Source organism: Schistocerca serialis, chromosome 2 (assembly GCF_023864345.2).
Source record: "Schistocerca serialis cubense isolate TAMUIC-IGC-003099 chromosome 2, iqSchSeri2.2, whole genome shotgun sequence".
NCBI lineage: Eukaryota > Metazoa > Arthropoda > Insecta > Orthoptera > Acrididae > Schistocerca > Schistocerca serialis.
In genome coordinates this window covers 347,112,822-347,184,910 of record NC_064639.1, presented here as the reverse complement: position 1 = coordinate 347,184,910, position 72,089 = coordinate 347,112,822, and the positions used below count along the sequence as shown (strand labels likewise).

Sequence of the window (72,089 nt, the reverse complement as noted above, 5' to 3'; positions counted from 1 at the left end):
AACCGTGCCCCACAAATCATCAAGTGACATTGTTTTGAAAGCGATTCCATGCTTGAATCTGACGTCAGTTCTAAAACGGAATTATAGGTTTCGTTTCATGTATTTGCTGGCTTCTGCAAATTCAGTAAAAAAGGATTCTGAACCGAGGAATTCATTGCCAGTATTCTGCTCTTCAGGAAAATACGTCTCAAAAGATGCGCGTGCGTCAGGTAGACATTGGAACACTTTTTTAAATATTTTATTCTGTTGTCTCACCAACAAACATATTCAGTGTCAAAAAGCTTTCTAGTTTTCTTTTGCCAATATAAACAATCCAAAACTCTGACTTTTTTTAAACTTTTACTTTGTTTTTAACCGCTTTTTTCTTTTTGTTACTTGGGTCTTTTTCTTGTGAAGATAGATTTAATACATTAACATTCCCAAATATACCTTGTATCTACAAAATAATCTAATCAGAACAACCAAATTAGTTCGCGCAAATGGTCTTTTAATTTAAAAAAAATGTAAATCGTAAAAACTTGTAATTCAGCTCTTAGAATAATCTTGTCACGGAAGATAACCACCTACCCTCATTGTGCTCCCATAATCTTCATACAATGTTGAAAACAATTGGCATTTAAGAGGGTGCCATTTAACGTCATTATTTTTATTACTGGGTCAAGAACCAATTTTAGATCTGCTGGCGTCTTCTTCATCGCAAGTGCTTTCCTGTGAGGGATATAAAGGCTGGAATTAGTTTGACGCTTTGCGTTTTACTGTAGATATCTTTCTACTGTTTCACCAATCACTGCCTTTACCCCATCTGAAAAGTACAGTCGTTCCAAAAAACTGTTAATCATGTTTAAAAAATTCTTTTCTGCCAGTAGTAGTTGGCAGCACAGATATGCAAGTCTTTTTGCAGTGAATCTTTATATGGATATCACAAAATTATCAGGAAGATAGCCAGTCCAGCAACATCAATCGACTCATCCACTTGCAATTACCCGTGTAGGTTCTATATCATTAGGCTGCATATCCTTGGGAGATATAACGGCTATTGTTTCCACTTACTTTCAGTAGTTCACAGTAGGCAGCAGGGCCATAATGTTTCAATGCCAGATCAGTCAGTAATGCAATTGTTGCAAATGCTGCTACATATTCCGTAAAAATTGATTTAATTAATAAAATTAGAAAAAATAAAATAAGGTGGTGAAGTGTCAGACTGCCTACCCAAAGATCTCGGATGCAGGCCACTGTCAGACATGTTATTTTTTCGCTTCGAAATGCTGCATAATTATACATGAGGTGTGCAATCTGATTAAAAAGAAAGAAAGAAAGAAAGAAACAATACCGATCGCATGTCCTCTGACCTCCCTTCTCTCTCTGTCTGTCTGTCTCTCTCTCTCTTTCTTATATAATGGCATTTCCCCGTCTCATCTAAACCACCCCACACAAATGTGTGATGCTTCATCTTCAAAGGTAACTATGTCAAAGGTACGTTGGAGTTCACCTTTTCCTTACGCGTATGACTGATCGAGGGATGTAGTAAAAAAACAGAAACGACTACTTGCCACTTACTACTTAAAAATCTCAAGGGCCGTGAGTCGATTCGGATGATGTAATAAAAAGAGAGCTAAAGGTAGGAAATACAACGCCATATAAAGGTTAATAAATGCAATGTTAGCAACAATTTATCAAAGTATGGAACATTTGTTGAGGGTACTTCGACTAGCAGGCTGTAAACAATTCGCCAGTGCCTTCTTGTCCCACTCCTTCGCTCGTTGCTGTTAGATGCATTAACGGTCGCTTTTCAGATGGTGGCCTTTAAATAATTAACCACGATTTTTGAGCAATTCTCTTATGAAGATACGCCAGTTCACAAAATCTTCGGGTGGGACTATATTTGTGCGTCATATCACGTGAGATAAGCTTTCGATGTGGATGAAAATGTCTGATGAAACAGTCTCTACTGGAAGTACATACCAAAACTGAAAATTGATGGCTTCAGTTTTTGAACAACATCCAGCAGATTTTGAGACTTTTTTTTGCGTGTTTCGTGAGAAGTGATAATGTCTTTTAGGTACCGTGCGACTGTTCAAGAATAGTACATTGCTAGAAAGGTTATTTAGTTTCTCGCACCACATGAAAACTAAGCAGTTACTATTACCAGAATGAGATTTTTCACTCTGCAGCGGAGTGTGCGCTGATATGAAACTTCCTGGCAGATTAAAACTGTGTGCCCGACCGAGACTCGAACTCGGAACCTTTGCCTTTCGCGGGCAAGTTCGAGTCTCGGTCGGGCACACAGTTTTAATCTGCCAGTTACTATTAGTTTGCCACTAATATTTGTCATTTAGTGAAGTCTCCTCAAAACGGTAAGCAGCACAGCGTATTTGATTAGTGTCAAAATGATTTAATTTTATTTAGAGGAATTTTATTGCTGATTTTGGAGAGCCATAGGGCACGTAAGTGGTTTTGAAATAAAATTAATCTGAATACAGAATACAATTTCAATTGCTCGACTGAGTGCAGCCGGCCGCTGTGTCGAGCGGTTCTAGGCGCTTCAGTCAGGAAACGCGCTGCTGCTACGGTCGCAGGTTCAAATCCTGGCTCGGGCATGGATGTGTGTGATGTCCTTAGGTTAGTTAGTTTTCAGTAGTTCTATGTCTAGGAGACTGATGAACTCAGATGATAAGTCCCATAGTGCTTAGAGCCATTTGGACTGAGTGCATAATTACTAGCATTACACAGCGTATAAATGGCTGGATAATTAATTTAAAATGGCGTCTGAAAAGATACACACTGCTGATCGTTCTAAAATAACACTTTAACGTACAAGACAAGACGCCAAGAAGTACACTGTTGAGCCAGAACATTATGACCACCTACCTAACAGCCGGTATGTCCGCCTTTGGCACAGATAACAGCGACGACTCGTCGTGGAATGGAAGCAATGAAGCCTTAGTAGGTCGCTGGAAAGAGCTCGCACCATATCTGCACCTCCAAGTCATCTAATTTCCGTAAATTCCGGGCAGGAGGTGATGAGCTCTGACGCCACTTCCAATCACATCCCTGATGTGGTCGATCAGGTTCGGACCTGGCGAGCTGGAACGCCAGCACTTCAACTGGAACTCTGCACTATGTTCCTCGAACCACTCCTAAACGCTCCTGGCCTCGTGACATGTAGAATTATCTTGCCGAAAAAGTCACTTTCGTCGGGAAACGTAATCGTCATGAAGGGGTGTACGTAACCTGCAATCCGTGTACCATACTCCTCGGCCGTCATGGAAGCCAAGGTGAAAGTTCCCCAGAGCATCAGAGCATAATGGAGGGGCCGCCAGCTACTCTCCGTCCCGCCCTACAGATATCAAGGCGCTGTTCCCTGGAAGACGACGGTTTCGCGTCCTCCCATCGGCATGATGCAGAAGCTATCGAGATTCACCAGACCATGCAACGCTCTGATACTGCGCCAACGTCCACTGCCAATGGTCAGTGCCCTTGATGTCGTGATGTTATCTTTGACGCATGTTTGGGTCATGCGCTGCAGAGGGCCAACCTTAGGCGTGTTTGGTGCACTGTGTGCTCAGACGCTCTTGTACTCTGCCCAACATTAAAGTCTGACCTTAGTTCCGCCACAGCTCGCCACCTGTCATTTTTTACTAGTCGGCTCTTTCTAGGATATCCGGCATCTGTAACGAGGGGCGGCCGCCCAACCCCACGATGTCTGGACGTGGTTTCACCATGGTTTTGCGTGCGCAGCTCGTGGTCTCGCGGTCGCGTTCTCGCTTCCCGAGCACGGGGTCCGGGTTCGATCCCCGGTGGGGTCAGGGATTTTCATCTGCCTCGAGATGACTGGGTATTTGTGTTTCCTCATCATTTCATCATCATTCATGAAATTGGCGGGAATGGGCTGAGCAGAGGTTGGGAATTTGTACGGGCGCTGGTAACCACGCAGTTCAGCGCCCCACAAACCAAAAACCACAAACCAAGGTTTCGCCATGTGTTGAAGACACTCACCGAGCACTCCAGGTCATCACAATCTGCCATCGGTCAAACTCAAACAGATGACTGACCTTCTTCATTCTACACACGGACAGCATGCGCACTGATACTACATGCACCGTGTGTGTGTCTGACTAGCAGCCATTCCTCGCCAGTTGATGTTGCTATCACATGGACGAGTTTATATCGATAGTAGGTCTTTGGTCATAATGTGCTGACTAATCAGTTTATGTTACATTGCATAAAGACATTACAAGAGCGGTCGTAACGAAATTAGACACTTCAACGTCACACCCGTTGTCTACAGTCCACAGGCGATACGCGCTGTGAATCGGCCGGTTCATAACTTTGTTGCCATACTGTTAGCAGTGCAGTAGTGTAGCGCCAGCTGAATGTTCAGCGCATCCGTGCGATATCATGTGCTCATGTGTGGTTTCAGTCTTCCGTGGAACGCACTGTTGCTTGCTCCAAAAAGCGCCCGCTTACGGTCCATCCGATGACATATGCAGTTGGATAGAAAGTTTTCTAACAGACAGGGAGCAGTATGTCGTCATGAATTGGGTGACTTCAACAGAAACAAGTGTAGCTTCAGGTGTGCCACAGGGCAGCGTAATAGGTCCGCTGCTTTTTACGGTTTACATAAACGATCTGGTTGATGTAAATGACAGCGGCATTAGAGTGTCTGCCGATGATGCTGTAGTTTACAGGAAAGTAGTATCACACGAAAGTTGTGAACAAATCAATGAGGATTTGCAGAAAATAAATGCGTGACTGGCAGCTATCTCTCAATATTAGTAAGTGCAACCTACTGCATATAACAAGGCCAAAATCCGCACTGATACACGAGTACAAAATAAATGCCCAGTCTTTGGAAGCGGTAACATCCGTGAAGTATCTGGGTGTGACTATTCGAAATGACCTCAAATGGAACGATCAGATTACACAAGTAACGGGCAAGGCGAACTCTAGATTGAAGTTTATTGGTAAAATCCTGAAGCGATACAGTCCTTCAACAAAGGAAATTGCTTACGTTAGTTCGTCCAGTATTAGAGTATTGTTCGTCTGTATGGACCCTTAACAATTGCGTCTGATTCAAGAGATTGAGAAGGTCCAAAGAAGAGTGGCAAGATTCGTGACTAGTACATTTAGCCATCGCGAGAGCGTTACAAATTTCATTGAAAGTTTGAAATGGAAAACACTTGCAGCCAGACGACGCGCTAAACGGAAGGGGCTGCTCACTAAATCCGAAATCCGATCTTTGCCGAGGATGTAGAGCATATATTATTACCAACAACTTTCAAATCGCTCAGTGATCACCATTCAAAGATAAGGGAAACAGAGTTCGTACTGAGGCATTTCAGACAGTGTTTTGTCCCTCGCGCGATCCGCGTGTGGAACAGAGGGGGGGGGATGACTTTGGCGCGAATAGTGCTCTCCGCCACCCACCGCTTGGTGGCTAGCGGAGTATGTATGTAGATGTAGATGCATTGACGTGTGTTGAGAAGTGAGCTAAATGCAGATTCAAGGGCCTACGAGTCGCATAACTCCCGTCGATGTGCGCTTAGGGCAAAAAACAATCTAAAATTGTCAGATCGAATTACCGACATTTTTTTCTTTGAGCTGGGTAGCATTGAGGAGTCTAGGAATAATACAACATTTGTGCCAAGTTCATAAAATGACGATGAAACCTTTGGCATTTCCGACTCGACTGATTTCCATATTAGCAGTGCAGTAACATCGGCAGAATGTCTAGATGGGAGCAGGCGTTTCGATCGTCCAAGAGAGTGGGATAAACGATAACGGAAATCTACGGAATTCGAAAATTTTGACCAAAAGTTAATACTTATAACTACGGTAGATGAGAAAATCCGACGGCTAGAAAAATACAGGTTGATCTAGGTGATTACATTAATTATTCTCGCTCAGAGACTTCCATCCTTCGTCGTCTTGATTCACTTTGCTTTTGATTCAGAGACTGAATGGTGGACGAAAAGTTGTAATAGACTGCAGAGACATTAAAGCAGTAACAATGAAGTTAGAATGAACTACTTGCATCCTGAGGTCAATGGTCTTGTAGTACGATAAAACTTGGATTTCACAAAACCATATGCACAAATGCAATGAAGCACCAAAGAAACTGACAGAAGTATACGTATTGAAATACAGAAATATGTAAACGGGCAGAGTACGGCACTGCGGTAGGCAAAGCTTATACAGGATGTTACAAAAAGGTACGGCCAAACTTTCAGGAAACATTGCTCACACACAAATAAAGAAAAGATGTTATGTGGACATGTGTCCGGAAACGCTTAATTTCCATGTTAGAGCTCATTTCAGTTTCGTCAGTATGTACTGTACTTCCTCGATTCACCTCCAGTTGGCCCAATTGAAGAAAGGTAATGTTGACTTCGGTGCTTGTGTTGACTTGCGACTCATTGCTCTACAGTACTAGCATCAAGCACATCAGTACGTAGCATCAACAGGTTAGTGTTCATCACGAACGTGGTTTTGTAGTCAGTGCAATGTTTACAAATGAGGAGTCGGCAGATGCCCATTTGATGTATGGATTAGCACGGGGCAATAGTCGTGGCGCGGTACGTTTGTATCAAGACAGATTTCCAGAACGAAGGTGTCCCGACAGAAGACGTTCGAAGCAATTGATCGGCGTCTTGTGGAGCACGGAACCTTCCAGCCTATTACTGGGGAAGACCTAGAACGACGAGGACACCTGCAATGGACGAGGCAATTCTTCGTGCAGTTGACTATAACCCTAATGTCAGCGTCAGAGAAGTTGCTGCTGTACAAGGTGACGTTGACCACGTCACAGTATGGAGAGTGCTACAGGATAACCAGTACAGCGTGTGCAGGCACTATTAGCAGCTGATTGGCCTCCACGGGTACACTTCTGCGAATGGTTCATCCAACAATGTGTCAATCCTCATTTCAGTGCAAATGTTCTCTTTACGGATGAGGCTTCATTCCAACGTGATCAAATTGTAAATTTTCACGATCAACATGTGTGGGCTGACGAGAATCCGCACGCAATTGTGCAATCACGTCATCAACACAGATTTTCTGTGAACGTTTGGGCAGGCATTGTTGGTGATGTCTTGATTGGGCCCCATATTCTTCCACCTACGCTCAAAGGAGCACGTTATCATGATTTCATACGGGATACTCTACCTGTGCTGCTAGAACATGTGCATTTACAAGTACGACATAACAAGTGGTTCATGCACGATGGAGCACCTGCACATTTCAGTCGAAGTGTGCACACGCTTCTCAACAACAGATTCGCTGACCGATGGATTGATAGAGGTGGACCAATTCCATGGCCTCCACGCTCTCCTGACCTCAACCATCTTGACTTTCATTTATGGGGGCATTTGAAAGCTCTTGTCTACGCAACCCCTGTACCAAATGTAGAGACTCTTCGTGCTCGTACTGTGGACGGCTGTGATACAATACGCCATTCACCAGGGCTGCATCAGCGCATCAGGGATTCCAAGCGGCGGAGGGTGGATGCATGTATCCTCGCTAACGGAGGACATTTTGAAGATTTCCTGTAACGAAGTGTTTGAAGTCACGCTGGTACGTTCTGTTGCTGTGTGTTTCCATTCCATGATTAATGTGATTTGAAGAGAAGTAATAAAATGAGCTCTAACATGGAAAGTAAGCGTTTCCGGTCACATGTCCACGTAACATATTTTCTTTCTTTGTGTGTGAGAAATGTTTCCTGAAAGTTTGGCCGTACCTTTTTGTAACACCCTGTATAAGACAACAAGTGTCTGACGCAGTTGTTAGGTCGGTTACTGCTGCTACAATGTCAGTTATCCATATTTAAGCGAGTTGGAACGTGGTTTTATAGTCGCCGAACGAGAGTTGGGACACAGCACATCCGAGATAGCGATGAAGTGGGGATTTTCCCGTACGACCATTTCACAAGTGTACCGTGAATATCTGGAATCCGGCAAAACATCAAATCTCCGACATTGGTGCAGCCAGAATAAGATCCTGCAAGAACGACGACTGAAGAGAATCGTTCAACGTGACAGAAGTGCAACGCTTCCGTAAATTACTGCAGATTTCAATGCTGGGCAGTCAACAAGTGTAAGCGTGCGAACCATTCAACCAAACATAATCGAAATGGGCTTTCTGAGCCGAAGGCCCACTCGTGTACCCTTGATGACTGCACGACACGAAGCTTTACGCCTCGCCTCGGCCCGTCAACGCCGACACTGTACTGTTGATGACTGGAAACATGATGCCTGTAGGACGAGTCTAATTTCAAATTGTATCGAGCGGATGGATGTGTTCGGGTATGGAGACAGCCTCACGAATACATGGAGCCTGCATGTCAGCAGGGGACTGTTCAAGCTGGTGGAGGCTCTGTAATGGTATGGGGCGTGTGAATTTGGAGTGATATGGAACGCCTGATACGTGTAGGTACGACTCTGTCAGGTGACACGTACGTAAGCATCCTGTCTGATCACCTACTGCCATTGGGCAATTCCAGCAGGACAACGCGACAATCAACACGTCAAGAATTGCTAAAGAGTGGCTCCATGGACACTCTTCTCACTTTAAACACTTTCGCTGGTCGCCAAACTGCCAAGACACGAACATTATTGAGCATATCTGGTATGCCTTGTAACGTGGTGTTAAGAAGAGGGCTCCACCCCCTCGTACTCCTACGGATTTATGGACAGCCCTGCAGGATTCATGGTGTCTGTTTCCTCCACCCCTACTTCAGACATTAGTCGAGTCCATGCTACGTCGTGTCGCGGCAGTTCTACCTGCTCGCGGGGGCCCTACGCGATATTAGGCAAGTGTACCAATTTCTTTGGCTCTTCGGTGTGTAGTTCCTTAGGCGTCAACGGATTTACTGTTCTGGAAATGTTTAAGTTACTTTTGTAGAGCGTATATCGGCGATTTGGATGATGTATGTAGAGTCTAAGCGTCAGTTAGAACTGCAAATACAATTTTTCGGGAAGTAGGGAATATTTTCGGCCATATTAAGGCGAGCCGTCAGAACAAATGTCCTGGCAGCGAAACAAGAACGCGCGTTGCAGCGCACGGAGTCCCTCGCAAATAAAATGCGTTGATATCTACCACGATACAATAATGATGTCTCAAACGTTACCAAAATCAGTTTCATAGTTTTGTTAACAACTATGTCGGTGGAAGTTTCTGCAAGGTCCAACAGAACGCGAATTCGTCAGCGACGACCTTTTTCATAACACATACGGAATAGATTCACATCTCTTACGGTATTTAATTTTTTATCTCGGAGTACTTTTACGTTTGCGCTATAAATTATGTGTCACATGCATCTATAAACTTTCAGAGAGTTCAAATAATTTTTTTCTCTCCAAATAGGTCAGTACCTCTGTTTTATCATGAGGCTGAAGAAGAAAATTAATTTTATTCTAAACTTCTTGTAATGTCAGTTTCTATTTTTTTCCATAGAAACTGGCCGGAATTTTCTTTTGGAAAGTGCTCCATCATATTCTGTGGTAAAGACAGAGATCCCTAATATTTTTTTTGGAATTTTTAAGAACATTTTAAATTACATCTAACTGGCAATGGTATAAGAGGATGAGATGAGTTGCCTATTTTCGCAACGGCAGCAGTTACAAAAAGTAAAAACATCTAGATCTTTTTCTGTCGTTCTAAGCTGCTGTGGTTGCTGACAAATGAGTCGCAGCAAATTCGGTAACTAATGTACTGCGTTGCCCTTTCTCTGTACATTGCATTATAAAACCATTCTGCTAAGGAAGAGTGCTCAGTTAAAGAATAACGTGTTTAATGTGCATTTGCTTGCTGAATATGTAATATCAGTTCGGGAAATAGACTGTCAGACCCCGCGAATGGCAGTTTTTGATTCGACACTTGGGACATTGTTGGCAACTGAGTTACTTTTTAATATCTACATTCAATATCGCTGTTTCTTTGCTTCTGTTCTTTGATGATGTTTTCTGTGTTCCTCAGTGAATCAAGGAATGTTGTATACGGTACTGCCTTTAATTATGAAATTCAAATTTTGACGAGTTTCATATGCTTCAACCGAAATATCCTGGAAGTTCGTCCATATTTGCTATTTCTTAGATAGAGATACAGCAGTCACTATTATCCGAATAAAATTTATGCACTCTCAATCGGATAACAACTACATGACCAGAGTGGCATGGTTTCCACAGTAGAGGATACCATGGTACCTTATCATGGTACATTTGGGCTCGTACGTCTCATCCATCACGGTGCTGAACTGCCTTTGGGTGAAGCCGTAGATGTATAGAAATTGATAGCAAGCAATGATAACAGTAACAACACTTGACTGGAAGGAAAGTAATAAGATAACAGGCTTTACCCTCCACAGGAAAATTATAATCTGCCGTGAAGTTGCACAACCGCCCTTTTCAAAACATTGTATCTCATCAACTGGCGTTGGCATAAACCAATAAAGTACAAAATAAACAAGATATGTGTGCGCAGTTCGGGTCCGTGCATGAGATTTTTCGTAAAAACATCGAGATAAAATCAGAAGAAATATTTGGTATTAATATGTAATTTAATTGTCGATCTCTTTAAAAAATGATTACTCAGACTAGTATAATTATTACAGAAGAGATAAATTAGAAGTCCGAACTGTATGCCCAATGGACCAGCTACGTTATCGCTTTGCGACTTTTTTTCAATTTCCTTTTTGACGTTGCCGTAGCTCTTGCATTCGTTCGGAAATTGACCATTTAGGTTTTCTGGATTCCTTTCAACGGGAGTTTTCCTCTGATATGCGTTTCCTACAACTCTGAGCCTTTTTAAGAGCATGTGAGACGACATGTTTCACTTATTTTGTAATTTTGAATTGAATACCGAATTTCACTTACATTCCAGCGAATGTTTTTGGTGTCTGACTTCTTGTCCTAGTAGCGCTCCTCAAGCTCTTGCAAATGACACCAGAATCAATGTCCTAGTTAAACGCTCCTCCACGCTACAAAGCTTATAGCTCTAGGCGGCCCTAAGGCGATGAATAGTAGTGACAATATTTGCCAGATACATAATTATATTCACCGTCTAGGAGTGACGTAGAGATTTTGCACAGTAATATTGAGGACATCATGAACTTTGAAAATAGATTGCACTGCCAGAAAAGATTGTGTCTTCTATGGGTAGAATTGCCAATATTCCCGACAGTCTCATGTGCTACACAGACCAAGGAGGTTAGGTTAGGTCTGTTGAGTGGATAATGGGTTTAGAACGATATATCGTTATTAACGCTGTGCATCGAAGTGTATAAATACAGCTATTGCCGGCACTGTGGGACATTAGAGCGCATGAATACAAATAGAGGAGAATTGAGAATGCTGAATCGAATGATTTGTTGTGTATCTTGAAGTTTTCCCGGCGTATTGATTGGTCCATCATATTTCGGGCTTGCAGCCGGATCACGTTGACATCTTGGCACGATATTTCGGCTAACAAACATGCAGCCATTTTCAGGTGAGTACGAGACTGAAGATTACTGGTGCGCGTCGTTCTATATATACCGAAAATTGGCGCGGCTGCGCCTGCGCAGTGGAGAAGGCTAATACCGCGCCCCCTACCTAATTTGGCGCGCTCTGCAGCAGAAGCGGGCCGCGCATGCGTAGTGGTGTACCTACATTTGCGCTATCTGTCGTAAAGCGCCTTCGCGCAGCTGAGGCGCGGGAGTCGAAAGTATAAAATCAATTTTCGTCAGCCGTCGCACTAGACGCAGACCCATGTCTCTGTGAAGCGATTAAAGAAATTACAGGATCCCATGCTTTATCCATCTGAAAGCCGCCGTCTCGATTAATAAGATCTTTTGCCAATCGTATCTCCACGGACTCCTTGATAATGGATTCCCAAAAAGATCTAGTTGTCGCTAAAATTTTTGTTCCACAATAATCCATGGAGTGTCCCGTCGAAATAGTGTTCTGCTATGGCTGGTTTATTGGGCTGTAGTAGACGTGTGTGGCGCTCATGCTCCACGCTTCTTTCCTGTACTGTGCGAGTAGTTTGGCCGATGTAGGATTTGCCACATTGACGAGGGATCTTATAAATACCCGCCTTCCTCAGACCCAGATCGTCCTTCACAGAGCCAAGCAAAGCCGATATTTTCGTAGGTGATCGGAAGATCACTTTAACATAATGCTTCTTTAAAATCATTCCTATTTTAGAGGAGAGGTTACCCACATACGGAAGAAACGACCTGGACCTGACCACCTCTTTGTCTTCTTCTTCTTGTTTCTCTTTACATTTCTTTTTTGTTACAGCTGTGCGGATTTGGCGTGTAGAATATCCTTTCTCCCTGAAGACGGATTGCAAATGTTCTAATTCTTTAGGAAGGCTGTCCTTATCAGATACCACATGTGCCCGGTGCACCAGAGTACGCAGCAAACCCATGGTTTGTGCAGGGTGGTGGCAGCTTGTCACCTGCAAATACAGATCTGTGTGTGTGGGCTTCCGGTAGACGGAGTGCCCCAAAGATCCATCGGTTCTACGATTGACAAGGACATCCAGAAACGGCAGACATCTATCTTTTTCGACCTCCATGGTAAACTGAATATTCTTGTGAATGGAATTCAGATGTTTTAAGAATCCTGCCAGTTTTTCTTCTCCATGGGGCCAAACTACAAATGTGTCATCCACGTAACGCCAGAAGACTTTCGGTTTAAATTCAGCCGACTCGAGTGCTTTCTCCTCAAAGTCCTCCATAAAAAGATTTGCTACCAGAGGGGACAAAGGACTGCCCATGGCAACACCGTCAACTTGTTCAAAATATTCATTATTGAATAAGAAATAAGTAGAGGACAGGCAATGATGAAATAATGCTGTTATGTCGGCTTTGAACCTTCTGCTAATGAGTACCAGTGAATCCATCAGTGGAACCTTAGTAAATAAAGAGACGACATCAAAACTCACTAATAAGTCAGAATTGTGGAGTTGGAGCGACTGCAGTCTACTAATAAAATCGGCGGAATTACGAATGTGATGTGGACACTTGCCCACATAAGGTCTCAGTAACGAAGACAGATGTTGTGCTAAGTCATAGGTTGGCGCACCGATATTAATAACAATAGGGCGTAATGGTAGTCCCTCTTTATGAATTTTCGGAAGACCATAAAGCCTCGGTGGAACAGAGCTATGCGGTTTCAGTCTTTTAATGACTTCAGGTGGAAGCGTAGAAGAGTTTAACAAAACTGTCGTTTTTCTTTCTACTCTGCAATAGCACAACACTGTATTTCGACGGGACACTCCATGGATTATTGTGGAACAAAAATTTTAGCGACAACTAGATCTTTTTGGGAATCCATTATCAAGGAGTCCGTGGAGATACGATTGGCAAAAGATCTTATTAATCGAGACGGCGGCTTTCAGATGGATAAAGCATGGGATCCTGTAATTTCTTTAATCGCTTCACAGAGACATGGGTCTGCATCTAGTGCGACGGCTGACGAAAATTGATTTTATACTTTCGACTCCCGCGCCTCAGCTGCGCGAAGGTGCTTTACGACAGATAGCGCAAATGTAGGTACACCACTACGCATGCGCGGCCCGCTTCTGCTGCAGAGCGCGCCAAATTAGATAGGGGGCGCGGTATTAGCCTTCTCCACTGCGCAGGCGCAGCCGCGCCAATTTTCGGTATATATAGAACGACGCGCACCAGTAATCTTCCTGCCGGCGTGCCCCAAGGTTCTGTCCTTTCCCCTCTCCTCTATCTCCTGTACACTGCTGATATGCCCAAACCTCCCCCTCCTGTTCATCTTCTCCAGTTCGCTGATGACACCGCCTTCCTAGCCCTTTATCCTACCCTCCAACGGTCCCGACGTACCCTCCAAACCCACCTTGACCAATTCACCGCTTGGTGCAACCAGTGGTTCCTCCGTGTTAATCCCTCCAAGACCCAGGCGATCATCATAGGCCGCACCACCCGCTCCTTCCGCCTCCATGATTTCTACCTCACCATTTACGGCCGTCCTATCCACCTCACTCCTACCCTCACATACCTTGGCCTCACACTCGACCGCCACCTCACCTGGACTCCCCATCTCCTTACCATCCAAAACAAAGCTCACAACCGCCTCCGCCTCCTGAAACTCCTGTCCGGCCGGACGTGGGGTCTGCATCCTTCCACCATCCTTCACACCTACAAATCCATGATCCGCCCCATCCTTTGTTATGCCAGCATCGCTTGGATTTCCGCCCCTCCCCGGTTCTATAAAGCCCTCCAAATCCTCGAACGCCATGCACTCTGCCTCGCCTTCCGCATCCGCCTTCCGTCCCCCACGCGCATCCTCTATGACCTCATCCCCTTCCCCCACCTTCTCCTTTTCCTTGAACATATCCGCACACTATATATTGTCCGCCGCCTTGATCCCCCTCACCCCCTGGTGTCTCCCTTCCTCTCCACTCCCAACCAGTTGCCGCGCCTTTACCGTTGTGTCCCTCCCTCTCTCCATCTCCACACCCTCCATCTCCTTTCCCAACACAATTTCCAGCGTCTACCACTCCCGGATGATGAGCTTCGCCCTGACATCTACCCTTCCTACCAACTCTAACCCCCTCTTCCTGCCTCCTCCTCAGGGCTCCCTCTCCTCCCCCTCCCTCCTTCTCAGCGGATTTCCCCTCCTACTCCCCATCCATCTCTTGTGCCTTCTTTCGGTGTCTCTACGCTCCCTCCTTTCTGTCTTCCCTTTTCCTCTCCCGCCCCATGTGTCTCCTGCCTCTTCGTGAACCCACAGTTGCCCCTCCTCTCTTCCTCCCGCCGCTTCCCCAGCTGCCCCATGCTCTCCCCTCCTTTTCCATCCTCTCTGCCCTTTCCCTCGGCAGGTCCCGCCTGGTAGTTTTACTCTTCGCCGTGTGTGCTCCACGTGGGTTTTAAGTGTGTTGTCTTCGGAGTGTTTTTAATACTGTGGCCAACTTTTAACCTGTGCATGTGCATCCAGTGTCTTCTCTGTGTTTTAAGAATCGCCAACTGTGTTTTTTTTTGTGTTGGTTTTTTTTTTTTAACCTTCTGGTGACTATTTTAACTGTCCCCAATGAACTTCTACATGTCAGTGATTTTTACCTCCATTTTCTCCCCTTACTCTGTTTTATGTTCCCCTTTTTTTACCTCCTTATCTATGTATTATTTTATTCTTGTTTTAGTTGTCATGTCACTCGGCTGAAGAGCGGCGGATTGTGCTGCTGACAGCCCTCCCCTGCTCATATGGGGCAGGGGCATGAAATCACAATAAAGGAAAACAAAAAAAAAAACCAGTAATCTTCAGTCTCGTACTCACCTGAAGCTGGCTGCATGTTTGTTAGCCGAAATATCGTGCCAGGATGTCAACGTGATCCGGCTGCAAGCCCGAAATATGATGGACGAATGATTTGTTGCTCAGAAAATCTTTATTTTTAATAATTAACGAAAAGTCGTTAATGAAAACATCTATTAATATTTCTCTGTGTATGCATTATTTACCAGTGCACGTATTTTGTAAATATCGAGTCCTGGAAAGAACATCAAGTAGCAAGGTATCGCAGCATAACAGATAGCAGTGACGTGATGGAACTGCGTATATCGTATTATGTTGTTTTTTGATGATAGTGGAATATAGCCGTCAGCAGAGTTTTGTCAATGTATGGAGGCAAACATTTCCAGTAGTGTATCAAATCTTGAACCATCAACATCCAAAAAGTTACGATAATCATCCCTCAGTTCTTTCATCAAATTTCGTGAGTGATCCTTCACACTCTATGAGACAATTTGTTTTTTGCTTGCAGTAATTATAACAGCAGCAGCATTTCCACCGTCCAACATTCCGAACCAAAGAATTACCGCACATTATTACTGACAATATTATTGAGCATTCTTCGGCTAACGTCAATAATATTGCACAGGGATAGTGTGCCGTATTATTGACCGTCCAGTGGGGCTCTTTACACGAAACTAATTCGTAAACTAAATCGCGGATGCGCCTACGCCGGTACGATGACGCCACAGTGAAAACGAACACTGCGCGACAAACACGTACAGATATGATGTATCCGTTATGGGCTCTAATGGCTCTAAGCACTATGGGACTTAACATGTGAGGTCATCAGTCCCCTAGACTTAGAACTACTTGAACCTAACTAACCTAAGGACATCACACACATCCATGTCTGAGGCAGGATTCGAACCTGTGACGGTAGCAGCAGCGCGGTTCCGGACTGATGCTCCTAGAACCGTTCGGCCACAACGGCCGGCCCGTTATGGGCTCATCCAGTGTTTACTCATAAATAGTTAAGTAGCTATTGGCGATTAGAATCTGATGGTATTTTGCCACACGAGAAAGTTCGACCAACAAATGAACAGACGTTCTGACGAAGAAAGCCTCCTGAGAGACCCCATTGATTTTTTCGCTTTATTACGTTCTTCATTGCAGGGCGTTGCGCAACCCACAACTCGGCAGCTGCGCACGTGCTCCTGACCTTGGCCGCGAGTAACGAGACAAGCGTAGGACTTACAGTCAGAGAGTGCGCGGCGTTGCAGGCGACAGCACGGTGCGTAGCATCTGCACACAGGTACAGTTCCCCGCCACATTGTGAGCTCTTTTATCTGTAATATCACGTAACATAATAGGTGATAAAGTTAGTGGAGGTACTATTATTATTTATATGCTTGTTTATATCGAACGAAACTGTTACTTAGTGGCTCTGAGCACTATGGGACTTAGGTTCTGAGGTCATCAGTCCCCTAGAACTTAGAAATACTTAAACCGAACTAACCTAAGGACATCACGCACACACCCAAGCCCGAGGCAGGATTCGAACCTGCGACCGTAGCGGTTGCACGGTTCCTGGCCGGCTGTTATTTAGTGTGCTGGTGTGTTGGGTATTTTTAAAAACAGACGCGTTTCAACTCTTATTTAAATAGCGTTTTGTCGCAATCGTACTCAAATATTAAACATTGTTTTTCGTTTTGCCAAACACTGACTGTAGACATAAGACATTAACATTTATACTTTGCCGTGAAAATCAAATAGTTTTCACATCTGTTTTTCCTTCCAAATGTCTCAAACGCTTCGCAATGTTGTCACGTTGGAAGTTGAGGTACAGCATCTAATTATTACCGCAGATTCCCACGTTTCCCGTATGCTTTTCTTGAAACTGATAGTTTTTGTTTCCAAGAACTTAGCCCATGTATAATAACTGCAGGGCCGGTCCGAGAACATTTTTTCCGTACAAGTGACTTATTATTTGGCACCTCACCTCTCCTCTTGTATGTCGTACACTTTCATCCATGACAGTTTCCGCTAGTAATCTTGAAACGCAGTGTATACAAAGCTTGCACATGGACACGCCCCTCTCAGCTTGGCGCCCCAAGCGATAGCTTACGATGCCCTCTGTGGCATTGTAGCGAGAAGGAAGCGACTCTGCCTTACTTCTCTGGTTTCTGTATCACTAACTTGGTGTCTTACTGCTTCGGTAGTCCCTCGTCGCACAGTAGTAACGCTCAGGCGCCAGGTTCCATGTAGGTTACGATCCTGCTGAAGTGGAGTGTTTAGAGATGCCAGTTGATAATTGTTAACAACGTTTGTACTATAATCGTTTTAATAAAGAAAATACGTCCCGTTTGTGGACATTATGACGGAAGTTTGTCTCAGAACACTGTCTCAGATTGTAAGATCCTACTCTCGAATTGTCGTATCTTGTCCCTGATAAGGTTGCACAACATTGCCTCCTATGATTTCATCACTAATGCTCCTTGCTGACGCTTAATTGTCATATGTACATGTAGCATGGCTGCTACTGAGCATTCCCAATCGCATAAATGTGTGTAATACTTGTCTTAAACACGTAAAGGGAATACACGTATGCATTACAAGCTACTAATTGTGATATGATCTGTTTAGAAATCAGAGCATATTAAGGTGAGCATGCGGTGCAGTAGCTCCTACTGTGCCGCAGACAACGGTGATGAATCTCCATGGAAAGAATACACTTTGTCGTCCGCACTGCGCACGTCTTCAACCATAATACGCTCCCCCCCCCCCCCCCCCCCCCCCATTCCGAGCCAAAAATTCGAAGACTCAACTGTTGAAATCTTGAGATAAAACTTACAATGAGAAATCATTTTTTACAAAATACTGTTCTGAAATTCAGATTTTTAGAACATAATTTCCTATAATCAGTACAACGCAAATGCAAAGTCCCATGATAAATCCCATTCATGGCAAAGTCCTTCTGGAGATAGTCTGCCGTTGCCTTCCACCGACGTGATAGGAACAGTTACCTGCTTATTATTTTTCTTCTTTTTTTAATTTAATAATTTCATTGGCTGTTTGAGTGATCTTTCCTTATTTATCTTACAATGACTATGATGAGTGTTCTGGACCATGCAGTGTGTTGTTATGGATGAAAGGAAGGGAAAGGGCAAAGCACGGTACCGGCACATAGCCTCTTCTTCACAAATAACACCAAGGCAGCCGTCGAGCTAAACGTCCCAATTCGATGGACGGATCATCATCAAGTGTCACATGCGCTCGCTTCAAGAGACGTCACGGAATTGAATTCTGGACGCTGGTACCAAGAGTGATGATCATGAATTATTGCGCAACCTCCTCTCCTCCCCTTGATGGCCAAGTACAAGTCATGAAAATTTCATCCACCACCAGGACTCGAACCAGTTTACTTCCGAGTCGAGTAACACTGCACCAGCCTGCGTTGGCTCTCGGCTACGGAGGCAGGGAGTCAATAAAATCACGGAATGTAATATAAACAAGAAGTGCTACAGTTCGTCCCTACAGCAGTGTCACTTTGCTCCCTAGTTCTATTGAGGTTGCTGGCAGTCGTAAATAATACACTCCTGGAAATGGAAAAAAGAACACATTGACACCGGTGTGTCAGACCCACCATACTTGCTCCGGACACTGCGAGAGGGCTGTACAAGCAATGATCACACGCACGGCACAGCGGACACACCAGGAACCGCGGTGTTGGCCGTCGAATGGCGCTAGCTGCGCAGCATTTGTGCACCGCCGCCGTCAGTGTCAGCCAGTTTGCCGTGGCATACGGAGCTCCATCGCAGTCTTTAACACTGGTAGCATGCCGCGACAGCGTGGACGTGAACCGTATGTGCAGTTGACGGACTTTGAGCGAGGGCGTATAGTGGGCATGTGGGAGGCCGGGTGGACGTACCGCCGAATTGCTCAACACGTGGGGCGTGAGGTCTCCACAGTACATCGATGTTGTCGCCAGTGGTCGGCGGAAGGTGCACGTGCCCGTCGACCAGGGACCGGACCGCAGCGACGCACGGATGCTCGCCAAGACCGTAGGATCCTACGCAGTGCCGTAGGGGACCGCACCGCCACTTCCCAGCAAATTAGGGACACTGTTGCTCCTGGGGTATCGGCGAGGACCATTCGCAACCGTCTCCATGAAGCTGGGCTACGGTCCCGCACACCGTTAGGCCGTCTTCCGCTCACGCCCCAACATCGTGCAGCCCGCCTCCAGTGGTGTCGCGACAGGCGTGAATGGAGGGACGAATGGAGACGTGTCGTCTTCAGCGATGAGAGTCGCTTCTGCCTTGGTGCCAATGATGGTCGTATGCGTGTTTGGCGCCGTGCAGGTGAGCGCCACAATCAGGACTGCATACGACCGAGGCACACAGGGCCAACACGCGGCATCATGGTGTGGGGAGCGATCTCCTACACTGGCTGTACACCACTGGTGATCGTCGAGGTTATACTGAATAGTGTACGGTACATCCAAACCGTCATCGAACCCATCGTTCTACCATTCCTAGACCGGCAAGGGAACTTGCTGTTCCAACAGGACAATGCACGTCCGCATGTATCCCGTGCCACCCAACGTGCTCTAGAAGGTGTAAGTCAACTACCCTGGCCAGCAAGATCTCCGGATCTGTCCCCCATTGAGCATGTTTGGGACTGGATGAAGCGTCGTCTCACGCGGTCTGCACGTCCAGCACGAACGCTGGTCCAACTGAGGCGCCAGGTGGAAATGGCATGGCAAGCCGTTCCACAGGACTACATCCAGCATCTCTACGATCGTCTCCATGGGAGAATAGCAGCCTGCATTGCTGCGAAAGGTGGATATACACTGTACTAGTGCCGACATTGTGCATGCTCTGTTGCCTGTGTCTATGTGCCTGTGGTTCTGTTAGTGTGATCATGTGATGTATCTGACCCCAGGAATGTGCCAATAAAGTTTCCCCTTCCTGGGACAATGAATTCACGGTGTTCTTATTTCAATTTCCAGGAGTGTAGATAGTCGCTACGAAGGCTACAAATATGTACCGATAACAACTTCAGAACGAAGTTCAACTTTTCTTGGATACACTAGCTTTCTATCACTCTCTCTCTCTCTCTCTCTCTCTCTCTCTCTCTATATATATATATATATATATATATATATATATATATATATATATATATATATCTCACACACAGACATACACATACACACACACATACAGCATCTCGCTTCGCGCCTCGACCCATCACAACACATTGGTCACACATAATGGGTGAAAGCACAAATTTTTACGGGGGGGGGGGGAGGCAAAACTCTAAAATATATTCTAGAGAAATCAGTATTTGTCAGGCGTAGATTATCTTTATAATCTAAAAGCAAGCGTGATTTTATGATTAACTTCATAGCAAACTATCTGTATTATTGAAATGATTATTGATGTGACACATTTTTCAAGTCACTCTAAAATTGTATCTTTCACGTTAAATTTTACATATATCCAATAAAATAATCAATAAAAACGGAAGTAAAGCAGTAAAATATTTTTAAAAAAGTATTCATGTACCACTAACGTAAATCTTATAATGGGTGTGAAGATTCTGGAGTAATAAAAAAAATCAGAAATGAGAATACTGATGACTATAAACGAAAGTAACCAGTCACGAAGAGACTTTGAATAATGTTCGTCTACAGTGAAAACGCAGAGAATTGACAATAAAAATGCTTATACGCTGTTATATATAACTTTGCTTACCAAAAATTCATCTATTCGCATTCACAAAAAATGAAGTTTCAGTCATACCAAATGAAATGTTACAAGTTACGGCTCAAAACAAAAAAAATAATTAATTGCATTTCTAACAAGAGCTGATGAAGAAAAGACTACCCATGAACAACCAAATGTGATATGAGACTAAACAAATTTTAATATTACACCTGATCCGTTTTGAAGGTGAATAACAATCGCCTAGATTTTTGCCTGAATTTGTCAATGACTAAGTTAGTAAAATCAGGTTTGTCAATTACATTTCTTCTGTCAACACATAGCATGTGAAGTCCACGTGATCTGGTTTCAGTCGTCGTAGAACACAGCAATAATTTCACTCTTCGTTGGGTACTGAAGGATGGTTCAATAGCGCGTGTAGTTGCAGGCAGAGGAACAGCAACGCATAGGACTTTTTATCAAAGCAGGTAAAAATTCTGCATGTTTATCAATAGTATCAGTGATCGATGGATTTATAGTCGTTTGTGCTCTCATTGGCCAAAAATCATCCCATAGTGTTGCTTCAGATATTATCAATATTATACTACTCCTGAGCCACTGTAGCTCAGGGGCCACTTACCTTCGCCGACCTGTAAGTTGTGAGGTACATGTATCTCAGTATACTGAATTTCTAGTGAGCAGTTTCGAAAAGAGAAATATTAGTAGCAGTTTAGTGCACATCCCGACCTCAGCTAGATGTAGAAAATTGCAGAGCGAATCTGATAAGCATTGTGATTTGAGAAAATCCTTAAAATACAACGGTACCGACCGGCCCCCGTGTCATCCTCCTCCCAATGGCGTCACAGGATGCGGGTATGAAAGGGCATGTGGTCAGCACACCGCTCTCCCAGCCGTATGTTACTTTCCGAGACCGGAAGATGTTGAAACTAAAAAGCTTGGAAGAAAACCAGCTCTACCAGCAGCTCTAGAAAGTGAACTAGTGGATTACTTACAGTATATGGAGGCCAAATTCTATGGTTTTACTCATATGGATGTTCGAAAAATGGCCTACCATCTTGCATTTAGGAATGGAATTGCAACGAACTTCAGAAATGAAATTGCTGGAGAGGCTTGGCTTGAATATTTTCTTCGACGTCATCAAGATAAGCTTTCAATTAGAAACCCAACAGGAACGTCGTATCCTCAAGCAAAAGGCTTTACCCTTGAGAGAGTTAACTCATTCTACGACTTGCTACAAGCTGAATACCAGAAACATAAATATCCAGATGATCGTGTATGGAGCGTCGACGAAACAGGTCTTAGTGTAGTTCAGACTAAGATACCGCAAATAATTGTAAGCAGAGGTAAACGCTAAATTTGTTGTCTGACTACTGCAGAGTGTGGGTCTCTAGCAACGGTCATCTGTTCGATGAGTGCGGGAGGCTCTTATGTTCCCCCGATATTCATATTCCCGAGAACGAATATGGCAGACGTTCTTATGAAAGGTGCTCGCTCCTCCGGGATCAGAGAGCCCACCCATCTAGTTGGGTTCAAGCAAACCTATTCACGGACAGGTTGAAACATTTTGTTGAAAAAACAAAGACAACAGAAACTTGGCCTATTCTACTCATCCATGATGGTCACTTCTCCCATGTAAGGAATATTGATGATTGATGTGGCAAGAAAAGACTTCATCACCATTTTGTCACTGTTTTCACATACAACATACAAACTGCAACCCCTGGATCGTACTTTTATGGGTGCACTTGAGACTCACTAGAGCGAGAATATTCGTCAGTGGATGCACCTTGAAAGCAAACCTATTGGACCCTATGATACAGCGTCTCTCTTTGGCAAGGCCTACCTCCAGTGTACCACCAGCATTAATGCAGTAAATACGTTTAGGGTAAAAGGAATTTATCCCCTAGAAAGAAATATATTTCAAGATGATGAATTCATCGCTGGGGAAGAAGTCCCAATTCCTGCGCTTGCTGACCAAGCAAAACAACAGAAACCCTAAAAGGGAGTTCGGACAGAAGAGGACCTTGATGCTATTGAAATTGCATTTAGTGGGTCTCCCATGCCTGAGAAGATGAAATCATCGTCTCGCGGACGAAAACCGTGTGTTGCTAGTCTTGTGACAGGATCTCCATATATCTTCGTGACTGTGGACGTGGACGAGGGAAATTAACAGCCATCAAAAGAAACTTGACTTATATCACAGCCATCTTGTTCTGGAACCCAACCCAAACTCATAGCAGAGGGCATGGTGCAACTGATCGCGGATGAGGTGTAAGAGTAGTCGTCAGTTAAAAAAACTTTGATTAAGCAAGAACAAATGGACAGTGATGACTCAGATTGTGTTGACGATGACGTCATGGGGATCTCAATTGGTTCTGGTGATTCTCCATGTGACCTTCCTGTTGGTGAACTCGAACCAGATAAAGACGATGCTCCTTGCCTATTATGTGACTGGAAGTTTTCATATTACGTTCGTGGTGAATTATGGATGCAGTGCCTAATGTGCTCTTTGTGGGCTCACAACGAATGTGCGGGGGCGGAGAAAGAGGACTATGTTTGTGACTTCTGTCGCTAGTACTGTGCTACTTTGTACTTTTATGCTTTTATCTTTCATAATAAATACGTATTTTAATTAAAAAGCAATTCTTCGTTTCTCTTACAGCAAAAAATTCTTAAAATATGCTGGGGGTGCATATTACAAACGCCATGGAGGCCATATTAACTGCACATCTTGTTCGCAGTCAAATGTATCATCTTTGGGAAATAAAATAATAAAAAAATGTATTCTGACATTTTAAGGAATTTAATCAATATAAAGCCTTAGTTAACTGTCAGTAGAGTATAACTATATCAATTAAGGTACTATTATTCTATTATTGTTTTCGTGTTCAATATTGTAGTGAAAAAGAAACTGGGTGTCCATATTACCACCACTTCTTCTACTGAAAGTACATTCAATATTGACATCAAAAAGAGATTTATTTAAATCAAACATATTCGTGTGAACAGTGATTGATCACTCCAGAGAGTCTACTATGGAGCTTGCCAAATTTATTCATTTTGCAACCTCGGTAGAGTTGAGTTTACTTCAGAGGGGGTATTTTAACAGCCTGTTTATTTCCTAAGTGCCAGAGCTGCATACATTACCTTTATTGTTGTCGTTGTTAGTGTGGACGATGGCTGCAGTGGGTGGAGGCCGATGCTGCAGTCAGGGCGGCTGTATGCCAGATCGACCAAAGGACCCTGGAGCGAATACCACAAAAGAAGCACATCCACGAAATTTCTGAATTTTGCGTTCAGCAGTCCAGAAGAGAACTGCCTCCCTTCCACACGGCAACCACCCAAAACCCTTTGCGTTGGGTCCGACAGAAGTCTGTAAGTGCCATTCTTGGCTGAGGGGCAAATTTCGCGCCAATTACACCTCTGAAATTAGTATGCTCAATTCCCACCACACATTAGTTAAACATCGTCTAATGAAATAGCTTCCCGCCAGAGTAATCGGCACTTTCAATCGTGAGCTGGCGTCATGGCTAAGCCACACAGATTTTACACGCAGGAAGCCATAACCATGGGAACATGCACTCACAATATGCAAGGACGGTGAGCTATTTATGGCGTCAGAGGGTTGCGATGCTGGACACACAGTTCTAGGAAGGTCAACAACCCATGCTGGCTCTGCAGGAGACCCCTCATCATTTTGCACACATGCGCCTTACATCCATCAGAATGCGCCAGGGCAGCAAGGTGGACAGAACCCAAAAGTAAGCCACGAGCCCCAAGCCAGCGTAAAATATTGACTGCAAGGACACGGTTACATCTGAGCCCAGTGCCCCACTAAGGTTCATTCCTCTCGCTCTTCCAAGTGTGGTACCACATATCGATATCATCCCATGTGCGTCAAAGTTGGCAACGGAATTACAAGTTTTCTTCAGACGCCGATAGCGATCACGCGGTCTCTGACGGACCCAATGGTGCACGGTCGCAGAGTCATGCCTCCGGCAACTCCGTACCGCGAGTGTCCTGTGCTCCACGATGTAGGATGGTCGGTGGCAGCCTTACGGCCCACTCACACTTGCAGCCCTTCTCTTCACTGTGTTAACTAGTTTGATAATTATTTTTGCTCCTGTCCAGCTTTTCTACAACAGTTGTCACACTAGTCTGTAACCGACTTCTCATTACCATTGTTTATGAAGTCGTACACAACACCAAGAACGTCCTCGACTCGCACCCCTCGGCTGCGTGCGTGTGCGTGCCTCGGATGTACCAAGCTGCCACGAAACTGAAGGCAAAAAAAAAAAAAAAAAAAAGGTAGAAAGAAGAGAGTTCCACAACGTGCTCAGTTACTGTATCTGCATATCGGCCCACACACAATGAATAAACTTCGCCTAATCGACAAAATTGAGGAAGGATGGACGTGGAGGGCCTTCTGTCCGAGAGTGGACGGCCCAGAAGGACCAGCCTTCAAGGAAGTCGACACAACTAACAAGAGCGGCCTTTTGCTGCCTTCATTTTACCTGCTGTACAACAGCTTGCTCATTATTATGGAAAGGATAACGACTGACAAATGAATGAAGCCTGCGCTCTGTAGTCGAATGTCTGGTACTACACCTTTAAAAGGAAGACGGTAATTGCAGCAGTATTTTCTCAGTGCGATTAGCCATACAATGTTGGCTAAACGAGAGGTTTTGCAGAACCAAGGGTACTCACTGGCAGAAGAGTACGAGAATTCTTTAATGAATAAAAATTCTTTGCTCCGGATTACAGGAGGGGGAGGGCACGTGCCCATTGCCCCTCCTTCCCCCTCCTTTGCGAACATCTGTGTAACCCACTGCCAACTTCACCGAGGCCGGCGCGGCGGAAACTAACGTTACGTTGCGATTTACTACACGTGTACGGCTTGTCCAGTGAGTTAAAAAAAATTCGTTGGAATGTGCCGGAACACCATTCCGGCTGAAATTACCCCTGGTCGTCCACAAAACAGAGGTTATAATGAAGAGCTACGTATTTGTGTGCTGACGAAGCCTCACGTATGCTGGCAGAACATCCTGGCGGTGAGCATCGACTAGAGCTAATTTACAACACGGTGCTTAATTTTTATCACAGTATGTAACATGCGATAAAAAGTAGGGCTCGCATAAAAATTATTTTAGTCTCGTTCTCATTGAGTGCACCCCACCGTGGATATAGATTTCGCCTCCAACAAGTTCTATATGAAGAAGTTTCGTCCTTTGATGTATATTCGTCGAGGTATTCTTCTGAAAATGTTTATATGGGACACAAGTGTGGATCTTATGTCTCAAGATCCATTTTTTTCTTTTTGCTTCCTTGTAATTTGCTTTCATCGCACGAGAAAATGAGTTACGTGTAATTTGGGCTGCTAAGGAAAAGAGGGAACCGTGCCCCTAGCGGAAAATCATATAAAATGTCATTTACTTATGATCTCAAAAAAAATTTCACTGAGTTTAGATGGTTAAAATTTCGACTCAGTTATCAAATTTGTTGTATTAACTGTAATAATTCAGTCTATAACAGCACTAAGAACAAAGGTTTTGAGGCAAATGTAATGAGAATACAAATATTTCTCTACAAATCCTTATTCTTTGATAAAGTAGGAATTTATGACGGTATTCGGATACAACGTGAAGCATGTACTGCTTCTATTTATCGGTTATTGTAAATAAATGGTCTTGATGCATCTTTCTGGCGGATAATTTAAAACTTTCAGTTTATTGACTAAGTATAAAGTGTTGATGAAATCTTCGTTTTTACGCCAATACCAAGAATCTGTCTTAACTCGTAAGCACACACGCGGATTTTTGCGACGTTACTATACGGTTGGAATATTTTTTACCCCAGCTACAAATAAAATATATTCTCATGAAACTATTCAGAAAATCCCAATATACATGTATACATCACAAAACTATAGTACTTTAACAACGTACTTAATGATTTTTAAGATGTAAACACTAATTTCTTATAATTAAAAAAATTAATTAAAAGACAGTGTATTGTAGCGCATTTTCTTTTTTATCTAACTAGAATTATTTCCGACACATTCTTCGCAAATTTAAAATGTATGTACCTTGCATATTAAAGTGCAGCGAATCTTCCACACAGTTTTGATTTTCCCGTCATTTTTCCGGGGACGCATCTATCATCTCTCAAAAAACAACCTAGCTTCCTTCTGTCTTGGCTCCTCTACACCAGTGATGGACCTCACAGGAGACTTGATAAGTGAGGGAAAGTGTTTCTTGGTGGTGCAGAGTTTTTTCACGAACTGCCATCATTTCCTTCCTAGATTCCTTGAGATATTGCAGCCATATCCTCCGAATGATCTCTGTCTACCTCTTGTTCAGTATCCGTATTCCCATCATTCCCATAAATGTGATCATTTTCGCTTTCAGACTCATTATTTATCTCATACTCTTTCGCACAATGTTCTGCGCAGGATGCTTTGTCTTTATCATGTTCGAATCTGCAGCTCAGTGGCTACGTCAGCACACGTGCTGGATATTTTGACATTGTTGGAAGGTGTGTGGAAGGTCACAGTTGTAGAATTTGCCTAACAATGCTGCCAACATATCAAAGCTGCAGCGGGGTTTAATTTGCCCCATGCGTATGCATACAGGTTAAGGAACTCGTCACTCAGGTCAATTATGGTAAAAATAGTTATTATTATTAAACTGTTAATTCCAAAAATTGATGACTTCTATGATTTCATTGATTCCTAGTTGGACCCGACCAGCTAGCCAAGTGTCTTACAATGCCAGCCCCGGACTCAATCCACCCGGCCGGCTGAAGACGAGGGTCGACGCGCCAGCCAAATCGGATGTAATTTTTAGGCAGTATCCACATCAACTATGTGAATTCTGAGCTGTTTACCACTTACCACTTCAATTACAATTTCGCAAAAAGCTATGAAACGGTCTCACACATTCAGGCGGGATAACAGTAGAGACAGACAGATGGGGTACACAATCCCATCCTGCTGGTGTGGGAGAGGAGCAGGGGGAGGAGTGGTGACAGCAAAGGGCATCCAGCCCCTCTACCACTAATATTGCCAGACTAACACGCCAGCCCCGTCAGGAAGATTAGTGAGAATAAAAGAATTCAAGATCATAGATACAGTAAACAGGTACCATGAATGATGCACTTGAAAGATATCACAATCAACATCTTAATATGTACAAACATTTGACAGATTATCTTAATCCGTATACGGTGGTTTGACTGGATAAGGGGCGGAGAACAACACTATGTGATCAAACGTAACCGGACACCCGCCAAAAACATACGTTTTTCATATTAGATGCATTGTGCTGCCACCTGCTGCCATGTACTCAATATCAGCGACCTCAGTAGTCATTAGACATCGTGAGAGAGCTGAATGGGGCGCTCCGCGGAACTCACGGACTTCGAACGTGGTCAGGCGATTTTGTGTCACTTGTCTCGTAGGTCTGTACGCGAGATTTCCACTCCTAAACATCCCTAGGTCCACTGTTTCCGACGTGAAACGTGAAGGGACACTTAACAGCAGAAAAGAGTGCAGGCCGACCTCGTCTTTTGACTGACACCGCCGGCAGTTGAGGAGGCTCGTAATATGTAATGGCAGACATCTACCCAGACCATCACACGGGAATTCCAGACTGCATCAGGATCCCCTGCAAGCACTATGACAGTTAGGCAGGAGGTGAGAAAACTTGAATTTCATGGTCGAGAGGCTGCTCATAAGCCACACATCACGCCGGTGAATGCTAAACGACGCCTCGCTTGGTGTAAGGAGCGTAAACGTTGGACGATTGAACAGTGGAAAAACGTTGTGTGGAGTGACGAATCACGGTACACAATGTGACGATCCGATGGCAGGGTGTGAGTATGGCGATGACGGTGAACGTCATCTGCCAGCGTGTGTAGTGCCAACAGTAAAATTCGGAGGTGGTGGTGTTATGGTGTGCTCGTGTTTTTCATGGAGGGGACTTGCACCCGTTGTTGTTTTGCGTGGCACTCTCACAGCACAGGCCTACGTTGATGTTTTACGCATCTTCTTCCTTCCCACTGTTGAAGAGCAATTCGTTGATGGCGATTGCATCTTTCAACATGATCGTGCACCTGTTCATAATGTACGGCCTGTGGCGGAATGGTTACACGACAATAACATCCCTGTAATGGACTGGTCTGTACAGAGTCCTAACCTGAATCCTATAGAACACCTTTGGTATGTTTTGGATCGGCGACAAGGTTTAGGGTAGGCCAAGACAGTATTGAATTCCAGCATTACCGATAAAGTGCGCCACGAACTTGTAAACCATTTTCAGCCAGGTGTCCGGATACTTTTGATCACGTAGTGTATGTCTCGATGTACACACTGGCAAGGAAAATACAGATATCACATATTTCGCTCTCTTCGTATAGTGATAATTCAAATTCATCACGAAACACAAACATTTTTTAAGTAGTAAGAGGCTTTCACTATCCACCTCATGCTTAGCATAGCCCCTGCAGTACGGAAGGGTGCTCCACGAGACCACAGTTAACTCTAAAAATTTGTTATAATCCTCCATAGGTTGCGGTCGTCACGAAGTATCTAGTTGACTTTTACTTAACTGAATTCCAGTTAGAATTTAGTAACACTAATTGCGCAGTAAGTGCTTAGAAACTTTTTTGAACATTGTTATAATCGCACCTGGGCTTCTAAGCCCATCATTCCCTCAAAAACATTTTCGCGAGTGGATTATGACGTTTGAGAGTGCATTTACTAGTAAGGTAAATGCAAGTGTAAATATTCTAAAAATATTCAATCAAAAAATACGTTCCTTCTGAGAGTTCGCGTATTTGAGGCTGCTATGTCAACAAGTAATTGTTTCTGGATTGAAGACGCATTGCATCTTCCAGCAGGAAGATGCAATGAAGGCACTCCAAGACCTTCCTTCCTCGACTGCAGGGATATCATCCTCTGCACAACCCTGATCTTTCACCGTGTAATCTTCACATCGTTGGCGACCTGAGGATATAAGTACGTGAACGTCAGTTTGAGTCGGAAGAGGAAGTGAAGAGTGGAAGCGGTTGTGGATACGTCAGCAGCCGACCGCGTTTTATGAAACAGAAACTGGCTGTCGCATATCCCAGCGGGATAAATGTCTTAACACCAGTAGCAGTTTACCGTTTCTTATCTTTAAAATGGTTCTTGATTTCGATAGCTTTTTTGTCACGGATTTTCTCCCAGCACTTCTGAATAAAATTCCTGTTGTGACTACAAAGTCTTTCGCTACGGTCAAAACGTTATCACTTCGATAAAAAGTTATCGGTGAACACAAAGAGCCGCTTTCATTCTGCAGTGCAACAACACAGAGTCCGAAACAGGCAAGGAATCAGACTGGTGTTCCACCCACCCAGGAAAATTAAAGAAATGTTAATTCGTGTTTAAGATACCCTCGCCTTGAGAATGCCTGGGATCTACAATATTCCTTGCGAGGGTTGCAGCGATTATCTAAGGTAAACCATATGAACTGTTGCCGACCGTATGTGGAGCATCAGAGTCACCTGAAGTACAGCAATTCTAAAAGATTAGTGATGGGTGAGCAGAGTCTACTAAATAAGCACAACATTATGTTTCGACATATGATAATTCCTGGCCATACTTCGAACTATTCGGACTCGGTGATTTGGGAAGCAGTGAAAAATAGGCTAAATGATAAAGACTTCGATAGAGCCACCGGATACGCACTTAGTAATGCATAGAAGCATGCACTTGATAACAAAAGAACGCAGAGATAAACATCACTTAGTTTACCGCTTGATACGAGTGATGGCGCTTCTAATTGTAAACACATTAATAAAGTGCTAAAGTGCTAAAGTAAAGAGACAACCTTCACAAGAGAGGAGGGGTGGGGGTGTATAATGTAACAAATCTTATTTGACAAATTCCTATTAATCTGTGCCAATCTCGGTGACACACCAAAATCACAATAGTAATCCGTTGTAGTTCTTACATATTTTATTACAATCAAAAGCATTATAAAATCACAATCACAATAATACAGGAGACTGCCTTACAAGACCAGAACACTTGGACATATACCAGATAAATTTCTTTAACCGGAACAAGACCCAAAAAACCTGAAATTTGAATGTGACGAGGTAAATACCCTCAGGTAAAGTTTTACTTAAATAGTACAAATGTCCATACAATCATAATTCTCATTACTTCCAGCTACCTGAGGAACAGATTAAGGGTAAGAACACAGGTCTCTTAAGGTTTGACTAACAAACTATCGTAAACAAAACTATATGCAAATGACTAAAACAATTAAGGAGGTGCTTTAATTTTGGCCAAACCAATCTTCAAATTTACTCTAAAACAATTAAGGAGGTGCTTTAATTTTGACCAAACCTATCTTCCAATTTACTTACTCAGATGATTAATCAACAATATTCTTAGAATGATTACAACTAGAACATGACCATATGACAATACCCCTAAAATGAGGTTGCTTCAATATTGCGTGTGAATTAGCGATAGACGCGAGCAGACCAAGGATTCAAATCAATACGAGAGATCCAGGACACAGGAAATGACATAGAAATGTTCTCAACTTCGCACTGGAATTGAACTTCAGATGCTATAATTCTCCACCGGAAAGATGGAATCACGCAACAGTGACAACATAGCCCAAAATCTAAAGGAGAGGACAGTGCCTTAAATATCTTTCTGCCCCCGTGGTGCTCTGCTCTCGGTATGCTCGCGTCGACCGCTGCCAGTTACCTGTAACACAATACACATCAACGGCAGACAATTTACTGAGACATAAACTACACAATCTCATCTAGAGAACAGGTGATCAGTACAACTGAATAGAAACAAATTAGCCTCTGTGATTTACTTGACCAGTGCCAGCCCTTAAACGTTAATTAATAAGTTCGCTAAAAATCATGCCCTAAAGTTAAGATGACAAGAATTATCTCGGGCCACATTTACACGTCAAACTACCAAATGAACTACAAGGTAGAATAAAGGACGTATCTCGGCGAATCTTGAAACGCCAGAGCCGGACTTACTCACTACTCATTGCACTTCTAGCTACGTCGTTAACCACGCCTCGTGTTAGTTCGTTGGGCGTAGCCACACTTCCTCAACTGCCATCAAGATTGTTAGTCACGACACCGACGTAAGTGATAAACAACTAAAACAATTCCAAGCTATTTTTAGTACACTGGCATATTCATTTAAGCCGCACGCTACCCACCGAAGCAACTCGGCGACTCCAATTCAATCGGCCGGCATAGCTTACAACAGACTCGAAGGATATCTTCTGGTGAACCTTGCGGGATGTAAGGTCGTGGTCCACGAAACTCTTCAGCTCCTAACGTTTCGTCCAGTGCTTCGCTGGACATCTTCAGAGGGGTGTTTCTCCTCCGGTGAGTCTTGCCGAGTCGGCAAGACTCACCGGAGGAGAAACACCCCTCTGAAGATGTCCAGCGAAGCACTGGACGAAACGTTAGGAGCTGAAGAGTTTCGTGGACCACGACCTTACATCCCGCAAGGTTCACCAGAAGATATGTCATCCGGTCGTGAAAGCCTTCATACTAAGACTCGAAGGAGCTTATGCTTCCGACCTCTAGAAAAACCAAATCACCATGGACGGTGGATCCGCCCTCGTGAGGGCACGCCTTAGCCGCTGGCCCCGCTCCTTCGTTGTCCGTCCCGCCTACGTTCACAGTCCCACGTGACTCTCGCTCACCGCCGATCACGACACACCTCACCAGCAGAGCGCACGCGCTGCCGTTAAATCCGCGCCGCCAAAGATAAGCAGACACAAATAAGCATCGAAGTCGACTCAAAGATCACAAATGACGATCGATGGAAACTGACGCCAGAAACGCTCCAGCTCAGTCACTTTCCTATTAATCTGTGCCAATTACGGTGAATACGGACGAAACATTTGTTAGTTTTGCCGAGTGTCCAGTTATTGCCAAGTTCGCGTCTAACATTTTTGTGTTGCCCGCCCCCCCCCCCCTCCCCCTCTCTGTTTGTGTGTTCAAAGAAACTAACTTGTTTTCCGTCATCAGTTTTCAGATCGGTTTGATGCGACCCGGCTATCCTGTGCTAAGGTATTCAGCTCAGAGCAGCACGTGCTCCCAGTATTCTGTATTATTTGTTGGGTATATTCCAACCTTCCTTTTACAGTTCGGCCTATACCCGTGGTCTAGGGGTTTGCAAATAGAAAACGCCAGTGGTAGTGGACAAGAAAGCCCTAGTTGCACCATTTCTTGAAGAAAGATTGTTTAGCTGAAGTAGCGCAAGCAATATACAAAGCTGTTTTAGTTTATGCTTTGAATCACATTTTATTCTAACATTCTGTTTTACAGAACTTTCAGTTTTGCACATTTAACAATTATGTAATTAAATAAAACATGTAATAGGCCCGTGGAGCGTATTGCCTTGGGAGAATTTTTGGAAATAGTTAGGGGCATCGCCATTATTTTATGGTAGGTTTAAAGTGGCGGTGGCAATTAGGGGTATATTTGATTTTCGTGTCTGTAATTTCTCTACTCACCGCACAGGCCCCTGTTCGAAACGCATCACCGCTGAAATTTTGAATAAAAGTAATCATAACAGACAACCTCAGTCAGCCAACAGGCTTGACAAAGAGAGAGGAAGGGCGAACAAAGTTTCAGGCACGAATAATCAGCAACGACCAACGGCATGACGATACAGAAGGCATGGAAACCACTATATGAAGACAAATAATGTATATCCACAAGACATGTGGCCTATAGTTAAAAATACGTCATAATGATCTCTTCACATCTGTCAACACCTGCTTTCTTTGGGACTGGAATTATTATGTTCTTCTTGAAGTCTGAGGGTATTTCGCCTGTCTCATACATCTTGCTCACCAGATGGTAGAGTTTTGTCAGGACTGGCTCTCCCAAGGCCGGCAGTAGTTCTAATGGAATGTTGTCTACTCCCGGGGCCTAGTTTCGACTCAGGTCTTTCAGTGCGCTGTCAAACTCTTCACGCAGTATCATATCTCCCATTTCATCTTCATCTACATCCTCTTTCATTTCCATAATATTGTCCACAAGTACATCGCCCTTGTAAAGACCCTCTATATACTCCTTCCATCTTTCTGGTTTCCGTTCTTTGCTTAGAACTGGGTTTCCATCTGAGGTCTTGATATTCACGCAGATGGTTCTCTTTTCTCCAAAGGTCTCTTTCACGGCTGCAAAATAATAACGCGAATTCTTTACAGACGAATGGAAAAACTAGTAGAAGCCGACCTTGGGGAAGATCAGTTTGGATTCCGTAGAAATACTGGAACACGTGAGGCAATACTGACGTTACAATTTATCTTAGAAAATAGATTAAGGAAAGGGAAACCTACGTTTCTAGCATTTGTAGACTTAGAGAAAGCTTTTGACAGTGTTCACTGGAATACTCTCTTTCAAATTCTGAAGGTGGCTGGGGTAAAATACAGGGAGCGAAAGGCTATTTACAATTTGTACAGAAACCAAATGGCAGTTATAAGAGTTGAGGGGCATGAAAGGGAAGCAATGGTTGGGAAGGGAGTGAGACAGGGTTGTAGCCTCTCCCCGATGTTATTCAATCTGTATATTGAGCAAGCAGTGAAGGAAACAAAAGAAAAATTCGGAGTAGGTATTAAAATCCATGGAGAAGAAATAAAACTTTGAGGTTCGCCGATGACATTTTAATTCTGTCAGAGACAGCAAAGGACTTGGAAGAGTAGTTGAACGGAATGGACAGTGTCTTGAAAGGAGGATATAAGATGAACATCAACAAAAGCAAAACGAGGATAATGGAATGTAGTCGAATTAAGTCGGGTGATGCTGAGGGAATTAGATTAGAAAATGAGACACTTAAAGTAGTAGTTGAGGTTTGCTATTTGGGGAGCAAAATAACTGATGATGATGGTCGAAGTAGAGAGGATATAAAATGTAGACTGGCAATGGCGAGGAAAGTGTTTCTGAAGAAGAGAAATTTGTTAACATCGAATATAGATTTAAGTGTCAGGAAGTCGTTTCTGAAAGTATTTGTATGGAGTGTAGCCATGTATGGAAGTCAAACATGGACGACAAATAGTTTAGACAAGAAGAGAATAGAAGCTTTCGAAATGTGGTGCTACAGAAGAATGCTGAAGATTAAATGGGTAGATCACATAACTAATGAGGAGGTGTTGAATAGGATTGGGGAGAAGAGAAATTTGTGGCACAACTAGAAGAAGGGATCGGTTGGTAGGACATGTTCTGGGTCATCAAGGGATCACCAATTTAGTATTGGAGGGCAGCGTGGAGGGTAAAACTCGTAGAGGGAGACCAAGAGATGAATACACCAAGCAGATTCAGAAGGATGTAGGTTGCAGTAGGTACTGGGAGATGAAGAAGCTTGCACAGGATAGAGTAGCATGGAGAGCTGCATCAAACCAGTCTCAGGACTGAAGACCACAACAACAACAACAACAATGATCTCTTCTTTAGAAAAAGAGTCCGGAACTAGGCCCCCATTCAGATTGTCGGGAGGGACTGCCAAGAGAGAGGGACCATGAGAAAAAGGTTGAATAAGCAACGAAAGGATAACGTACTACGAGCCGGGACGTGGAATGTTAGAAGCTTAAACGTAGTAGGGAAGCTAGGAAATCTGAAAAGGGAAATACTAAGGCTCAATCTACATATAGTGGGGGTCAGTGAAGTGAAATGTAAAGAAGGCTAGGATTTCTGGTCAGGCAGGTGTAGGGTAAAATCAACAGTAGCAGAAAATGATGTAACGGGAGTAGGATTCTTTATGAATAGGAAGGTAGCACAGACAGCTAGTTCCTATGAACAGTTCAGTGACAGGATTGTTCTCCTTAGAATCGACAAAGGTAGACATGCCGAAGATGAAGAGATGAGAAAGTATATGTGAATACTGAACCGGCAATTTAGTACATAATGGGAAATGAAAATCTGACAGTCATGGGGAACTGGAACGCGGCTGTAGGAAAAGAAACAGAAGAAAGGGTTGCAGGAGAGTGTGGACGTGGTGTTGGGAATGAGAGAGGAGAAAGACTAATTTGTTCTTCAATATCTTTGAGCTAGTAATAGTGAATACTCTCTTCGGTGGGAGGATTTCATGTAGATTACATCATGATCAGAGATTCCAGAATCAAATAATGGATTATAGGGGGTATCCAGGAGCAAATATTGACTCTGATCACAATTTGGTACCGTTGAAGAATAGGCTGAAGGTTGAGAGACTAGTCATGAAGAATCAATGCGCAAAGATATGGTAGTTTTTGGGACACGGCAACAGAACGGAGCTTTAAGGTCACCTCAGGCTACATTTATTGCGATAAGGATTAGCACAGTAGACAGTTCAGTTGAAGAGGAATAGACATCTCCAAAAACGACAATCACAAAACTTGGACAGAACAACATAGGTTTACTAAAGATTACTGCCAAGGAACCATGGATAGCAGAAGAAATTCTTTAATTTCACTATGAAAGAAGGAAGTGCAAGAATCTTCAAGGAAATTCAGAAATACATAAATACAGGTTATTCAGGTGTGAAATGACTAGAAAGTGCAGCGAAGCTAAGGCGAAATGGCTGCTTGAAAAATGCGAAGTAGTCGAAAAAGAAATGGTTTACGGAAGGACTGACTCAGCCTATAGAAATGACAAAACAATATTCGGTGAAATTAAAAGCAAGGGTAATAACATTAAGAGAGTGATGGGAATTGCTATATCCATAGCAAAGGAGAGATAGGATAGGTGGAAAGAGTACACGAGCACACTGAAAGCCCCTAAGAGGTGGAAAACGTGTCTGATGACGTGATAGAATAAGATACAGGAGTCGATGTGAAAGAAATAGGAGATCCATATTAGAATCAGAATTTAAAAGAGCTCTGGAAGACTTAAGGTCGAATAAGGCAGAAGGGATAGAGAACATTCCATCATAATTTCTAAATTCATTGGTGTGTAGAATGGCGATGTACCATCTGACTTTTGCAAAAATATCATTCACATAGTTCCGAAGACTGCAAAAGCCGACAAGTGCGAGAATTACCGCACAATCAGCTTAACATCTTCCAAAAAATATATATACGGAAAAATGGAAAAGAAAATTGAGGGTGCGTTAGATGGCGACTAGTTTCACTTTAAAAAAGGTGAAGGCACCAGAAGGCTGTTCTGACGTTGCAGTTGAGAACAAAGCTGAACTAAAGAAGCATCAAGACATGTTCATAGTATTTGTAGATCTGGAAGTTGATGGATACTGCTGGGCCTGCCCCAGGCCTGGGGCTACCGGCATTATCCACCTACTAATGCCAATTCCGTGATTTCCCTAAATCGCTTCAGGCAAATGCCGGGATGGTTCGTTTGAAAGGGCACAGCTGATTTCGTTCCTCATTCTTCCCTAATCCGATGCGACTGCTGACCTAGCTACTACAGCACCATCTATCACACAGCGAAAAAAGTGGTCCAACTAAAACATTCATATTTCTTTACGAACCAAACGAATGTTGTTGTTGCAGTCTTCAGTCCTGAGACTGGTTTGATGCACCTCTCCATGCTTCTCTATCCTGTGCAAGCTTCTTCATCTCCCAGTACCTACTGCAACCTACATCCTTCTGAATCTGCTTAGTGTATTCGTCTCTTGGTCTCCCGCTACGATTTTTACCCTCCACACGAATATGTAATAAAAAAATGGGGGTTCCCATTTTAAAAAAACGCAGTTGATATCCGTTTGACTTATGGCAGCGCCATCTAGCGGGCCAACCGTAGCGCCATCTCGTTTCCCCCTTCAAGCTTAGCGAGTTTCGTTCTTTGTAGTTTTTTCGTTTGATGCTTATTTCGTGAAATATTTGGCCCGGTCAATATAAACGGACCACCCTGTATATATATATATAAAATTATAAAACAGCCGACCAGTTGCAATGGATAAAGAAATCTTTACCTAGGTTTCAACAAATTTAAATTTGTCTTCTTCAGAAGGTGGCAATTTTACATTAGTATTGCCACCTTCTGAAGAAGACAAATTTAATATATATATATATATATATATATATATATATATATATATATATATATATATATATATATACTACGAAGAAGAACGGACAAGGTTTCTTCGATAGTTTTCTTTTCCGGTTCACCCACAGACCATGTCTCACTAGCATACACTATGTGATCAAAAGTATCCCGACACACCCAAAAAACATACGTTCATCATATTAGATACAATGTGCTGCCACCTACTGCCAGGTACTCCATATCATCGACCTCAGTAATCATTAGACATCGCGAGAGAGCAGAATGTGGCTATCCGCGGAACTCATGGACTTCGAACGTGGTCAGGTGATTGGGTGTCACTTGCGTCATACGTCTGTACGCGAGATTTCCACACTCCTAAACATCCCTACGTCCACTGATTCCGATGTGGTAGTGAAGTGGAAACGTGAAGGGACACGTACAGCACAAAAGCGTACAGGCTGACCTCCTCTCTTGACTGACAAAGACCGCCGTCAGTTGTAGAGGGTTGTAATGTGTAATGGCAGAAATCTATCCATACCATCACCCAGGAATTCCAAACTGCATCAGGATACACTGCAAGTGCTATGATAGTTAGGCAGGAGGTGAGAACTTGTATTTCATAGTCGAGCGGCTGCTCATAAGCCACACATCACGCTGGTAAATGCTAAACGACGCCTCCTTTGGTGTAAGGAGCGTAAACGTTGGACGATTGAACAGTGGAAAAACGTTGTGTGGAGTGACGAATCACGGTACACAATGTGACGATCCGATTGCAGGGTGTGAGTATGGCGATGACGGTGAACGTCATCTGCCAGAGCGTGTAGTGCCAACAGCAAAATTCGGAAGTGGTGGTGTTATGGTGTGGTCGTGTTTGCACCCGTTGTTGTTTTGCGTGGCACTCTCACAGCACAGGCCTACATTGATGTTTTACGCATCTTCTTCCTTCCCACTGTTGAATAGCAATTCGTTGATGGCGATTGCATCTTTCAACATGATCGTGCACCTGTTCATAATGCACGGCCTGTGGCGGAATGGTTACACGACAATAACATCCCTGTAATGGACTGACCTATACAGGGTCTTGACCTGAATCCTATAGAACACTATTGGAATGTTTTGGAACGCCGACTTCGTGCGCCAGGCCTCACCGACCAACATCTATACCTCTCCTCAGTGCAGCACTCCGTGAAGAACGGGCTGCCATTCCCCAAGATACCTTCCAGCACCTGATTGAACGTATGTCTCGGAGAGTGGAAGCTGTCATCAAGGCTAAGGGTGGCCCAAAACCATACTGAATTCCAGCATTACCGTTGGAGGACGCCACAAACTTGCAAGTCATTTGCAGCAAGGTGTCTGGATACTTGTGACCACATAGTGTACGTAGCTGTGCTTCAAACGTACATTATGAGAACCTTCTTCCCCAAATTAAGGCTTGTGATTGATATTAGATGACTTCTCTTCGCTAGGAATACCCTTTTTGTCAGTGGTAGTCTGCCTACGTAGCTAAATTCCTTTGGGATCACCTATCCTGGTAATAGTTAACATTATCACTGTTCTCAGTTCTGCTAGTTCTCATTATCTTCGTCTTTCTCGATTTACTCTCAATGCAAACTCTGCACTCATCAGACTGTTCATTCCATTCAAAAAATCCTGTAAATCTTTTTCACCGTCACTGAGTGCCCTAAAAACCACGTAAGAGTCTGGAATTCAAAAGAATGCCTCCAAACGTAAGCTGTAGCATACTGAAACACGCACCTGTCACAGCAACGTACCTGGCGAGTTTGGACTTTGATCGTAGGTTGAAGAGATTTCGAGTGTACCAAAAACTTTAAATGCATTTTTCCGAAAGTATGAAAGTATTAACTTTAGGTACAATTTTCTCAGACACTAATACATATGTGTCAGTGAAACTTGTGACTCACTTTCATTGAAACGCACTAGAATTATATCAGTCAAGTAAAAGGTTTGACGTATATATATAGGGTGAGTCACCTAACGTTACCGCTGGATATATTTCGTAAACCACACGAATCGATTCCACAGACCGAACGTGAGGAGAGGGGCTAGTGTAATTGGTTAATACAAACCATACAAAAATGCACGGAGGTATGTTTTTTAACACAAACCTACGTTTTTTTAAATGGAACCGCGTTAGCTTTGTTAGCACATCTGAACATATAAACAAATACGTAATCAGTGCCGTTTGTTGCATTGTAAAATGTTAATTACATCCGGAGATACTGTAACCTAAGTTGACGCTTGGAACCTCCGACGTTCAGTTGCGTGTTGTAACAAACACGGGCCACGGTCGGCGAGCATCATCTGCAGGGACATGTTTACGATGACGACCGTGTTTACGAGTGTGGCTCTAGTGCACTGTTGTGGTTTGGTCTAGCTGTCGCAGTGTCCGCATGTAGCGCTTGCTGCTATTGTTATTCTGCATTCGTCTCCGCACGCAGACCAACTGTAGTACACCGTGTTACCAGACGTCTGTGATAGTGTAGTGTTGTAGGAACTGTGACCATGATGTATTCGAACTCTGAAAAGGCGGAGATGATACTCATCTATGGCAAGTGTCGACGAAATACAGCTGAAGCCTGCAGGGTGTATGCAGAACGGTACCCGGACAGATTTATAGAAAAGTGTTCCAACGTTAGTATGGTCAACTATAGAGTATTCGCACACGACCGGGTCTCCCAAAGCATTCTTCGATGGCACCAGCAGTTCGAAGGCTCTGGTTGTTTATTTAAGATGAAGTCCATAGTTCGTGACTGTGTGCTCATTCAACAAATATAACGTAGTGAGTAGAATTTTGCTCTTAGCCTACAGAAGTCAACACGTTGTGTCCGTCAAGAGTTAGTCTCTCGTGTCTGTCTGACGTTTGCGTTTCATACCATTCAAGATACGGTGCTACAAGCATTTTATGATGGTAACAAACAGGAACGTTTATATTTTTGTGAACTGATTTTTTGCGTGAATATGAATGGCAAAAATTTAACTTTAGTGGTCACAGATGAGGCTATAATCCATTAAAGAGAAAAAGTCAACCGCCATGCAGAAAGAGGGGTTACACAGCAGCCACATAATGTAGTCTACAAGGAGTAACGTGATAACCCCTTTACACAGGATGGAAGGATAAGAAGTCGTGCGGGGCCAACCCAGAGTAGTAATGTCATTTGTTGTTTGAACACATTTATCCAAATAACAAAAAATGTTAAACACAGTAATGGTCAGACACTCTCTTAACAAACAACAATCAAAGAAAGAATACGTCAAAATTTATAGAAGAGATAAACACACACTAAAGAACAGTAGCATTTCACATTAAGAAAATGATAAAAACGATGCCTCGAAGCTTATTCGGACATTGAGTCATCACTCGACCAGACTATGTTGTTCATCACAAGAAACTGCTACAAATTATAGTACAATCACTGATTTCATAGAAGGCAACAAGTTATTTCATATTAACATTAACAGTTCCTTATACCACGAAAAGAAGCGAATACGCTGTTAAAGCTGAATATTCCCCTTTTTTTCTAAAAAATTAAAGTAAATAACACTAAAGTGCCTCCAGAGGATACACGGAGAAAGTACATGGGCAGATGAGGCTAAAGCCAGGTAAAAGAAACACCTTCAAATAAACCATGAATCCCTAATCGTTGAAGAGAAATTTGGTACAATACAATTACTTAAATTAGAACTCTAAACAGGAAGATCTTGTGAGGAAAAGGGTACAGTTTTGAAGAAGAATGCTGGGCGTAAAATGAAAAAGGAAACTTATGTTTGTCGTTGCAACAGACGGCCTGAGTTACTGTGCTTCCGCCAGTTTCCCGCACCACGAGACAATTTAACAAACAACAAGGTGGCCCGTAACATCAACAGGTGCCCGCGCCCGTGAGGGGTAGAGAAGTCCGCTGCAAGCTCAGGCAAGTTATTGTTGTTAACAAAAGGCACTAAATAAGTGAGGGCCAAAGAAGCGATTTAACAATTATAAATAGAGCCCTTACAAGAACATACCAAAGAGTAGCAACTTATCTTTAGCTCTCGTTACAAATATCTATATTCAAGAAAAGAGAATATAAGAATTAAAAGCAGCCTCAACCTTTAATCATCTGGCTAGTCACAATTATAATCGGAGGCTCAGCGACAAATGCAGCCGATAAATATCAGGCCACCAAGCCGTTTGTTGGCGTATATTACAATAAGGCAAGAGAGAACGAGCTTACATATACAGAACTGAAACTAAACAGATTCTCACCCCTATTAGCTGTTTATGCAACACTTTAAGCAAGGAAATCTATAAAACATATCACATAGTATTAGACGTGTTGTGATTCTCAGTCCTAAGGCTGTTTTGATGTAGCTCTCAACGCTGCTCTATCCTGTGCAAGCCTCTTCATCTCTGAATAATTACTGCAACCTACAGCGTTCTGACTCTGCTTACTGTATTCCTCTCTTGGTTTCCCTCTACGATTTTAGCCCCCGCACGCTTCCCTCCAGTACTAGATAGGTGGTCACATGAGGCCTAGTCGGGTTGTACCACAAGTTTCTCTTCTCGTCAGTTCTATTCAGTATCTCCTCATTAGTTACATGTTCGACACGTCCAATCTTCAGCCGCGCGGGATTAGCCAAGCGGTATGCCGGCACGGTAGCTCAGCGTGTTCGGTCAGAGGGTTAGCTGCCCTCTGTAATAAAAAAAACTGAGTTTATCGATCAATAACAAACTTAAGCGGATGTCTTACGACGTCCGCCCCGAGCGGATGCAACGAACAAAAGCGAACAAAATGAGATTAAAAAAAAAAGGCCGGTCTAGGGGGCTGCAGTCATGGACTGTGTGGCTGGTCCGGCGGAGATTCGAGTCCTCCCTCGGGCATGGGTGTGTGTGTTTGTCCTTAGGATAATTTTGATTAACTAGTGTGTAAGCATTGGGACTGACGACCTTAGCAGTTAAGTGCCATAAGATTTCACACGTATATATTTTTTTTTTTTTCTAATCTTCAGCGTTCTTCTGTAGTGCCACATTTCAGAAGCTTCTATTCTCGTCTTTTCTACACTGTTCATCGTTCATGTTTCACTTACATACATGGCTACACTCCATAAAACTACTTTCAGAAAGAAACTCCTGACACATTTATACAAATATCTCTTCTTCAGAAACGCTTTTTTGCCATTGCCAGTATACATTTTATATTCTCCCTACTTCGGCCGTTATCAGTTATTTTGCTGCCCAAATAGCAAAACTCATCAACTACTTAAGTGTCTCGTTTTATAATATAATTCCCTCAGCATCACCTGGTTTAATTCGATTACCTTCCATTACCCTCCTTTTGCTTTTGTTCATGCTGATTCCGTTCAACTGCTGTTCCAGGCCCGTTGCTGTGTCTGACAAAATTACATCGTCATCTGCAAACGTCAAAATTTTTATTACTTCTTCCTGGATTTTTTTCCTACTCCAAATTTTTCTTTTGTTTGCTTTAATACTTTCTCGGTGTACAGACTGAATAACATCGGGTATAGGCTACAACCCTGTCTCACTCTCTTCTCAATCACTGCTTCCCTTTCGTGCCCATCGATTCTTACGACTGCATTCTGGTTTATATTAAAATTGTAAGTAGCCTTTTGCTCCCTGTATTTTACCACGGCCACCTTTAGAATTTGAAAAAGAGTATTTCATTCCACATTCTCAAAAGATTTCTCTAAGTCTACAAATGCTGCAGACATAGGTTTGGCTTTGCTTAATCTGTCTTATAAGATGAGTCGTAGGGTCCGTATTGCCTCGCGTGTTCCTACATTTCTCCGGAATCGAAACTGATTTACCCTGAGGTCGGCTTCTACCAGTTTTTCCATTCTTCTGTAAAGGGTTCTTGTCAGTATTTTGCAAACGTGAATTATTAAACTGATAGTTTGGTAATTTTCACATCTGCAATCACCTGATTTCTTTGGAATTGGAATTATTCTATTCTTCTTGAAGTCCGAGGGTATTGCGCCTGTCTCATACATATTGCTTACCAAATGGAAGAGTTTTGTCATGACTGGCTCACCCAAGGCAATCAGTAGTTCCAGTGGAAAATTGTCTACTCCCGGGACCTTGTTTCGACTTAGGTCTTTCAGTGCTCTGTCAGATTCTTTTCGTAGTATCGTATCTCCCATTTCATCTTCATCTACGCCCTCGTCCATTTCCATAATATTGACCTCAAGAAAATCGTCCTTGTATAGACCTTGTACATACTCCTCCCTCCTTTCTGCTTTCACTTCTTTGTTTAGGACTGGTTTTCTATCTGAGCTCTTGATATTCATACAGTTAGTTCCCTTTTCTCGAAACGTCTCTTTAATTTCCCTGTCGACAGTATTTATCTTACCCAAGTGATACATGGTTCTACTTCCTTACATTTTTCCTCTAGCTATTCCTGCTTAGCTACTTTGCACTTCCTGTTGATCCCATTTTTTAGACATTTGTATTCTCTTTCGCCTGCTTCATTTATTGTATTTGTATATTTTCTCCTTTCATCGATTAAATTCCATATCTGTGGTATTACCCTAGGATTTCTACTAGCCCCCATCTTTCTACCTACTTGATTTTCTGCTGTCTTCACTATTTCATCTCTCAAAGCTACGCATTCTTCTTCTACTATACTCCTTTCCTCTGGTCTTGTCAATCTTTACCTAACGCTTCCTCTTAGTCTTTACACATTCAATTCAGTCCTTCAGGAAGCCACCAAGACCAGGCAAAGCCGTCGCCACGGCTCATAGCTGATCTGTGCACACTGGAATGGAAAACGGAAGTCTGTTTTTTTTTTTTTTTTTTCTACCACTGGGAAAGCATTTATGGTCAACACCCTCCCTCCCCCCCCCCCCCCCTCTGAAACCTGGGTCAGGATCTCAGGATCTTTTAGGAAAGAGAAAAGAGCTGTCCCATAGATCGACCTTAACAAGGATACGGACTTTGCATTGCACCTATATCTTCAGATCTCACGATATGAGTATTTACTTATGGGGGTTGATGAAATACTACGTACCAGTATAGGAGTACCCCAAAATCTCTGGGTGAACTGTGACACCACATAGCATCACCAGGGAATGTGGTAACTCTGTATGTGGCATCGTGTATTCATAACTCCCATGCGTGCGTTGTGAAGTTGGTAACGAAACTGCAATTATCCGTCTGACGCCGATAGCGGTCTCGCGAGATCTTGTGGACCCGGTGATGTGTGCCACGTCTCCAGCGTCTCGGTACCACGAGTGATCTCTGCCGCTGCACTACTGGACGGCCAGCGGCTGCCAACCAACTCACTTGCTCTTGCACTTTGAGCCTCATCACTATTACACCATCGTTCATACACAGTAAATCGAGTATCATACTAGCTGGTATTGTATAAGCTGGACTAATTCTTGTTGTATTATTTATAATAAGTTCTTGTACCAAATTCTGTACCCACAGGTGATCCCTCCCAGATAAATGATAGTTCAGATAGTTACATCAAATGAATCTAAACAAAACGTATTGTGAGGTATTCTCGGTAAAAAAGTAAAGGCTTAAAGCATTGTTGATCGAGAAACCCCAGGAGGTAGGTCCAACCGCCTAGCTCGAATGTTCGCCATGCACGGTGGTCCTTTTCCTTGCTGATATGAAAAAGGTGTCAGAGGTATCTCATCAGAGCCGGCCGGGGTGGCCGAGCGGTCCTAGGCGCTAGAGTCTGGAACCGCGCGACCGCCACGGCGCAGGTTCGAATCCTGCCTCGGGCATGGCTGTGTGTGATGTCCTTAGGTTAGTTAGGTTTAAGTAGTTCTAAGACTAGGGGACTGATGACCTCTTAAGTTAAGTCCCATAGTGCTCAGAGCCATTTGAACCATTTGTATCTCATCAGAAGTATCCAGGCACGCTTATGTAATGTGTAATTGACCACTAGACGTCGCGAGAGGCGGAAGGACATTGTGTTGTCAACAGAGAAGCATTAACAACCGAATGAATTGGAGAGCTCAGTGACCTGGAAGGTCGACAAGTCGCTGGATGTCAGCTGAGCAACACATTCATCAAGGACATTTCAACCCTTCTAAATCTGAACCATTCGGTTGTTGGTGATGCTATTGCAAAGTGAACACGTGAAGGAACAACCACAGGTAACTACCAACAGTCCGGGTATCACAATGACTTTGCGAAGCGAGTTAAAAAGAATGGGGTGTGACAGTCATGCACCTCCTCAGAAACCACAAATTTCTGTAAATGCTAAGTGACATCTGAGTTGGTGTGCCACTGGACAATCGATGACTGGAAACGAGTGATTCAAATGATGAATCAGTCTCTATCCTATGGCAATACGATGGAACAGTTAAAATTAACAGCCGTCAGGATGAGTGCCAACATTGAAGCTCGGAGGAGGTGTTGGTATGTTATGGGGATGATTTTCGTGGATTTTTGCGGTTAGAGAAACGGCAAATGCGGGAGGACGTAATCACGTTTTAAAGCATTGTTGACAGCTTCCCACTAGAGCAACAGTTAGCGGCATGACAACGTACCATGTTATAACGCACCATCTGTGAGACAATGGTCTGTGGCCAGTTTTTCTTTCTTTCTTTCTTTCTTTCTTCCTTTCTATTCTTTTTTTTTCTTTTGAATCAACAGTCTTCTGACTGGTTTGAAGCGACGCGTCAGAAATTCCTCTACTGAGCCAACCTTTTCATCTCAGATAAGTAATCGTGCCCTACATCCAACCCTAAGTCCTCAATTATTTGGTGGATATATTTCACTCTCTGTCTTCCTCTACAGTTTTTATTCTGTAAAGCTTCCTCTAGAGCTATGGAAGTTATCTCCTGGATACTTAGCAGATGTTCCACCATTTTGTTCCTTCTTCTTGACATTGTTTTCCATATGTATCTTTCGTCGCCTATTCTACACAGAGCCTTCTAATTCCTTATGTTATTAGTCCATCTAATTTTCAACGTTCTTCTGCACCACAACATATCAAAGGCTTCGATTCTCTTCTGCTCTGATTTTCCCACAGTCAATGTCTCACAACCATATAATGCCATGCTCCAAACATACATTTTCAGAAATTTCTGCCTCAGGTTAAGACCTACCTTTGATGCCAACAGAATTCTCTTGGCCAGGAATGCTCTCCGATTCTGCTTTTATCTCCTCCTTTCTCCACCCGCTGTACGTTACTTTGCGGCCTAGGTAGCATAATTCTATAACTTCGTCTTCTTCGAGATCGACAGTTGTAATGTTGGGATTCTCGGTGTTCTCAATTCTGCTACTTCTCATTTCTTTGGTCTTCCTTCGATTTACTCTCAGTCCATATTCTGTACTCGTCAGATTGTTCATTCCTTTCAACTTAACCTGAAATCCTTCTTCACTTTCACTGAGGATAGCAATGTCACCCTTTCATCCTGAATTTTAATCCCACTTTGAGCCTTTCTTCATCCCATACCAGAGCCTTTCTTTTATTTCTTTCGTTGCTTCTTCGATGCACGGACTGAGCAGTAGGGAAAAAGACTACATCCCTATTTTTTTTTCAGTCTAACTGGCCACGAATTCCTCTCCTGTGCTAACCTCGTCATCTCAGAGTATTTGTTATTGGATGTATTCCAATCTCTGTCTTCCTCTACAGTTTTTGCCCTCTACGGCTCCCTATAGTACAATGGAAGTCATTCCCTCATATCTTAACAGATGTCCTATCATCCTATCCCTTCTGCTTATCAGTGTTTCCATATGTTCCTTTCCTCTCCGATTCTGCGCAGAACTTCCTCATTCCTTACCTTATCAGTCCACCCAATTTTCAACATTCGTCGTAGCACCATATATCAAATGCTTCGACTCTCTTCTGTTCCGGGTTTTCCACAGTCCATGTTTCACTACCATGCAATGCTGTACTCCAGAAGTACATTCTCAGAAATTTCTTCTTCAAATTAAGGCCGATATTAGATATTAGTAGACTTCTCTAGACCAAGAATGCCCTTTTTGCCATTGCTAGTGCTTGCTCCGTCTGCCATTGTTTATTTCACTGCCGAAGTAGCAGAATTCCTTTTCTTCATCTACTTCGTGATCGTCAATCCTGACGTTCACCTTATCGTGCTCTCATTTCTACTATTTCTCATTACTTTTGTCTTTCTTCGATTTACTCTCTATTCATGCTCTGTTCATTCCATTAAGTAGATCATGTAATTCTTCTTCACTTTCACTCTGTATAGCAATGTCATCAGCGAATCGTATCATTGATATCCTTTCACCTTGAATTTTAATTCCACTCCTGAACCTTTCTTTTATTTCCACCATTGCTTTCTCTATGTACAGATTGAACTATAGGGGCGAAAGGCTACGTTCTTGTCTTACACCCCGTTTAATGAAAACACTTCGTTCTTTGTCGTCCACTCTTATTATTCCCTCCTGGCTGTTGTACGTATTGTATATGACCCGTCTCTCCTTATAGCTTACTCCTACTTTTCTCAGAATTTCGAACACCTTGCACCATTTTACATTGTCGAACGCTTTATCCAGGTCGACAAATCCTATGAATGTGTCTTGATTTTTCTTTAGTCGTGCTTCCATTATTAATTACAACGTCATAATTGCCTCTCTTGTGCCTTTACATTTCCTAAAGCTAAATTGATCGTCATCTAGCGCATTCTCAATTTTATTTTCCATTCTTCTGTATATTATTCTTGTAAGTAATTTGGCTGCATGCGCTGTTAAGCTGATTGTGCGATAGTTCTCGCACTTGTCAGCTCTTGCCGTCGTCGGAATTGTGTGGATGATGCTTCTCCGAAGTTCAGATGGTATGTCGCCAGATTCATACAATCTACACACCAACGTGAATAGTCATTTTGTTACCGCTTACAGCAATTATTTTAGAAATTCTGATGGAATGTTATCCATTCCTTCTGCCTTATTTGATCTTAAGTCCTCCACAGCTCTTTTAAATTCTGATTCTAATACTGAATACCGGATCACTTGTAATTCGACTCCTGTTTCTTCTTCTACCACATCAGATAAATCTTCCCACTCATAGAGGCTTTCAATATATTCTTTCCACCTATCCCCTGTCTCCTCTGCATTTAACAGTGGAATTCCCGTACCACTCTTAATGTTGTCATACTTGCTTTTAATGTCACCGAAGTTTGTTTTAACTTTCCTATATGCTGAGTCTGTCTTTCCGACAGTCATTTCTTTTTCGACGTCTTCATATTTTTCCTGCTGCCATTTCGTCTTAGTTTCCCTGCACTTACTATTTATTTCATTCCTCATCGAGTTGTATTTCTGTATTTCTCAGTTTCCCGGAACATTTTTGTACTTCCTTCTTTCATTGATCAGTTGAATTATTTCTTCTGTTACCCACGGTTTCTTCGCAGTTACCTTCTTTGTACCTACGTTTCCTTCCCAACTTCTGTGATGGCCCTTTTTAGACATGTCCATTCCTCTTCAACTGTACTGCTTACTGAGCAATTCCTCTCTATTGCCGTAGAGAACTTCAAGCGTATCTCGTCATCCCGTAGGACTTCCGTATCCCACTTCTTTGCGTGTTGATTCTTCCTGACTAATGTCTTAAACTTCAGCCTACTGTTCATCATTACTGTACTGTGATTTGAATCTATATCTGCTCCTGGGCACGCCTTACAATCCAGTATCTGATTTCGGAATCTCTTCTGCCTATGATATAATCTAACTGAAATCTTCCAGTATTACACGGCTTTTTCCTAGTACCACCTCTTGTACTTCTTGAAAAAAGTATTCGCTATTTCTAGCTGAAACTTGTTACAGGACTCAATAAGTCTTTCTCCTCTCTCATTCCTTGTCCCAAGCCCATAGTCACCTGTAACCTTTTCTTCTACTCCTTCCCCTACAACTGCACTCCAGTCCCCCATGAGTATTTGATTTTTATCTCCCTTTACGTACTGTATTACCCTCGCAATATCCTCATACACTTTCTCAATCTCTTGATCTTCCGCCCGCATCTCGTGGTCGTGCGGTAGCGTTCTCGCTTCCCACGCCCGGGTTCCCGGGTTCGATTCCCGGCGGGGTCAGGGATTTTCTCTACCTCGTGATGGCTGGGTGTTGTGTGCTGTCCTTAGGTTAGTTAGGTTTAAGTAGTTCTAAGTTCTAGGGGACTTATGACCACAGCAGTTGAGTCCCATAGTGCTCAGAGCCATTTGAACCAATCTTGATCTTCAGCTTGCGACGTCGGTGTGTACACCTGAACTATTGTTGTCGGTGCTGGTTTGCTGTCGATTCTGATAAGAACAACCCTGTCACTGAACTGTTTACAGTAGCGTACTCTCTGCCCCACCTTCCTATTAATAACGAATCCTTCTCCCGTGATATCAATTACTGCTGCTGTTGATATTACCCTATTCTCATCGGACCAGAAATCCTTGTCTTCTGTCCACTTCACTTCACTGACCCCTTCAATATAGGTCTTGAGTCTTTGCATTTCACTTTTCAGATTTTCTAGTTTCCCCACCACGTCAAGCTTCTGACATTCCACGCCACGACTCGTAGAATGTTATTATTTCAATTGATTATGCAATCTTTTTCTCATGGTAACCTCCCCCTTGGCAGTCCCCTCCCGGAGATCCGAATGGGGGCCTATTCCGGAATCTTTTGCCAATGGAGAGATCATCATGATACTTCTTCAAATACAGGCCACATGCCCTGTGGATACACGTTACGTGTCTTTAATGCAGTGGTTTCCATTGCCTTCTGAATCGTCATACCGTTGACCATTGCTGATTCTTCCGCCTTCGGTGCAGTTTCCCACCCCTAGGACAAGTGTGTTCCCTGAACATCCGTCCTCTTCTCCGCCGTCTTTGACAAGGCAGTTAGCAGAATGAGGGTGACTTATTATGCCGGAAGTCTTCAGCCACCAATGCTGATTATTAATCAAAATTTAAACAGCAACGGAATTCGAACCCGGGACCGAAGACGTTTTGATTATGAATCAATGAATATATCCCTAGACCAAGGGTGCAAACTCGTGTCCTATACACTCTTTGATCCGAGCACTTATTTTTCGTCTTCCATTCCTTTGTTCCCTCTCGGTTCTAGTGCATATTTTATATCGTCCGGATATCCTATAGCTTACCACTATTTTTCTAAAAATTTCGAATATCCTCCACTATTTTACATTGTCAAGCGCTTTTTGCAAGTCTAAATATCCCATGAACTTTTCTTGATTTTTCTTCAGTATTGCTTCGATTATCAGTCGCAACGTCAGAACTGCCTCTCTGGTACCTTTAACTTTTCTAAAGCCAACTGATCGTCATCTAATACATCCTCAATTTTTTCTTCCATTCTTCTTTACATTATTCTTGTCAGCAACATAGATGCATGAACTTTTAAGCTGATTATGAGATAATTCTCGAATTTGGCAGCTTTTGCTACTTCCGGAATTGTGTGCACGACGTTTCCTGACGATAGTTCGCTTAGTCTCACATATTCTACACACCAACGTTAACAGTCGTTGTATTGCAACGTCCCCCAATGATTTTAGAAATTCCGACCGAATATTATGTATCCCTTCTCCCGTACTTGATTCAATGTCTTCCTAATCTCTTTTAAAATCCCAACTCTAATACTGGATCCCCTATCTCTTCTATATCGACTCCTGTTTCTTCTCCTGTTATACCATCAGAGAAGTGTTCCCCCTTATTGAGGACTTCAGTGTACTCTTTCCACCTGTCTGCTCTCTCCTCTTCATTTAACCGTGAAATTCCCATTGTACTCTAAATGCTACCACCCTTGTTTTTAATATTTCTGTACTTCCTTTCTTCATCGATCAGCTGAAGTATTTCAGCTATTATCTATAGTTTCTTCGCAGTTGCGCTACTCATTATTGCAGTGTCTGTAACCTCAGAAAACTTCAACTTGTCTCTTCATTTCTTCGTGCTTTCGTGTCCCACTTCTTTGTTCACTGTGTCTTCCTGACTAGTGTCTTAGATTTCAGCCTACTCTTTATCATTACTAAATTCAGATCTGGTGGTCCATTGATAGTGACCGGCTCAAATATCTCACGAAATAAGCATCAAATGAAAAAACTACAAAGAACGAAACTCGTCTAGCTTGAAGGGGGAAACCAGATGGCACTGTTGGCCCGCTAGATGGCGCTGCCATAGGTCAAACGGATATCAACTGCGTTGTTTTTTTTTAAATAGAAACCCCCATTTTATTACATATTCGTGTAGTACGTAAAGAAATATGAATGATTTAGTTGGACCACATTTTTCGCTTTGTGATAGATGGCGCTATAATACTCACAAACGTATAAGTACGCGGTATCACGTAAAATTCCGCCTGTGCGGACGGTATTTGCTTCGTGATACATTACCCGTGTTAAAATGGGCCGTTTACCAATTGCGGAAAAGATCGATATCGTGTTGATATATGGCTATTGTGATCAGAATGCCCAACGGGGGTGTGCTATGTATGCTGCTCTGTATCCTTGACGACATCATCCAAGTGCCCGGACCGTTCGCCAAAACGTTACGTTATTTAAGGAAACAGAAAGTGTTCAGACACATGTGAAACGACAACCACGACCTGCAACAAATGATGATGCCCAAGTAGGTGTTTTAGCTGCTGTCGCAGCTAATCCGCACATCAGTAGCAGACAATTTGCGTGAGAATTGGGAATCTCTAAAACGTCGGTGCTGAGAATACTACATCAACATCGATTGCACCCGTACCATATATCTATGCACCAGGAATTGCATGGCGACGACTTTGAACGTCGTGTACAGTTCTTCCACTGAGCACAAGAGAAATTACGGGACGATGACAGATTTTTTGCACGCGTTCTATTTAGCGACGAAGCGTGATTCACCAACAGCGGTAACATAAACCGGCATAATATGCACTTGGGCAACGGAAAATCCACGATGGCTGCGACAAGTGGAACATCAGCGACCTTGACGGGTTAATGTATGGTGCTGCATTATGGGAGGAAGGATAATTGGCTCCCATTTTATCGATCTCAATCTAAATGGTGCAATGTATGCTGATTTCCTACGTAATGTTCTACCAATGTTACTACAAGATGTTTCACTGCATGAGTGAATGGCGATGTACTACCAACATGATGGATTAGCCGCGCAGGAATAGCCGAGCGGTCTCAGGCGCTGCAGTCATGGACTGGGCGGCTGGTCCCGGTGGAGGTTCGAGTCCTCCTTCGGGCGTGGGTGTGTGTGTTTGTCCTTAGGATAATTTAGATTAAGTAGTGTGTAAGCTTAGGGACTGATGACCTTAGCAGTTAAGTCCCATAAGATTTAACACACATTTGAACATTTTGAACATGATGGATGTCCGGCACATAGCCCGCGTGCGGTTGAAGCGGCATTGAATAGCACATTTCATGACAGGTGGATTGGTCGTCGAAGCACCATACCATGGCCCGCACGTTCACCGGATCTGACGTGCCCGGATTTCTTTCTGTGGGGAAAGTTGAAGGATATTTGCTATCGTGATCCACCGACAACGCCTGACAACATGCGTCAGCGCATTGTCAGTGCATATGCGAACATTACGGAAGGCGAACTAGTCGCTGTTGAGAGGGGAATGTCGTTACACGTATTGCCAAATGCAATGAAGTTGACGGACGTCATTACGAGCATTAATTGCATTAATGTGGTATTTACAGGTAATCACGCTGTAATAGCATGCGTTCTCAGAAATGATAAGTTCGCAAAGGTACATGTATCATATTGGAACAACCGAAATAAAATGTTCAAATGTACCTACGCTCTGTATTTTAATTTAAAAAACCTATCTGTTACCAACTGTTCGTCTAAAATTGTGAGCCATATGTTTGTGACTATTACAGCGTCATCTATCATAAAGCGAAAAAAGTGGTCCAACTAAATCATTCATATTTCTGTACGTACTACACGAATATGTAATAAAATTGGGGTTTCTATTTTAAAAAAAAACGCAGTTGATATCCGTTTGACCTATGGCAGCGCCATCTAGCGGGCCAACCATAGTGACATCTGGTTTCCCCCTTCAAGTCAGACAAGTTTCGTTCTTTGTAGGTTTTTCGTTTGACGCTTATTTCGTGAGATATTTGACCCGGTCACGATCAATGGACCACCCTGTATATGCTCCTGGTTGCGCCTTACAATCCAGTATCTGATTTGGGAATCTCTGCCTGACAATGATGTAATCTAACTGAAATCTTCCTATATGTCGCAGCCTTTTCCAAGTATACTTCCTCCTCTTGTGATTCTTGAACAGAGTATTCGCCATAACTTGTATTTGTTGCAGAACTCAATTAGTCTTCCTCCTGTCTCATTTCTGCTATCAGGCCCACTTTCTCCTGTAACCTTATCTTCTACTTTTTCCCTGCGACGTCATTCCAATCCCCCATAATTATTAGATTTTCATGTTCCTTTACGTACTGAATTACCGTTCAGTTTGCTCATATACTTCCTCTGTCGCTTCATCTTCGGCTTGCAACGTCGGTACGTGCACCTGAACTATCTGGCTTGCAGTCGATTCTGATGAGAATAACCCTACCACTGAATTGTGCCCAATAACTCGCTCTTTGCTCTGCCTTGCTATTCATAAGGAAGCCTATTCCTATTATACCGCTTTCTGCTGATATAACCCTACAGTTGTCTGACCAGAAATTCTTGTCTTCTTTCCACTTCACTTCACTGACCCCTACTATATCTAGATTGAGCCTTTGCATTTCCCTTTTCAGATTTTCTAGCTTTCTCGCCTCGTTCAAACTTCTGACATTCCACGCCTCGACTCTTAGTATGTTATCGTTTCGTTGATTATTCTGTCTTTTTCTCATGGTCACCGCTTCTTGGAAGTCCCCTACCGGAGGTCCGAATGTAGGACATTCCGGAATCTTTTGTCAATGTTAATACACCATCGTGACAATTTTTCAGTAACTGAAAAGCATCCGACAATCCTGTGCATACGAATTATATGTCTTTAATGCAGTGATCTGGATTGCCTTCTGCATCTTTATGCAATTTGATCGTTCCTGATGCTTTGCCTTTAGGGGCAGTTTCCCCACCCCAATGGCAAAGGAGTACCATGAACCTCTATGTAATTTTCCGCCATATTTGACAAGTCCGTTGGTTGGATGAGGGTGACTTGTTAAGCCTAAAGTCGTCGGCCGCCATTGATGGTGATTTTCATTCAAAATTTAAGCCGTGACGAACTGATTACTAACCAAAGACGATACTCCTAGACAGCGTGTGCATCTATGGACAAAAACATTCCTTAAATAGATGGCCCGCACCTATCCGTGACCTGAAACCAATGGAGATAAAACAACAGCTCAGTCCACAGACATTCTTACGCCTCATTGCAAGTGTCTCCAACGGAGTCCAAGCCGTCATAGAGGCAAAGTGTGGACAAAACCAGTTTCATATGTCTACTAATAAGTATTACGTTGCTTCTGATCAGATAGTGTATTTCTAGAGTTGAAGTGAGCGTGATGGATGCGTGGGTAGTGTGATGTTATGTTTGTGTTGTATGGCGATGAGTGAACGGAGGTGATGGAACCCAGTGCGGACACATAACTTACTCCTCAGGAAAAGCACCAAGGTCTCCATCCCACAGATGGACCACTATCAGAAGCGTCACATGCCTTCACTTTATGAGACACTGCGGAGGGGCTTATAATTTAACCCAGGACACTGGCAATCAGCTACATTACACAATCTTCTCTCCTACCGTTGCCGGCGAAATACCTGTAGTGAAACTTTCATTCCTCGCAACAATTCTAACGGGCTTGCACAAGCGGGCTTTAATCGAAATTGGATACGGAGATAGGTTGTATTTGGCTAATCTGGTCGTAATGGACTAATGAGCAGCTTAATGAACAGCTTAACGAGCAGCGCGCAAGTTTCCGAAGATTGGTGTGTCATCCACATGATGAAATGCTCGTGTCGGTTTGGCTGACGTGGTTGTGTCGCAGCCAAGAACAGTGTTTACGTCATTACACTTCTTCCTAGATATATGTTGGTTTGCTATATCACGCTTCAGGGGCACTATATAAATAGTAAGGCAAAGTAAATTTGTACGGCATGATTGACTGGGAGGCCCTCGAGAAGAATGTTCAATCGTCTATTTGCAAGCACTTTCAACTGGACACCAGTTCGTGACTCGTGAGTGCTTAATTTACCGGGGAAAGGAGAACCCACTGTTTAACACGGAATCCGAAACACGTTTCGTTCTTGGCTTGCCTTGATATCAGTGAGAGACGGATGCTAGCGTAAAGGCAGACTGAAAATATCTGTTTTTCTACAGGTATTCGATCCCGCGACCACTCGGTTTTCAGTCAGGCTTGGTATCACTAGACGACCAGGCCGGATATGCAAACAACTGCAGTACAATTACATACAAACCATCACAGTAATTTCTGTTCTCCCTTGAAACTAAACATAATAAATGCAAAACGTGAAATGAGTGATGGCTCCTCTTAAAAGGTCTCCCTAAGTATCTGTTTATTTTGCAGAAGACAACAACGGCACCTCTGATTTTGTACAACCACGATGCCAGCCCTCCGTGCTGCCTTGTACGCATCGTCGCTGATGAGATTGGAGTTGATCTCGAGAAAGTTCTTGTGGTCGATATCGAAAAGGAAATGGGCACTCCAGAGAGGCTGCAGGTATGTTAACTACAGACCGCTATCACTTCATATGAATGTCCCTGAAAGCCCCAAAAATAATAAGCAATCAGTATAAAACTATGTTTACGTAAAATATATAGTCTTATTATTGAATATTACCACAAAAAACGAGAGGACTTTGTAATACAACATAATTTTTTTCACTACTGAATCTTCGTTTACGGATACGCTTAAATTTAAAAAGGTGTAAAATTCACATAAATTTTTAAGAACTTATAGCTTTATTGTGTTACAGGACAGTCATGCAGAAAACTAAATACGTTAATTATAGCTTATAATGTTATTGCAATTACGGATACAGTCAAATTTCGATATAATGAGACCTTGGTTTCACTGATTTAAGGAAATTCTAAAGATGCACGATTCTCAGTATTTCACTAACGAACCATATTCTGTTCCAGATAAATCCACAGCGAACGATTCCAGCACTTGTCGACAATGGTTTGAATATTGCAGAAAGGTTGGTATGACTGAACAAATACGACATGATCGAATAACTGAGACATGTTAGAGCTGAATGAAACTTGGAGATAAGTTGAAACTATGTTCCAGACAGGGATTCGAACAAGAGGCTCTCGATTCAAACTGTTAATTTGCTCCAGTTCTACTCCAAACCTTTGAAATTTCCCGAACAACACAAAATTTTAGATTTTGCAAACCCACCAAATCATATCTTCAGCAATAGAGAAATTTTGTTATTAATTAAAGTACATCCTAGATATAGCACATATCCTGTTCATTGTGATGAAGAATAAAGACCAGTAGTTCATACTTCCCTCTGAGAAAAAAACCAAGAGGGAGAAAAATAAAAGGGTACTTTGTCTCGGCTTCGTAGGCTCTTAGTCAACCTGCTTTTCCCACAGAATAATGACGAAGTACTAACTTATAACTAACTTCTGCAACAGATCCAGAAATATGAAACTGATCTAAACGTTTCTAGCTGTTAATGTCATTTAAATACGTAACGAGAACATTTATCATACTGCTATTAAATATGTTTGATTTATAGATTACAATCGGAACATTGTGACTTAATTTTCTTTGCAAACTGTTCGTTAGGGATTGTATAAACAAATGCCAGGTCAAATCATTTTCTCGTCGCCTGTAATGTCTACCTCTAGCAATTTGTAATTAATTATCAATATTTCATCCTTTCATTTTTATCATGTGCCATGTTTTATGGGTCGATAGAATCTTTTTGATAATTACTGACGGTACAATAATCTGTTCACTATTTGTACAGTTCCAAATGAAAATGAGTTGTTTTGCGAAGTAGTTGGAGTTGTGATGCTTCGTAACATGGCCTGCAAAATACACATATTCAGTAGCTGCATAGTGACACTTTTATTGCATCGGTATCAGGCGCAGCCCACTCCGTTTAAAAGTCGGAAGAATATTGTTTATAATGAACTTTTCTTCAGTGAAATTTATTCTTATTTCTTTTTCAGCCGAGCGATTGTAACATACCTTGTGTCAAAATATGCAAAGGACGATTCTCTGTATCCTAAAGATCTAGAGAAACGTGTCCTCGTAGACCAGAGGCTGTATTTTGATCAAGATTTCTACAATGCAATTATGAAAGTTATTGTAAGTATGGCATTCTACATTATTTATGAGCCTCAGAATTACAAAAGTAGCTGACATCAGTGTATCGATATATTCGTGTAAAAGTAGATGTACATAATAAAATTTTGGAGTGTTCATGAGCCTGCAGAATACGTGAAAATATTTGCTGAATTTTATTTTGAGTTTTTCTGAGTTCTCGACCCAAAGTGTGAAAGGATGTTTCAATATCGTCTTCTCATTGTCTATCAATAACTCAGAAATTTTTCACGAAGCAGCTATGGTAGTATAACAGCTTGCCATTAATAACCAGATAGATTCTAATTAGAAATAGAGCGATATGTCAATTAGCGTCAAAGTAAACATTCAAAGAGAGGAGACTGTGGCTGAAACGGGAGGTTGGATTCTCTCAGATTCAGGTGTTCAGTCTGATAAATATGAGATACTATATAGAACAGTGAATGACTTTGAGCTGCATTGAAAACGTGAGGGTAGTATAGATTTCAACCCTCCGCCCGGAAAGCACTAACTCTGGAACGGAGGTAACTTCGATGCACTCAGCAGGTGATTACTGGAAAATATTCGCTTTGGCTTTGATGTAAACGTGAGGAAAATGGGGACAGTCGAATAATGGAATAAATAACGTGAATTACTAACACTGTGACTACGACCAGAAAACGAAGCTGACAAAAGACAGTACAACTTTAAATCGAGAATATTCTTCATTTGTTTGTTTATTATAATCCATGCTCACAGATTTACTTGTAAGTTATATAAAGCATCAACTCACTTTTTAGAATGATCAGCTAATTTGGCTCTATTTCCATTTAGTCCTTCTTCAGTTTGGAACGGAACAACTTCATACTCAACGTGGTAAGACTAAGCCTACAAACCGAATGCTGCAGCACAGCTTAACGTAATGGATGAGACTGATGTCCTTACGCGCCTCAAGGGCAAACTACCACAAGCATCGCTCGACAATGACCGTAGAAATATCAAGCGTATGAGCAGCTGTTCGACCACTGTAGCCCATTCAACTCCCTACGCATATTCATTGTGCTACCTGGACTGCTGGTAAGCACTTCGAAACTCACGAATAACTCCTTCTTCAGATTTCATGCATTGTTTTAGAGACACCCTCTGCATTGCTCAGTGGTCCCTGTCCGGCAGTACATGCTGGTTTTGGTTTAGCTGTGAATGTCTCTTCGTGCCTCCACTCACAGTCCTAGCACAACAGTCGTGCGTATCTGGAAATGTTGAAATGCCCCAGATGGATTTGTTACTCAGGTGAAATCCAATGATTGGTCCATATTCGAAATGACTGAGCTCTTCTGGCTGTCCCATTCTGCAGTGACAGCTGAAAATACACCCCACCTCTTTTTACATGGGGCAGGACATCTAGTGATCAGTTCCCCTGCGTGGATATTTTAGATGAGTTTGGGTATTGTACACGTATCGGGTGTGGCATGTCACCTCTGGTTTAACCATGTCGCGGCATCGCACCAGAGTGTAGCATGTGGGGAAGCAGCAGTAGAGTGGTATAGCTGGAGTCACGAACGACGGCGGTCGAATTTAGGCTTGTTCTGCGCATCTATGTCACGCATTCTCTGTGAGCGTTCAATAGTGTTCTAAGCGCTCTGCTGTGAACATCGCAGATAGTAGCGAATTATTGAAATTTTATTCTAGTTGTTACTAGTTGTACTGGATGGTAATTGTGGTGAGCAAAAAATTCTATGTAAGCAAGCGAGAGATGTAATTAGGAAGAGCCGGTTGTTGTGGCGGAGCGGTTCTAGGCGCTTCAGCCCGGAACCGCGCTGCTGCTACGGTCGCAGGTTCGGATCAAATGGTTCAAATGGCTCTGAGCACAATGGGACTTAACTTCTGAAGTCATCAGTCCCCTAGAACTTAGAACTACTTAAACCCAACTATCCTAAGGACAACACACACATCCATGCCCGAGACAGGATTCGAACCTGCGACCGTAGCGGTCACGCGGTTCCGGACTGTAGCGCCTAGAACCGCTCGGCCACTCCGGCTGGCAGGTGCGGGTCCTGCCTCGGGCATGGAAGTATGTGATATCCTTAGGTTAGTTAAAGTACTTCTAAGTCTAGGGGACTGCTGACCTCCGATGTTAAGTCCTATAGTGCTTAGAGCCATTTGAACCCTTTTTAATTAGGAAGATACACGCTTTCCTTAAGCACAAAGCACTTCTATGGGCGTGCCATAACTGTGAGCTGGAACCGGCAACACTACAATAGCAGTTCATGCCTCTACGATGCCATTGTTCGCTAGTCGGACTATAACCAGGTAGGCCGCCTCTGTCCCAGAATGGCAAGTGCAGGTACTGTGGGTTCCGTTGTACCAACACCATGGCAAGTGCACAGTCAGGAAAGATCATTCATCTTCACCCTTCTTTATTCTGCATGACTTCCATATAAGAGGTAGGCGTCCCCTTCCAGAAGGCTGATACGGTCATTGAGGTAGAGGCATAATACCAAAAAAAAAAAAAAAATCTTCTCCTGCAGTATGCGGCGCCGTGTGCGTCTCCAGGGTACGTGGGTGCTCCCGCCGCGAAATATCAGCAGCCAGCGACGCCGACTTTGCTGACACGATGACAGCATAAGACCGGCAGCGTGCAAGCTTGGGATGCGCACAAGCGGGCTACCTGCGCTGGGGGCCCAGCTCGAGGTGGCTTGATCCAGCGCGGGAAATTTCTCCCTGTTATCTAACGAAGCAGCACACAGTGGCGAGCAGGAATGAGCGAAATATTCTTTGCCCGCTTTCGGCGCGCTGGTTGGCGACGCATCGCGCTGACAAAAGAGAGGCGCACACCCTGCAGTCTTTCTCATACGAATTTACGTAAACTAACCGGCAAAAAAAAAAAAAAAAAAAGAAAAAAAATCTGGTCACTTTTAGCTTTATATGTCAGCTTCACGGGGAAGTGACCAAAATTTCGATAATGGTAATACTTAACGCGATATTCGCATCTAAGTACGACGCTGCACGGAATTCGAAAAAGTTTTCAATGGAAAATATGGGTCGCTATGATTTTGCGTTTCGTGCATATTACACCATATCTTTCTGCAAATCTAATTTAGCTAAGATATTGAATTTTTCTTTACATTTGAGAGGAGGTCTCTATCAATTTCGGGAAAACGGAATTTATGTAGCACGATTACTTCCAACCGCACGTGCACGGGACTGAAATATTCATAACATAATTCATATCTCCTAAACTGTTCGAGCTATCGATACGAGATTTCAGCAGGTGATGGCATGCAAAGAGCAGTGTTCTCGCGTAACCACAGGCGGCGGAACGAAGACGAAGAGCGGAAAACCAGAGAGGGCGGCGACGAAACGTCAGCCAGTAGCCCGCTGACAGGGCCGGACATTAGTGCTCAGATCAGCTCCGTGTACGGATATAAGTGGACGGTTGTAGGAAGGCACTCGCAGAACAGATTGTAATGATCCGTATCAAGTGCTTACTTGGACTTTGTCTATAGCGACGAACATTACTGTTTGCATGTTGCTTGCGAGACCGACGTAACTCCAAAGTTAAGTATTGCCAATTACTTTGTAGAAATAAAATTACAAATGTTATTTGCTCATACTGTTGTATAGCATTCCGAGAACGCTGCATCCCTTATGTACCCTGTAAGTGACGAGTAGTCCAGATCCAACAAGCATAGTATTTTGCTACATGGACAATATACGGAACTTAGTAATCTACGGCGATATAGCGGAAGCTATGGTTTGTGTTTTATTTTTGCAGTCCAGTACTGTAATTTTCTTAAGAGTCTTAGACAACTACTGAAAAGAGAATTTGCTAGTATGAAACTAAACGTGTAATTTCTTATCTTACTTTACAGCAAACCGACACAATGAGGTTTTCCTTAAGTTACCACTATTTCCCTGGTCACCTATTGCTTGTTTAATAACACATTCTGTCGCAGTAGGCACTGCAAAGTACTTTTGTGCAAATTATACCGTTTTTTTTAACGAAAAAAGAAAAAGTAAACCCGTCAGTATGAGAAATCTAGCTGTTCGTCATGACTGATGATGTTTCTACAAATGAAATGTAGTTAACACAAAGTAAGACAAAAATAAATCATCAATTCTGTAGCAATTTTGGCGGAATCCTGTAACCCATCGTACTTTTAATACTGCACGACTGGAATGGAACCTTACAAAAGGATTTTATCCCAATTTTCCATCGGAGGAATATGAAAATAATTCGCAACAAATAGGATACTATATTTCTGTTCATATCCCAATTCAGAGTGAAGTAGTAAACTTCTCTACCATAATTATATTCTAATGTGTAAAAGATAGATTACATATATTTAAAGACAGGTTAAACATATTTACAATCTATTTTCGTATTCGTGAGTAGTACAAACAGTTCATAAAGAATGACTATCACGTTTTTGTAATACTGTTATCCACAGACACACAGAAACCTAATTTGTTATTTCTAAGAGAACAGTATTGCATTTTCGATGCAGACTAGAACTGACCCAGTAAAACTCTGTCATAACTCTGAAGCTGTGAACACACTAACGACTTTTAGAACCTTACTAACTATTTGTCAAAGTCAGTAACACTTATGAACTGAAATATATTCCTAGTAGAAAGATTCACTCCCTCACTATGTACGGGCATAGGAGCGGAAACATGGTACACTATTTGCTGTACCTTTTCGTATTTCAAATGTAACTGAGGTGTAGAAAGAAAACTCTATAGTAAGTTTCAGTCCCAGATGCTCATTATTAAAGAGACACAACGTTACAGGATTCCCCTGAAATTGTAACAGAATTGGCGATCTATTTTCATCGAGTTGGTAAACATTTTCAGAAAAAAAATTGCCACTAATTACGCTTTTCGGAAAGAGAGAAGGTTAACAAGTCAGGCCAAAATAAATCATGCCTTTTGTTGCAAATTCTGAGTAATCTTATAACCCAGTGTCTTTTATATAAGGAACAGCGGGTACTGAAACTTAGTAAATAATACCCTTTTTGCATCTTTAACTTCGTGAAATAGTAGTTTATTAAATGAGGAACTGAGGACAAATACATTGTTAAGCAGTACATCATCTATATGAAAATAAACGTGTAATTACTTTACTTATGTTTTTACAAAAACCCACAGCAAACTTCGATTCACCATTGATGATCCTAGAAAGTTACATTGTTTCGTTACTTTATGAACCGCTCGAAACTACTTATTAATGCTAAAATAGATTATAAATCTATCTTTGACAGATTAAAAGATAAACATACTGGAAAAGCTCACCACTTCACTCTGAATCGGGATAGGAACACAAATATAGTACACTATTTGCTGCGAATCACTTTCACATTTCCCTGACGAAAAATTGGGAGAAAATCGTTTTGTAAGCTTCCATTCCAGCCTTACAGTATTAAAAATATGATGTGTTACAGAATTCTGCCAAAATTGTGACGGAATTGGAGTTTTATTTTGGTTTGAATTGTTAACTATTTCGCGTTTGGAGAAATGTCACCAGTAATGAGGAACTGCTACATTTCTCTCATTGGCTGATGTAACTTCTTTTTTTTTGTTAAAATACGGCATAAATTGCCCAAATATACCTTTCAATACCTACTGCGACAGTATCGTGAAGCAGAGTATCTCATTAAAATGCAATAGGCAACTTGGGTAGTCAACAGCCTATGGAAAACCTCATTGTGACGGTTTGTTGTTAAATAAGATAAGAAATTTCACATTTAGTTTCATATTAGCAAATTCTCTATTCAATAGGTGTCTAAGATTCTTAAAAGAATTACAGTGTTGGCCTGAAGAAATAAAGTAGAAACTACAGCTTCCCCTTTATTGCCGTAGATAAGAAAGTTTCCTATGTTAATCATATAGAAACGTATTCTCCTCCTTGCATGCTAGAACTTGCCAAAATCTCGTATCGATATCTCTAACATTTTAGGAGATATGAGGTACGCTATGAATATTTAATTCCCGGACACGTGCAGTCGGAAGTGCTCGTGCTGCATAAATTCCATTTTCTCGAGACTGGATAAAGATATAGACGTCTTCTCAGGTCTAAGGAAAAGTTCAATATCATAGCTAAGTTTCACTCGCAGCAACAAGTGATGCAATATGCACAAAACGCAAAATCATAACGACTCATGTTTTTTATTACAAACTTTTTCTGATTCCGCGCAGTGTCGTACTTAGATGAGTATATGGCGTTTAGTATTGCCATTATTGAAATACTGGACACTTCACCATGGAGCTGACATATAAGGCTATAAGTAACCTGAAAAATAATTTTTTTTTACCGATGACTTTACGTAAAATCGTGTGAGAGTGACTACCGAGCCAACGGAACTAACGTAAGGTACTACGCGTAATGGCACTGCTGGATATTCACTAGCAGGATAACCAGTGCAACAGTAGGCGCGTTTAGCTGCGCCGTTTAGCGCGGCGAGTCGGCACGCAGACTACCGGCTTTCTTTCTGTTCTCACACTTAACGGTGGACTGCAGCCAGCGCCAGTCGTCCAGGCGCGCAGACGCTGTACACCGAACACAGGGCTCTTGGAGAAGGCTGGGGTGTCAGACGATGACACCCTGGTAGTGGCTTCCATTCAGCGGCAGCGTCTCGAGACCTACGACAACCACGCTGCTAGATGACGTTGAAGTTGCGCTCGAACCCACACTGGACGCTCTGCTGGCGTGGATGCTTTCTGGTTGTTAAGGGTCAGTCGGAGTCGGACGTCCAGGATCAAGTGCTGCTTGGCTAAGCTGTGAGAATTCACAGTAGCTATGGCCCGCTAAATTTGATATGAGCCCGCCTATTGGCTATGGAAGCGCAACGTTGTGTCATGGCATCTGGAAACTCTATCGCCGACTGCTGCATTGCACAATGTACGGCAGCATTATTTTAGCACCCAGTCCCAGATATTAGCAGCGGCTTGCCTGCACGCTGTCCACTTGCTTCCTATGTCTAATACGGCGGTTGATGGTGCAGAGTTTCCTCCCTCTATAAGTTTCACGCTACTGCTGAACCTGTGGACTACCGAAAAATGGTACTATAGAGTCTACATATTTCCCTTGCACCGACGAAGCATCCTTCCCTGCATCAGTTATTACACATTTTTTATATTCTCTGTCCTTCTTCCCTACGCCCTTCATCAAATGATGTATGTTGACAGGCACACCACACTAAACCTTGTTATAGACCGAGTGGGTTCGGTGGTAGTGAACTGGAAGTTTGGATTGGAGAGGAGGTCGCTGCCGATGAGGGACAGAGGCTACACAATCAAGGACCCGGTTTAAGATGGTTACTGCGGATGAAATTTTCGTTACCGTGACGTGGTGGTAGTATTTGCTGCTGTACGCTTGAAAACGCGTTAACATCCGTTCTGTGCTTATGCGCCCTATTCATGTAGGTTAACTTTCATGCTGGCAATATTTCGGAAGGATTATCGGGTAAATACAGAAGAGGATATGTTAGGTCCAAGGCCGTAGTCTTTGATACAGTTGCTGTAACCACGGGGTTGTGGTGCACGAATTGGTGCTCGCCATGGTTGTCGGGAATGCAGATTCGCATCATGAAATCGTGTCCTAATCTTGATGAGATACAAGACGTTCTGTCGTCTCTTCAAACGCCGGATTCGGATCTAGAGCACTCAGTCCTTTGATTGTTCAGAAATGTTCAAATGTGTGTAAAATCTTATGGGATTTAACTGCTAATGTCATCAGTCCCTAAGCTTACACACTACTTAACCTAAATTATCCTAAGGACAAACACACTCACCCATTCCTGAGGGAGGACTCGAACCTCCGCCGGGACCAGCCGCACAGGCCCTTTGATTCAAATATCGTACATATCGAACATCCTGTGCACTGTCCAAAGTGGACAGTCTGGGTGGTGCACCTGTCAACTGGAATTGATTCCATGTCCCTATCACATCTGTCTCCAAGCACACATGCGGCAAAGTCCGTGTTTGACAAACCTTCGCCGCGCAACGTTATGATGCAGACCCAATCACTAATCGCGACTGTACTCAGTGGGGTAATAGATGTTCCATCTACTGTTCCGCAGACGTATCTAATGTGAATCAGGTGGTGCGTCACTTTCAACTGAAATACTGCAGTCCGTTCGAGTGTGGCGCTGTAGCCTTATTCATTGCTCATGGTAACTATCTTTACAAACAACAGCAGTAGTGGCTTTCTGATCGGTACAGGAAAAGTTAAATATCAACGCACTTGAACGACATATCGTGATGATGCGACACTTTTGTTCATGAGTGTACGGGCAGCAATGAAAAAAAGATTGCTAATCGACTGTCAAGTAGCGGTGGGAGACTGTATATAAAGAAATGTTAACCGAGCAGCGTCCTCAAAATCGTTTGGTACTTCGCTACCCTGTGAGCGTCAGATATACATGCACAGTGCAGGGCCGTGGCGGCACGGCACATGGACCGTACTGCACCCCAGCAAAACCGCCGCGTCACCGCGCTGCTGTAAACCGCATCAGTGTGCGTATCTCCATTACAAGCCACGTGTCTCAAAATTCAGGTGTGCCGCGGTGGTCGCCGAGAGATTTCTGCCATGTCAGTGTGGGAACTGCTTGCTCATTGTTAAGCAACGGACTTTTCTGTTACTTACTAATTTAATTTTGATACAGGTAAATAGTCTAAGCCACTTCCGTTATTGGACTGTTATTGATTTGTTTTCCACAGGGTCCAGCCTTCTCCGGAAAGCCATTATCCCAGAGTGATGTAGACAAGGTGAACAATGGACTGGAGATACTGAACAGAATGCTTGAGGGAAAACAATGGCTCGCAGGGGACAACATAACACTAGCGGATTATGCCACAGTGGTGTCCTTGGCGTCACTTGAGGTAACATTATCTTACGCAGACTTTATTGTTTCTTTTAAGGTGAGCGTTGTTAGTAGAACAACTTAATTCTATGTCGACATCATGGTCTATAGCATGTCGCACACGTTAATAATTTATATTTCAATATTTACACTCTCATAAGTGGACTATGGAGAAAGGAGGAGATTCCGAATGAGTGGAAGTCAGCTACCATTATCCCACTGAATGAAAAACCGATAAAAGGAACTGTAGCTATTATAGAAGTATTTCTCTTCTAAGTATACCACACAAAGGATTATCATCAATAATTCATGAATAGCTGAAGTCTTTTGCTGAAGATATTCTTGGAGAGTACCATGCAGGGCTTCGGGTAGGAAGGTAAACATGGATCAAATTTTCACCATGTGATAATAGAGGAGAAGTGCCGCGAATTCAAAGATCGGTTCCTGAAAACATTTGTAGATATCTCGAAGGTGTATGATAGTATACACAGATTAATTACGTACAACATCCTGAGGAAGCTTGCCTTGCCAAGGAATTTAATTAACTTGGTGAAAGTGTGTGCAGCAGAGGCAAGAACCAAGGTGAAATACGAGGGGGAGAGATCCAGGGAGCTTGGCATCAGAAAAGAAGCCAGACAAGGTGATCCCATTTCACCATTGCTTTTTACTTTAGCTCTGGAGAAAGTAACTTGGGAATTAAACAGAGAAGGTAAAGGAAGATAAGGTGAATGGAAGAATACAGCTATTGGGATATGCAGATGACAGTGCAGCCATGGCGGAGTCGGAGGAAGAGATGGCAGAAACCTTAGAGAACTTAGAAAAGACTGGTATGAGGATTAATATGGAGAAGACTGAAGTGAAATATGTATCCAAAGAAGCCCATATTAATGTCCCATTACAGGTTAGAATATGGAATACAACAAGAGTGGAAGGTTTGAAATACCTCGCACCTAGTTCATCAGGCATAATAATCTAAAACAATTCATCAATGTATTGCTAATGGGTCTAAAACCTTCTTTCAGTCTTAAGTGGATACTTTCATGAAAACATTTTTCAGTTGAGAGCAAACTTAAAGCCTATAATACAGTGATAGTACCGGTGTTGCTGTATGGCACACATTAAGCACCACAAAAGAAAAGGGAGGAGAACCTGCTGATCTTTGAACGGAAAATATCTTTGCGCCAGTCTGAAGAGAACAGTTTGGAGACGCAAAAAGAAGCAGCAATTGAATGACTTAATGAAACAATCTAAATCGCGCAGAAGATGAAAGTGTGGAAATAAGCCTGGGCAGCACGCACGGCCAGAGGCCAGAAACATGCCGGATTAAAGCTGTGTTTGCGGGAAAACCTGATGGAACTCGTCCTCTTGGGAGACGGAGTAAACGATGGGAGGATGAACTGTAGAAGGACCTTCAGCAGTGAGGTAGCCTTGAGAACTGGATCCAAAGTGCACAAATCGCTATCTGTCGAGGAACACTGTAAGATCGGCGTATGATACTCAGGGTCCGTGATCACCGATATGTATGTGTGCACTGCAATGTCGACAGGGTGCCATAAATTTTGTCAGTGCTTTGTGTGTGTGTGTGTGTGTGTGTGTGTGTGTGTGTGTGTGTGTGTGTATGTCTGTGTTTTGAGGAGGGTTTCTTAAGTAACTGGAAATATTGTGCTACAAAATTTTTCTTCCTTTTCACATACCAAGTTTGACAAAAAAGATATTATAGCAATGGCTTTTACACTTTTTATACTATATTTTTATAAATTTTCTTTCACAATTTTCTTCACTCACTTACGAGGTTGCGAAAACAATGGAGTGTTAAAGCAGCTCTGTATTCCGTAGGTCAATTTGCTTAGGCAAACAATTTTTCTTCACAAGAAATTACTAACTTTGAATTCTGTAGTGTAACGACGCAAGTTTTGTATAAATGGTTTTCTTTTGACGTATGACCATGTGCAGACTTCGTCACCTACGACAGTTACAACACACTTCAAAATTATTTAAATCCTTTTTAAAATTTGTCTCTGAATGGTTCTTGATCGAAACTGTAAAACATCATCATTTGAGTCGTATGCGCAGAATTACGTCACTCAGTCCAATTGGTTTGCGCAAACTTTTTTCAATTTAGATGTCGTTTGTTTCTTCTCAGAAATTATATTAATGCAAGTGATCTGCTTTAATAAATATTAGAACCACAATGAATAAACTTTCGAGATTCAAACTCGCGATGAACGTTGTCAAAAATTAATAATCTTGTCAAATAAATTACGTAACATAATTCTTCATAAATAAATTCTCGGAACACGTATTTAAACTTTAGTAGCATCCACTAGTTTATTATCTTCCTACATATAGACGTGAACCTGAGCCTTGACAAGATAGAACTGAACATTTACAACATGATTAAACTTCCTATGACGTCATTGTTGTAGAAACATTACAAATTCTTAATTTTCAATTTTTAGAAGCACGACGCAACAACTCGGTTTCAGGATCTTCTGTTGCTCTTTGGCTGTCGACCCCCGACGTATAGTGACCAGCAATTTTCTCTCTGGTCCCGGCAGTGAAGATGCTGTCTCCGTTCGTTGCGCCGCCCTCTCCGTACATGAAACATAAAAAATAAATACAAACTTTAGACAATTCACAACCATTACAAATACACTCCTGGAAATTGAAATAAGAACACCGTGAATTCATTGTCCCAGGAAGGGGAAACTTTATTGACACATTCCTGGGGTCAGATACATCACATGATCACACTGACAGAACCACAGGCACATAGACACAGGCAACAGAGCATGCACAATGTCGGCACTAGTACAGTGTATATCCACCTTTCGCAGCAATGCAGGCTGCTATTCTCCCACGGAGACGATCGTAGAGATGCTGGATGTAGTCCTGTGGAACGGCTTGCCATGCCATTTCCACCTGGCGCCTCAGTTGGACCAGCGTTCGTGCCGGACGTGCAGACCGCGTGAGACGACGCTTCATCCAGTCCCAAACATGCTCAATGGGGGACAGATCCGGAGATCTTGCTGGCCAGGGTAGTTGACTTACACCTTCTAGAGCACGTTGGGTGGCACGGGATACATGCGGACGTGCATTGTCCTGTTGGAACAGCAAGTTCCCTTGCCGGTCTAGGAATGGTAGAAAGATGGGTTCGATGACGGTTTGGATGTACCGTGCGCTATTCAGTGTCCCCTCGACGATCACCAGTGGTGTACGGCCAGTGTAGGAGATCGCTCCCCACACCATGATGCCGGGTGTTGGCCCTGTGTGCCTCGGTCGTATGCAGTCCTGATTGTGGCGCTCACCTGCACGGCGCCAAACACGCATACGACCATCATTGGCACCAAGGCAGAAGCGACTCTCATCGCTGAAGACGACACGTCTCCATTCGTCCCTCCATTCACGCCTGTCGCGACACCACTGGAGGCGGGCTGCACGATGTTGGGGCGTGAGCGGAAGACGGCCTAACGGTGTGCGGGACCGTAGCCCAGCTTCATGGAGACAGTTGCGAATGGTCCTCGCCGATACCCCAGGAGCAACAGTGTCCCTAATTTGCTGGGAAGTGGCGGTGCGGTCCCCTACGGCACTGCGTAGGATCCTACGGTCTTGGCGTGCATCCGTGCGTCGCTGCGGTCCGGTCCAAGGTCGACGGGCACGTGCACCTTCCGCCGACCACTGGCGACAACATCGATGTACTGTGGAGACCTCACGCCCCACGTGTTGAGCAATTCGGCGGTACGTCCACCCGGCCCCCCGCATGCCCACTATACGCCCTCGCTCAAAGTCCGTCAACTGCACATACGGTTCACGTCCACGCTGTCGCGACATGCTACCAGTGTTAAAGACTGCGATGGAGCTCCGTATGCCACGGCAAACTGGCTGACACTGACGGCGGCGGTGCACAAATGCTGCGCAGCTAGCGCCATTCGACGGCCAACACCGCGGTTCCTGGTGTGTCCGCTGTGCCGTGCGTGTGATCATTGCTTGTACAGCCCTCTCGCAGTGTCCGGAGCAAGTATGGTGGGTCTGACACACCGGTGTCAATGTGTTCTTTTTTCCATTTCCAGGAGTGTATTACAAAAAATACATAAACAAAACTAAATTAAACTTATATTCACCTGCAACCTGGGCTGACACTGGTGGATGAGTGACGCTTCAATTTCGGCTCCCACTACAATTCTTGATGAATTTATGCCTTAATTCAACGTTATAAGAAACAAACTCTAGAATTTTATTTTATCTATAGAATGCTGGCATAGAAAGTATTAAGAATATTTTTCATTTTTCTTTTCAGTTCAATACAAAATGTGGAATAAACCCTGCTAAACATGCAAACATTGCTCAGTGGATTTCTCGGGTTGAAGGCTCAAGTGCCAAAGTTAAAGAGAACATGAAGGTATTCCGTGAGGCAATAAAAATGTACATAGAATATTTTAAGAACCAAATGTCGCAAAAATAAAATGAATTTCATGTAAGCCATTGCCTATTAGAGTATGCAATAAAAACATACGATTCACTACGTGTACATTGAAATTGATAATAAATGTGCCTTTGACTGCCGAGTGTGTGTTCAGTTTCATGTTATTACCTTATTATCGACTTTTGGACTGCCTTTTTCCCTTACTGAGATGTATCTTCTCATATTAATTTCTTAAAAAATTACATTCCACCAGTACATACACACTATAACGTCGTTAGTTATTGACTGCGCGTTGCATATTCCTTGACGTCTTATGACCATAAGACCATTTAATGTCCTTATGCTAAATTCCAGCTGTACATAAAGTTACAATTCCACATAGTCATAGGCAAATCCAATGGAACTAATGCATGTTAAGTATTGCCAAAAATGTTGGCAACCAGTGCACACCTGAGTTCACAAACTTCTGCTATGAGTACACGGATGTCACATTTCACAGTCATGGCACATTTTTGGCGCCAAGGACAAAGTCAAAACATTATAACAAAGAAGTTTGGTTTATTTGGTGGAGGGGACAAAACAGCAAGGTCATCGGTCCCATCGGATTAGGGAAG

General features: G+C 43.0%; 1 protein-coding gene across 1 annotated transcript; it reads left to right on the top strand.

Annotated features, from left to right (window-relative positions):
* The first annotated feature begins 16,536 nt into the window (after positions 1-16,536).
* On the top strand, positions 16,537-71,617 carry LOC126457149 (glutathione S-transferase D5-like). Its single transcript, XM_050093219.1, has 7 exons — positions 16,537-16,551; positions 45,904-46,114; positions 56,455-56,607; positions 57,030-57,088; positions 58,077-58,215; positions 66,910-67,071; positions 71,350-71,617. The coding sequence occupies exons 2-7, from the start codon at positions 46,076-46,078 to the stop codon at positions 71,512-71,514; spliced, it is 717 nt and encodes a 238-aa protein (XP_049949176.1). The 5' UTR covers positions 16,537-16,551; positions 45,904-46,075; the 3' UTR covers positions 71,515-71,617.
* The last annotated feature ends 472 nt before the right edge of the window (positions 71,618-72,089 follow it).

What these genes read in the sequence shown, in the direction of transcription:
- LOC126457149 (XM_050093219.1), top strand. Translation starts at nt 46,076, where the DNA reads ATGCTATTGCAAAGTGAACACGTGAAGGAACAACCACAG. An exon ending in GGTTTGAATATTGCAGAAAG is followed by an intron (nt 57,089 to 58,076) that starts GTTGGTATGACT and finishes TTTCTTTTTCAG; the next exon opens with CCGAGCGATTGTAACATACC. An exon ending in ATGCAATTATGAAAGTTATT is followed by an intron (nt 58,216 to 66,909) that starts GTAAGTATGGCA and finishes TGTTTTCCACAG; the next exon opens with GGTCCAGCCTTCTCCGGAAA.